Source organism: Pelecanus crispus, chromosome 4 (genome assembly GCF_030463565.1).
Source record: "Pelecanus crispus isolate bPelCri1 chromosome 4, bPelCri1.pri, whole genome shotgun sequence".
NCBI classification, from domain to species: domain Eukaryota; kingdom Metazoa; phylum Chordata; class Aves; order Pelecaniformes; family Pelecanidae; genus Pelecanus; species Pelecanus crispus.
In genome coordinates, this window is record NC_134646.1 from 75,362,907 (window position 1) to 75,434,995 (window position 72,089).

At 38.3% G+C, this 72,089-nt stretch overlaps 2 protein-coding genes across 5 annotated transcripts; one reads left to right on the forward strand and one right to left on the reverse strand.

Annotated features, from left to right (window-relative positions):
• Positions 1–1,003: 1,003 nt before the first annotated feature.
• Positions 1,004–37,801, reverse strand: ACOX3 (acyl-CoA oxidase 3, pristanoyl). Of its 4 annotated transcripts, XM_075708821.1 has the most exons (18): positions 37,454–37,801; positions 34,722–34,900; positions 32,913–33,146; positions 31,784–31,855; positions 30,215–30,304; positions 28,422–28,565; positions 27,494–27,582; positions 16,450–16,546; positions 15,848–16,030; positions 14,347–14,469; positions 12,618–12,738; positions 12,006–12,125; positions 11,222–11,335; positions 9,410–9,525; positions 6,623–6,797; positions 6,087–6,154; positions 5,310–5,396; positions 1,004–1,694 (listed from the first exon to the last, which is right to left on the reverse strand). In XM_075708821.1, exons 2-18 carry the CDS (start codon positions 34,887–34,889, stop codon positions 1,575–1,577), a joined length of 2,121 nt encoding a protein of 706 aa, XP_075564936.1. In that variant the 5' UTR covers positions 34,890–34,900; positions 37,454–37,801; the 3' UTR covers positions 1,004–1,574. The 4 variants fall into 4 exon arrangements, with proteins under 4 accessions (XP_075564936.1, XP_075564938.1, XP_075564937.1 ...); XM_075708823.1 differs by lacking the exon at positions 15,848–16,030; XM_075708822.1 differs by lacking the exon at positions 37,454–37,801 and having other exon boundaries at positions 32,913–33,141; positions 34,722–34,784.
• A 540-nt stretch (positions 37,802–38,341) lies between these two features.
• TRMT44 (tRNA methyltransferase 44 homolog) lies at positions 38,342–57,537 on the forward strand. Its single transcript, XM_075709265.1, has 11 exons — positions 38,342–38,756; positions 41,312–41,429; positions 42,292–42,511; positions 43,799–43,867; positions 46,660–46,767; positions 48,262–48,333; positions 51,590–51,696; positions 52,318–52,501; positions 53,204–53,594; positions 54,552–54,668; positions 57,169–57,537. Exons 1-11 carry the CDS (start codon positions 38,342–38,344, stop codon positions 57,399–57,401), a joined length of 2,034 nt encoding a protein of 677 aa, XP_075565380.1. The 3' UTR covers positions 57,402–57,537.
• Positions 57,538–72,089: the final 14,552 nt, after the last annotated feature.

The window sequence follows — 72,089 nt, forward strand, 5'->3', positions numbered from 1 at the left end:
TCGGCTGAGAACAGGGGAGCAGAGGGGGAGATGCTCTCCAAACGTTCTCTCACTATGATCATAGTTAATGAAGCTTCTGTCTGGCCCGTCCTAAAGTGTACTTGCATTATTACGCACTTGGAGTCCCCAGATTCTCTGACAAACTGCTCTTAAAAATACAAACAAATACTTAAAAAAAAAAATCTGTTTAGTAAATAAATGTACCTTGAGGTACCCTGAGAAATCTTTTTAACGCTGGCCTTTCAATACATGCTCCAGCCATGAAATGTTTCCTGAGCTGTGTCAGATTTAGAAGGAATCAAAGAAGCCTCTACAGAACTACTTGGTCACATTGTGGCAGCCTGTAAAGACTTACAAATTTCCACATATTGACACTGCAACAATAGATGAAATTACAAAACACCACAAGGACAAGGGTCTGATTCTGGTCAAGTAGAATTCAACACTCAAGTATTGAAATTGCATTTATTTAATAGCCCAAACCATAATTCATCCCTGATTAGCCATAAATAATACTCAATTTTTTAACTTATAAAATAATCTCTTTGGCTTGATAGGGTCGCTTACAACAGTAGGGGCAACAGGAATTAGGTTTTTACAGTACTTCAGTTCATAGATACAATAAAGGAAAAAATGGATTTGTTTTTCACAGCATACCTAAACCACAAAATAGTCTGAATTTTCAAAGCTTTGTTAGTGTCTCTTCCATTTGTGAATAAAAATATTTGATACTTAATATAGATGAAAGAGAAATATCCTAATATGTTCAATAATGCCTACCACTGTTGTATGTTCTTATAAGACCGTATTTATAATAGTTCGAGTGTGTCAACATATCCCAGGCTTGATACTGGTTTTGCAGTACTGAAAATGTTATAACCAACCAAGAACGTATGTAAGACTTACAAGTTTGCATTACCATGTATTTTTTTAAAAAAGACATATAAATGAGTCATCTTCAATTGATTTTATCTACAGATTTATACACAATTCAAAGACAGATTATCTAAAATCCCAATCCTCTCCTGCACTGAAAGAGCGATCAAGTAGTTTAACCCAGAGGCATATGAAGTAAATCAGAATAGCTTCACAGACTTCAAAGGGTCTGTCAGAAATTATTCCCATCTCTTAATACAGGTTTATCACTGTTGGTGTTCTTGATGTCTTTTTTCTTCAAATTCTCTTTTATTTTGCCTTTCTTCAGCTTGTTCATAATCCCTGGTGGGAATGTTTTTTAATTATTTAACTTCTGTAATATGACAGTAAAGAGACTGATTGGAACATTTCTTTTATTGAAACTTTGCAAAGCAGTGATCATAGCGAATCTTCATTTTTCTTTATTTAATTGACTAAATATGAATAGCGTGCAGATGTGTTGCTCTTGCTCCTGTCATTATTATGTTAACAGTCCCTGAGACCAAGTTGGACTTGATTTCAAAGTTATTTTAAAACTTGGCACTTCTCTATGAAAATCTCTTTCATTTTCAGTGTTTGACATACGGTCTCATTTCCTCCTGATGTTTGAAATATGGTATCCATCTCAGGCCCATCCAGCCTCTTACAAGTTGTTTGGTTTACAATCTTGACCTCAGCCTGCCTGTAATAGGTTTATTAATACAAAATTCTGCCCACCATGAAGGTCTGTTCAGAGCTTTGCTGCCTTGAAGGATCTCTGCCCACATATTTTTATATAACTGCAAAATAATAAGAAAAAAGGATTAATTCATACAGAAAATAAAACAAAGAAAACTTCTGCAAAATACATTAGCCAACTTACTGGTTGAAATGAGATTGTGAATGAATTTCTAGATAACAAATGTGATTATGTACAGGCAAGAATAAACACAAAGATAAAGCACAAAATTTCAAAGTACTGTAAACATCAGATATTTGTAAATCATTTAGACCATCCTTGGCATCAGAGCAGGAAATCAGTAACCTTTATAATTTCTTGTTTTCAACTTGACATGAGTTGTGTTATCAAAGGTAGAAATTTGGAAACAAGGTTATAGTAAGCTAATCTTTGTTCTGTCCAAACCTGAAGACTGTGTCTGAAAGCACTCATGCATGTCTGTTTTTACCTTTATTTCAATGCATTTCTGGAAAGTAACATAACTTCCCTCTGTTCAATCTGAGCAAAAGAAATTCCTCTCTCGTAAGCAGAATGTTAATTCATCATCTGCATCAGTTTGCAATTTTATGTGGAACAGTTTAAAAAAGTACATGTGAAGTAAATACTGCAAAAGTATAGTTTTAGCAATATTCGGCAGTTCATAATTAACTGAAGCTTAAAACTTTAAAGAATGTTATAGAAAGATGAGGAAAGGAAGGCCATATTTTCAGCAGTAAGTTGGAGTACAGCATAATACAATATTAACGTAGTATAAAAGCAGTCAGTGACATATGAAAAGCCTTTTTCTACATCAAAAGATGGCTTTGTCCTATGTATTTGTGATGATTTAAATAAATACTGAAATATAATATATTTAACATTAAATATATTTTTACCTTGACTACGTGGGCTAGCGTTAACTACTTATTCCATTACAAGTTTGATTTAATAGTCTAACAACTTTTAATTAATCTTGAAATAAATGTGGTGATAACTTTGCATACTTCAGCTGAGATTGTCAAAGCTTCTATGAGGAAATGATGTCCACCCCATCAAAGTTTCTTTTAAAGAGAATCCAAATTCTATTCAGTACTTAAAGCTGCTCATAACAAATTTGGAAACTTTTCTTCTGCTCCAATTATGATCCATGGCTCGTGGTGCAAGGCACTCCAATGCAGTGCAACATAGGTTATCCTGAATTAAATTCATTTTCCTGTTATGCTTGGATAATCTACTCTTTGCCATACTGTAATTTCTACTAAAATGTTTGCATTGGTTTTTAGAAGTTGCAAAGATAGCAATGAATAGAGAATTAAATACAGACAGCCAGGAGACAAGGAGCTTTATTAAGTATTTTCTTTGAGTGAGGGATTGGCAGCCTTTTTCAAATTTCAGTTGAAAATGTTTACACAAGTTGAAAACCACAGACTTTCAGGCAGTTCAGAAAACCTTCCTGAATTCTGCGGAACATGGGTTGGATATCACTGCTTAAAATTATTTTCTGAATATGACTCAATGAATTTACAAAAACCTTACCAAATATTTAGTGCAAGAAGAAGTCAGTAGCGTTTAGAGTCCTATCTGCATGTCTCACACATTATATTCCTAATATGAATATCTAATATTAATAGCTAATATTAATAAGCCTCTGTGGCTTTTGTATTAGTGTGAGCTAAGAGCTAGCCAAAGAGGAGCTAGCCAAATCCGTTACATGACAGCTTTATCAGCTGCTGATAAGAAATCTCCAGCTGACTGCTGGAAGCGGGGTAGTATTCTAGGCACAGAGCACTGTGTACTTGCACCATATTTTATATTCCTGCCTACAGCATCTGCTCACAGCTTCTGTTAGAGACAGAATAATGGGTGAAAATGGGCTTTTGGCCAATGCAGATATGCTTAATATTCTTATAGATGATGTTCCTTCTCTTAGAGTTACCTTTGGAGCTTCCCTCCCATGACCTCCTTCATTAATTTAGTCCTCAAAAATCTACAGAAACAGAAACAAAGTTTCCAGTGATGCTTATAGTCCTCTTGTTGAGATGGCTGGATATGTAGAGCTAGCTTTTTCCTCCTTTATTTGTAGAGACTGTTTTACCAAAGTAATCATTCTGTTAGGTCAGAATCTCGTTAGAAACATCTGGACTGCCTTCTGTATTGCTTGATCACCATGGGAACAATGGACAACTTTAGACATGAAGACATAGACAGAGAATATTGAAAAGCATTGAGTACACTTGACTCAGCAATCCTGTCAAACTTCTGGCAGTCTCCCCAGGCTCTAGTGATTCTCTACAGGGTCTATCCACATTAAACCAAACTACCGTACTGTGACACCAGTCTCTGCATATTTATCCCACAGCTTGGCCCTGCTGAGTAGGGTTGGCCAGTAAGCAAGAATTTTGGTTTGCTGAGACTTTGGAATGAAATACAGCTCTTTAAATATGTCAAGGAAAAAAAAAAAGCAATGAGGGGCCATAGTATAGCCAAATCCACGGTGACCCACATCCTGAATCCTGCTTGTAGGTCTGGTTATGACACCTCAGAAAGGATATGGCAGAACCAGCAAACATACAGAGAAGCAAAACAAGGCCTGTCAGAGGAACAAAAAAGCCCCCTCAGATAGTAAATGTACACGGACTGGGACTAGGAAGTATTTTTTCACAATACTAATAATTAAATTATGGAAATTACAGTGTCATGGAAGCCAAAAGACAGCTGAGATGGGAAAAATGGATGGAGGATAGATACATCTGTGGCTATTAAACAGAATGATACAATCTATGGCATGAGATATCTCTTAAGCCACCAACTGCCAACAGTTGAGACACCAGAGAAAGACCACCTCAATATTTCATCTGTTTCATACAGTGTCCTCCTTGGCCGCTGTCAGTTCCAGAGTATTCTGTGAACTGGATCCAGTATGGCCATTCTTATGCTCTTGATTCAATTCTTGCTTTGTGTAGTTTAGACTCTAAAAAAAAAATCTCTCACGCTTAACAAGGATGGATTATATATTCATTAAAGCAAGGAGAGGTGCTAACAAAACAGCATCCTTCAAGTCTGTATTAAGATCACTGAGATCCCTTGGGTAATGCTGTACCTTGCACTGGATAGTACAAGATACTCTGTCATATCCTAGAATTCCCACTGGATAAAAAGAATTCTTAAAGAATTCTGCAATTTGTGATATAATTTTTAATTGAACAAGTTTTAAATTTTCCTTTCTCTTATTAAAATAAAAATTTTATGAAGAATTAAAAGAAAGAAATAATTTCTACACCATTTATATGCACATCACACAGACTGGATGTAATGTGAGTACCAATAAAGGCAGCAAAAGTCCTAGGCAGAGAAGAAATACACCTCACTACCTCTCCAAGGCATTAAGCTACATACTGAAGACATGTTACTCCTTAAGGTGTCTTGGTATAATTTTTTTGTTGTTGTTCAGCAGCACAGATGCATACAAAAGTGAACTAGAGCAATATTGTATGAGATTCCCATTGAAGCCTATCTATCTCCAGCAAATGCAAAATGTCATTTTCTGCTGACATCAATTTAACTCTGGTACTTTCCACTGAGAAAGTGTCTTCCTTTTCTTTTGTAGGTGTGAAGTGTCTTGAATATGCTATGGCTATTTACAGGCAATACCCTTCTTAATGATTAAACTTACAAATTTTAAAGGGGGTTTCCTTACCTCTCCACTAGCTTTACCAATCGGAGAGTTGAGAATGAAGTCAGGAGGAGCAAAGACATCAACCAGGGCAACTGCATCATCTTTCAACTGTTTAAAAACAAAAGACACATTTGGCAACTTCTGTAGTTGTCTATGGCTACCTGTGAACTACAGAGCAGCATAAAGATTATTTTCATAAAGTAGCAGCTATTGGTAACTTAAGAGAAATCCACAATAAGGAGTCTAGATTTATTTTGCCTTTCTTCCTCCCAGGGTAATTGCCAAAAGAGACTGTATTTTAAATGTTTTCCTCCTTTGCTTATGGGTTTCAAAACACATTTTAACCAAGATGGTGCTGTTTACACACAAAAAAACATGTATTTTTGAACTTTAAAAACATAATGTCCAGATTCTTCTTTGAAATTTTGCTTACCTGCAAAGAATATAATCCAGTTTGAAAAGCTTTTTTGTTGAGAAAAAAAATTAATGAGCTAACACAATCATGAAATAAACAGAACTGGACTGCAGTATTTCACTGGCTTTCCAATGAAGATTGCAAGGCCATAAATGATACACTGTTATTCTGTAAGATATATTGGTTTTCATTTTTTGGTAAATAAACTAGGACTAGATTCAGGGTCAATGAGTTACTAAACTCTACAGAAAGTTATTCAGAAACTATTAATGTAATACCCTGCTACTTTACCCCTTGAAGTACAGAATAACTGATATATCTGGTTTTTAGTATTTGTATACTATGTTATTATTTAATCACAACAAACAATATTGAAGGCTTACCCTGTAGCAGAGCTCCAGAATAGCATCCTGAATAAATCTACCAGCTTCTTCACCTGAAGCATAGCCACCTGCAAATACATTCACAAGGAAGCATACACCAATTAAGATTACACTTTTACAAAGGAGCTTATCCGTTCAGTATTCAAGAGACTAAACAGGTGCTCCTGTGTAATTGGATTGACTGTCTTTTGTTAATGAGTTGACTGCAAAACTGTTAATCTAAGACATTTGGAGCCTTTTGCATTAACAAACTACACTACAGCATCTTGCTGCCTATCCCCCATCCTCTCGCCCAAGCACTGGACCACAGCAAAACTTGTGAGCCCTCCATCATCTCTGAGCTAAGAGAGAGTCTTTTGGGTTAATTTGTTGCTCCAGATGCCTGCTCCCGAAAATTTTGCCCAGAATGATGGTTTTACATTACACAGGCAATAAGAAAATGCTCTAATCTAAATCCTGATTAAGATTCCCTCTCCCTGCCAAGTTAGGACTTTTATAAAGTGACATGCCAAGTATATTCTGGGAGCTGATCTCACCTTGGTAGAGCACAGCCAGATGTTTACTCAAAGACCAGAGTCCATACAGAGCACTGAGATTCTTAAGCACTGGCTGCAGAGTAGATGGTATGTTGGGATCATGAGTGTAGTCATGATATCTTTGTAAGACTGTTTGTTCAATAAAAGCAATGGCTAATGATCGACAGTAGTACACCTTAGGAAAGAGAAAAGAAGGACACTGAGTAACAAAGTACAAGGAACCAGTCCTCAGATGGTGCAAAATGGCATTGCTCTGGTGAAGTTAGCAGAGATTTGTTGATTTAGATCTGCTGATCTAGCTTCAGATTACAGAAACTCTAAGAAGAAACTCTAGGAGAAAACTCAACAATGTCTTTGCAAAGGTTAGTCATGAAATGCCTCTTAGAAATAGAATTCTAATTTTCCACTGTGTTCCAGTTTGGGTACCCTCTTATACCAGTGCAAAGGGAGCGCAGATTGTATGCCTGTTACCAGTGTAATTTCGCAGTTGCACCCAGACTGTATGGGATCAAGTAGCTACGTCAGAGAGAAGACCATGCAAAATCAGGTTTGCTGACTTTAGGATCATTATTAAACCCGTAAAACTCTAAGAAGATAAAGGTAGGTTTACATTTATTTAATATTAAGCAGAGTTTTGTAAAGCGGATAAAATCTTCAAAGTCGTTCAGTAACCTATTGAAAACTTATTACAGTCCCTTCAAATAATAAATGAAAAATCTGATCATGTTAGCATGAGTGGATTCTGTTTATGGATTGCAATAGATTGCAATATGTTTTGAAAGAACTATCCAACTAATCCTTGCCAACTGTCTGATCAGAAAGTCAAGTCACCAGTTACTGTTAATACAGAGTATAAAACCTTAAGTGACTGTACTCTCATAGGAACACTTGTCTCCTTTTATATACTTCACCTTTGCTGTATCGTGGCATATGTCCTACCATGAAATAGACTGCTGACTGAAAACATTCTGGTTGGTGAACAGAAGGGGAATATGAAACCATTGCTGTTGTGGCTGATTTGTTGCAATGCTGTAAACCAGTGTTTGTTTTTAGCCCAATTGTTCAGTTTTTTTTTTTTAATTTAGAATTAGTTGATTAGTTTTTCTTTTTTCTTTTAAATACTTGCATCTTCCTTGCATTTAAATCCACTGCGGCATTTAAAAAAGGCGTATTCTAAAGATTACTGTCTCTCTCTTGATAGCTGTTTAGTGGCATACTTACATCCAAGCTCAGATACAACTGCAAAACACACATCTATTCTCTGCAGGTTTGGGGAGGACTTCCCCCTTACTAGACGGACTTTTTTAGATATGAATGCTAATTCCCTAGTCACAATGAAGTAAGTCTTAACATCGCAAATGTAGCATTAAGAATTAATTCCCTATTCTTCTCCCCTGTAATTCTATTTCCTTCTTTACCTTTGCTTGCACTTCTGTATTGTTTCTATCAAGCAATCCCCAAACCAAAATAACCTAGGGATAGGCTAGGAATCTCTTCCAGATCTCCCACAGCAAGAACAAATATTACGTATTAGTCAGCCACTGGGCTGACAGAAAGTGCTTCTTCATGCCCAGAAAGTTTTAAATCAAATAGGTACATGCCTTTAAAGCACAGCTTGTAAATCATTTTCAGATGTTTTTGAGGCATGCCATTTAAAAAATCCCTCTGTCCTGAAGATGAATTGTAGGAAGAAAACCTAATGACCTAAGGTATATCAATGCCCATCTCAAAAGTAATTGTGTGCCTAAGTATCTTTAAATTTTAGCACATCTGAACATAAGAGAAGAGAACCTTCATACTTCTGAGCAAACCATTTTCTCTAACACACTGGCCCTGGCACCATCCTCCCAAGAGCTGGGCAACTGATAGGCAATCAGACTTGAATTTCTGGCAATTCCCATTCTGAATTTGACCCTGAAGAGTTTCTTTAATAAGCTGCTTCTAGGGTAAAACCAGGAAAGATTTCCTCCACTCTACCAGTGCTTTCACACAGACCATCCCCTGTTGAAGCTAGGCTGGATCTTTCTAGGTGTAGAGTTGAATATTCCTTCCTGATGATTTTAATGAGCTTTGCAGGTAAGGTGAATGACACTGACCATCTTCAGGGAACAGATCTCTCTCTTCAGTGACAAATGACAAGTGTTCTTTCCTTGGATGCAAGCCAGTTTTTCTCATCGAGGTAATGGAAGAATTTGGGGAGGTTGGGGATATACACTGAAATTTGGAGTTAAGCCATTCCTAGCTGTTAAAACTCTCTGGTGAGAGAGCGGATCTGCTATATGTAGATTGTCAGTGTTTCCTTTTCAGGTTCCAATGCTGTCAGTCTGGTATCTTTCATGAGTATTTTGCACTATAGAAATTAGAGATGGAAAAGACCTATTAGGTCATCTAGTTTACCTACCTGCCAGAGCAAGATTCTTTCCTACAGTATGTATTTGACCACAAGAGCAGATGGAGATGTAATAATCAGATGCTGCAGTAGATTTAATAGTAGCAGATTTAGTCTTCAGAAGCTGTGCTATCAAAATTACAGACATCACCTAGCACATGCCTGCAACTTTTCTGAAGGGAAATATATCCTGGAGACTTCTGCCGATGGTAACTGTCCTCCTGCTATCATGTTCAATACGATGCACACGGACAGGTATTACACTTTATAAGTTATTTGACTTGCTGCTTTATGCTTGAGGAAATTGTACTTCATGACCCAAGAAGATAAAACTAACAGGATCTGACAAACTTGGATGAAAATAAGTAAATAAAATAAGAAAGCTGAGTAAGTATTACCTGACAGTTGTTTTTTGCCTCAAAATCACTTCGCCCAGACTGTTTCTCCTTGCTCAGCTTTAGGTCGCTTTCTCGGAGCAGGTAGCAAACCAGCCATTTATATGCTGCTAAAGGAACTGTGAAAAAGAGAAAACCAAAATTCTTAATATTCACATTTATAATGCAAGAAGTCACATGCAGATTCTACTGCAGTCTCAGTTTTTGTTACTCAAGATGAAAAGTGAAAGTGTTAATTAATCAATCTATTAACATGACACTTTGCCTATTACCATAGATGCAATAAATAACATCTGGGTAAGATAGGCAGATTGTAACTGTACAGTGAAGACATACCATGCCTGAGCACACACTCGTTCAAGCTGACCCCAAGCTAAAAGACAAGTTATATCCACAGCTCAGTTTAGACTTCTGACTTTATCAAATTCTTTTAGCATGTTATTTTCTTCCCATATTAAGATTTAGGTCTGCAGGATATTCAGTCTCTTCTGAGAATACAGGAACAGAAGACAGTCCACGTTTCGTGAAAGCACATGACTTCTAACATTGCAAAGGTGGCTGAATGTAATTGCATTTGAATGACTTGCTTTGTACATAAGTGCATTATATTTTTAGAGCAGCCTGGAAGTATTAAGGAAAAAAGTACTTCAGCATAAAGTCCTTGTATGAATCCTACTTGCTTGTGTTTTAGCTTAAGATTTGATGTAGAATATTATTTAGGCAATTGTGAGTGTTCACATGCCACCTAAATATAGGCACCTAGATTAACAGTCCAGTTTCTAACAGAATGGAACAATAAACAGATTCAGATATTTTTAAAACTATAGTCTGGTTCAGTAGGTATAACAAGGGAGGAGAGAACATGTGCTTAGGTATCAGTTTGTGCTCTGCTGGATTTCACAAGTTGGAGACATACGACAAAGAAGCAAGCAAGCAGTTGTTTTGAACTAGTCTATTTTCTTATAAGCCTTTGTATTTTGAAGTTATTCAGATTTTACCCCATAGTTATTATGATACTATCTCACTTGGTACTATGCATCACTATCTGAAGTTCAGCTTTTTTGCAATTATTTGAGCACTGAAGTGGTTATTGAATTCTAGGAATCAACTCAATTGCCCCTTATATATTAAGATTCGACTTTCTTCCCTCAGTATGTTCTCAGTTTCACAGATTCACTTCTACTCAATGCCCTGTCACTACCTCATTATCTGCTCATTTCTTTGTTAATTTTTGCCTCCAAGGGCCAATCTGGGCTCACAGTGATACAAAAGTGGGAATGGCATCTAATGTCATACTTGATTTGATTACAGCCGAGTAAGCCAGGAAAACTGCAGGGAACTTTCTTTCACCATTACCCATTTTTCTCTGTGCAACCAAAAGCAACTGTCAAAAGCAGACACACTTAAAGCCTTTTCAATGTACTTCTAAATCACTTGCATGGTTTTCTAAAATAAAATATTTTAGTAATACAAGGTAGTGACAATCAATGACCCTTACAACAGTTTTACTTGAAAACAACAATACAGTGGCAAAAAAACTAGATCACAAATGCTATTTTAGAGGAACAAAAATGGAAGAAAAATACATGATGCTATCCTCCATTCCAGAATTGAGGCTGGGGACAATAGGACATATTTTGAAATGCAAACTGTGTCCTTAGTAAATTGAAATGCATATGATACAAAGAAAATCAGCACATATTAATATGGCAAATATCTAATAAGTAGCAGAGTATGAATTTCAAATCTCTGGATCCTTTCCTCTGGAAAGGCATTTAAGATTCTAGAATCTGTTTAACAACAGCAGAAGGCTACCTGAGGAGTCCATGCAATCTTCAACACTAATGGCTGTGAATTTCCAGCCAAGAATATGATGGTAGTCTTGCAAAACATTTGCTGTTCCAAAAGGGGATTCAAAAGGAGCTTTATCTGAAATACCAAAGAAAATAAAAATTATTTACAAGAAAAAAGATCAGACTCTTTGGAACTAAAAGCCTACTACAAAGCCATGCATACACTTGATAGGCCAGATGCAATTAGGCCATAATATTTATTTTATTATGACGTAGTCCAGCCAAATGAGGACTGGTGGACAAGTGCTGAAAAACCTGACATCACTGCCTATAAGTCCCAGAAGATTCAGCTCCTACTGCTGAGTTTTCCAGTTCTGTAAGATGCTGGCGAAACTCACTGCTAGAAAATTGAAACAGAATCAACTACAAAATGTACTGATGGATATTGCTACCAAGTTAGGCAATATGAACTGTTTTAAGTACAATGAGCAGAGGGTACCCAGACTAACAACAACTTTAGGACTACTTACACTGAACTAAACTGAACTTCTTAGGGACTAAGATACTACTTAACCTGAGTAGGGATGGCAAAACATCTAGTTAGCTTCTTCAAGACTTAGAAAAATATTTCTTGCAGCAAATATCTGTTTATTGTGAATGTGTCATATGATGGAGTCTGTAGCACATTATTTATGCTCTATAAAATGATTAAATGACTGTCAATTGCTTTCAGTACAAAATTACCTCCTAATTCCATTAGCTACACACTGTTGGGTCCAGCATAGGATTCCACAATGAAAACTCACCTCTTACGCAATTCATCCAGCTCATTAAGTAGTTGCTGGTTTGCTGAAGCAGAACATTGTTGTCTCCCTCATATGTGCAGTTTGGATCATTGTCATTTCGGATTTCACCCAGACGATTCACTTAGTAAGAACAAGTGCACAATTTAATATATTGCAATGTATTAATGGAAGCTAAGGGGGATTAAGTAATTATTCTGTGACAAAATGCAAGGCAGTTGTCTGTTCCTGTATGTACAACTATTGTTACCAACAGATGAGCTTGAAAGTTCACTGTTTAGCTTGTGAAAATGAATATAGTGGAAAGATTTTAGAAAAGTGTTGCATTCATCTTACAAGGGGAATTTTCATCCATAAAGTCTGCATCTTTATTTCTGGAACTGACACTGAATCACCTGTACAGACTGTCCAAATGCTGATGCAGATGCTGCATGGGCTTAAGGGGTTTTTTTGTGGTACCAGGTATGAAATGAACTTTAAAAATAGGGATATGAGGAAAAAAACTTTTCTAAACAAATTGCTAAAATTCAGACACCATGACACAACAACAGTCAAAGAACACATCAACATAACCATTCTCTTTCTGATCAGTGTATGCAGTAGTCTGTAACTTACTGGCAAGGTAACCATGTCCTCCACAAGCTTCTCGGCATTCCTGGGCTGCCTGCTGAGCAGTCCAAGAAGACAGTGGTTTGCTGGCAGCAGATAAGGCATGAATCTCACGTCCCATACCAGCCTTTGTGAAAAACACATTACAAGTGAGTAATAACTTTTACACAAAGTAAGTTTGTGACCAGTTAAAGCCATAGCTACATGTACTGCTTTATAATGAAGAAAAGTGTAACTGGCAATCCATACATAAAATTTTCTGAGATCTGTGTAAGGGCAGAGCATATTTTTTGCTGCCACAAAAAAACCCTGCCACAACTGAAAAGCCTTCATCACTAACTTTCTTACATGGGACAGCAATAATTTGTGCCAGGTAATGGACACACATCTTAGCTCAGATGTGCCAGCTGACATGGCATTGCATGGGACAGTTCACTGCGTGCCAACCTCTTCCTCCCAAAGATGGAGAGGCAGGTGGTTGAAGGTGGCATGTCATCTGTCAGCTCTGTGATATAAGCAATCCCTCTCTCCCTGGTCAGCAAGGGGATATTTATAATATTTACTGCCTTACATGGTTTTCACTGATCTTTCAAGCATCAGTTTTGCAAAGAGTGGGAAAACTTAAATGCACCCCCGCAATTTCCAGAGAATCACAGTAGCCTGCATTTACACTAACTCTGTTGGCCCTCCTTTGAAGATGTGTTTGGAATTCCAGTTTCTGGAGATAGTGGGTTGATACTACCAAAGCTTGTTTCAGAGTAACTCCCTGGTTGGTTTTTTTTGTTTGTTTATTTGTTTTTTAAGATCTCCTACAGAACAACAGGAATTCATAAGGATTACATTCCTAACATTGTCAACAATCAGATTTTTTCCTATCACAATTTTTTTTCTGATAGCCACTGTTTTGCCTAAGATTAGTGACTGCACTGGAGACCTCCAGAGATAAAATATAAGATTAAAAAAATCAAACAGATTCTTCTGTGGTTTGTGCAAAGAGGAGAAATTAGAATGCCCATTAGCACACAAATCTTTCACGAGCTTTATTTTAGCTGATAAAACCCTGAGTCTTTAAGTGAGATCTCAGCAATACACAGCCAGTGTGTAGGCCCTAACAATTCATACTGTCAACATTTTTAAAAAGAAATAAAATTTATATGCTATAAAACCCCATTTATTTTGGCTGAGAATCAGTCCTTGCACAGAGACAGATAGATCAAACTATTTCCTCCGTAAAGGTGTGACTTCCAATGGTCTGATTGTGGATGAGAAATTCAACATTAAGACTCAAAAGTCTTAACTTTTTTCTCAAAAAATATTTATCCTAATGTATGAATATGAATTGCAAACTCAAGACAGACTCACAGAGTCTGTGCAGGAATTAAGAATAGTATCATTCCAGAAAGCCTTTGATATATGCCCCCTGCAGTATCATTTACAACAGTTATAAGCTGAATTTGCATTATCATCATGTATTTATGATAAACTATTCTGCAAGGGAACATAACCTTAAATCCCACAGAAATCAATAAAAACTTAACCACTCCGTCAAAACCAATTTGGATGCTTTTCTGAATGCAACTTTAATCATTACTTTATATGTCCCATATTTCTGAGACATTGCTCTAGCATTCTTGATTGTAAGATGGCCTAAGACTTCTAAGTAGGTCCTTCACTTAGAAATTTCCAGTTTATTATAGTAAGAACTCAGCAAAGAAGAAATGCGTAAATATCTCACTTGTCTCCGACTCCTTTGCTCTGTCAATAAGCCTGCATAAAATTCTACGCAGTTCGTAAACAGGGATTTGGAGAAATAATCCAAGGCATATGCGGCAGCCAGATAAGGAAGAAGACGCCATTGCTAGAATAAAAATTAAATAGATTTGATTGCAAATTGACATATATTTTTATAGTTATATGTATGTCCTGATCTTATAATATTGAACCAATCCATTCATTTTTACTTTGTTCAAATTGGAAAACTGCTTTATGGAGAACTTAACGATAACCATCTATAAACATAATTAAGTGTAACTACTCTAGACATAAGTTAGTTACGTTATGCATTCATGCATTCTATGAATTTTATGAATTTGTGATAAACATTCTGTGCAAAAGTTCACTGAAGCTTTGGGGACCAAGGACATTTTTGCCCTGTGTTGATACAATGTCTGCCATGCTGGGGCCATCACGATTCATCTGTTTCTTCTGTACCAACATGACAGAGATTGTAACTGTTTCACTTCCTTGTTCATTGCTGAATGTACCTTAGTGCTGGTTGCAGACTGGGCAAAAAAAACCCAAACAGGGCTGGGAAGCAATAAAAAGAGCATCTTTGCTGCACCATGCAACTTGGAGCCCATGAGGGAAAAAAGAAGCTGCTTGAGGAAGCTTTTGTGATAGAGCAAGTGGGGAATGAGAGGTTCAGCAAGCAGAGCCCACAGAACAAGCCAAAACTGAGAAAAAATGAGAGACCCAAAGAATAGTAGGATGCAGACCCTGGCTTATTCAGAAGAGGTGGAAAGAAGGCAGCTTTTGCCAGTTTGTAGAAACCCATGAAATCTTTCAAAGTTGCAAGACTAAGTGCAAACTTGGAAAAAAGCACCCACTTTGCAAGCACAAACTAGGCAGGTTTGTTTTCAGCACTTCTTCTATATTAACCTTTCTCATTCAGCAGATCTGAGTTTTCTCTATTTCTGAGTCACCCTACACACATGTTCTGCTTTTTCAGAGCAAAAGGTGGTTTTCATCTGCATAATCTGCAGAAAAACATTGGTTGTATTCCTCTCAAAATTAATGCTAGCTTGAGACTTCACCACAATGAATGTCATTGATTTCTATACTTTTAAAGCACAAAGGCTAAAAAGAGAAAATTAGCAGCAAAAGTGACATTTTAAAATAAATACTAGTTTCTACGTCTGCAGTACTTTCACATGTGCATAGAAGACAATCTTTCTCTGAAAAGGTTACTATTTTAGAAGACAAATGTTTTTAGATACTTCAGAGAAACATGAATATTTTGGGGTTTGGTATTCCAAGAACTTATGTCAAAAGCATGATCATGCCAGGAGAAGGTCTTGAGTTGGAACGAACCCCCACAGCTGCATTAGAATGACACTTCAGATGACACAGTCAACGTTAATTTCACTAACTTCAGTGTTGCTATTTTGATCTGCAGTAGCTCTGAATCTGAGTTTCATTATATAAGTGTCTGCAGATGTGAATTCCAAAGTACTTACCTGTGTTTGGTATTCAAGAACAGGTATTTCTTCATCATCAGTTGGTCCAAACTGATGGCGAGCTGCTGAGAAGCGAATGGCTATTGATAAGGCAAGCTTTAAATTGGTTGTGGAAATTGCCGTGATCAGAATTCTGCCAGCAGACAAGGATCCCACAGCTGCCCTAAAACGCTCTTTAACACCCTGAATGAATAAAAGGCACAGACTGAATGATGAGGCTAACATTTCTTTTACATCTCCCATAAAGATGCAACTCTGGTAGCATGATCAGAAGCCCAGAGGATTGGCCAATTTTGGTTCTTGACACATTCAGATAAAGCGCTCAGGCAAGACTCCAAGTAGTTTCTCTAAACTACTTTGGGATGAGCGGGGTAGCGCAAAGAGCAAGAAGTCAGTAAAATCAGTAAGGTGAGTTGAGACATCTCTGAAAGGCAATTAAAAACCAGCATTCTGACTCTCTCATGTGAAATCATCAACACCCTTATATAAGTCCAGGTATCTAGTACTTTCCAACATGAGAGGCCCATGCTCTCTCTCTTAACCTACTTATACCTTTGCATATTTAATGAACTGTATTAATGAAACAAAACCTTCATTCATACCTTGATTGAACTTGAGTACTTCCCTTCAGCTGTGACATCTCCAGCTATATTCAGTATGTTTTCTTTCGGTATCCTGACACTGTGGAACATGGCAAATCTGTTTAAACAAATACACAAGCAATGTAAAATCTACCTTGACATAGTCTGAGGTGTCTACGTTACAGAAAAAAGGTCACAACAAAGAGAGGATTGCACAATGATCTCAGGCATATCAGTGAACTGAAAACAATGTCCATCAAGCCAGGTAGGTAATTTTAGGAGAGTATGCCTGGGAGAACAAAGGCTTTCAGACTCAGGGCAGCAGAGGAAATTCAAGACGGGAAATTATTTGTCATAACTCTTCAGTTTGTTTTTTTTTTTAAAAAAAAGTACATGATGCTTACAAAACCAAACCAAACACCTCATTGACTCCAGGAGATGATTTCAGCGGCTTCGTAAGTAAAGAAGTAAACAACTAATGGAAGGACAAGCAATATATTCTGTTTGAGGGAAGGGACAAGTAAAGTTACTTGTTACAGACCTTAGGCAGAGACAGTTTGACAGACACTTTCACCAACAGCCCAGAAACCTGAACTGAATTCTCAGTCTGCATGAGTTTAGGTAAGTTACTTAGCTTAATATCTCAGCTATCAAAAAGCTTGGGAAGATGAACAACTTCCTTCTTAGAACCAGACTCAGCCGTTCTGACTCTTAGTAATTCCCTGCCACAAACAATTCTGCTGAACCATGTGCTTTACTGAAGTGTTGTTCAGTCCAGTCTGGAGACTGCTTTGGAATAGAGACACTATATATTTTTATGAGTCTAAAATATAGATCTGTGAGTATCATTCATGTTACAAATTCATGTTATACAAATGAGGACATAGCTGAAATAGTGCCCTGAGAAGGAACTGAATGGAGAATTTTCTTTTGTTTAAACTCAAACTAGGATTTCTGTTCCCTGGAATGTGGCATCTTAAAAAGGAAGAGGACGATGACCTTTTCTAAATTGTGGCACCCTAGCAGCAATAAAGGAAGTTGTTAGAATAGGCAGAATGTCCTGAGCATTCATATTACTCAGGAAGAAAGTGTATGAACAGTTTCACCCAAATGGGCAATACAGCTTGGCACAATAGCAGTAATATCAGCTCCACTCACGAATATCGCAGTATCTAACAGCACTTGAAAAGCTGTATTTGTAATCAAAGCAAATTCCTTTTTCCTGCCAATACAGGCTGATCTATTTAATAAGGCTCACGAGAGCCACGTCTTTCACGTTAATAAATTACATAAGGGCTGCATTGCTGCCTGTGCTTTAAAATTACGAGTTGTTTCCAAGGAAACATATCTGCATACTGAATTTATTCAGCCTTAGAGATACACAGTATTTTCAGACTTAGCCACAGAGAAAAGCATGCTATCCTAACCCAGAACCAGCTGCTTACTGGCCTTAATGATGCTAAAAAGTGCTTTATTAAGTGCCAGTTTCAGTGAGACAATGCTACTTTGTAACAGAAGCAAATTCAGAATTTCCAAAAATCTGATTGCCATCTTTGTTAATATTTTTTTCATATCACTGAAAATAAAAAAATCTCATTCAAAAAAGTTCTTCTGGTTACATTCACATTCTCTGCTCCCTATATCCCCAATAAAATCCATCACAACTAAAACTGTATAGTGGCTCCAATATTTTTAAGCAATAGCATGCATGTTAGACAAAACTTGAGCTTTTTAATTATTACCCATTACTTCAATTCCAGGAGAGTGTGTGTCACAAGGTTTAGGTCCCTAGTTTAGCACTCCCTTTTCCTAGTTACTGTACATCCGTAGAACTACAAAAAGGTGCTTCCTTCTCCTCCTCGGAGCTTACAATCCAAGCGTAAGGCAAGAAGCTACAAATGTGTTCAAACAAACGGTGAGGAAGACGCTAACTACTGAAGAATACTTTCTTGATATGATACCTGCCAGTCACAGCACATTGGCAGCTAAGCACCGGCATTTTTTATAAGCCATTAGAGCAAATGAGAATTTTAAGGAGGAATTAGAGTGATGAAAGTAAGGGAGCTTCATGGATGTTTATAAAGGATCCCTCCCAGTTAGGAAAAGATGCATGGAAGAAAGCAATGAAATATTATTTTTAAAAGCTATTGAATGGGTGATAAAAACTGGAATCATAAACCAGACTAAAGGAAGAGTTGACCTATCAGAGAGATGATACAATCTTTGGGGCACAGATTAGGAAGAAATTTCAAAGGGCTCCAGCTCTTGGGCCTTCTCTTTGCAAATACATATTTGGAGCATGTTTAGTCGTGTGTGTGATGAACAGTAAGAGTCGCGATAGCAATGACAATGAACAAGATGGCAAATCGTCCTTTGGTGTTTTACGCTGTAGTGATTAGTTCAGTTCATTCAGCAAAGCTGTGCAGTTGTAGAAAATTATTTCTATTGATATGTGCTTGAAACTCTAGAGTTCTGAAAAAGCAAAATCAAACCTACTAATATATAAATCTATATACTAATAACCTACTTTTAGGAAATTCAAGCCTACTAAAACTGAACATGTGGCAGATGTGTGCCAAACAAAGCAACTCCCAAAATGACCTAAACAGTTTTACCCACTTTCACCTGTTATGATACAATCCCAAATAGTTAAATCTAGAGGAAGTCTTTTCTTGGAAAGAGCAAAAAATCTTGTAGAAAGTTTTATGATAATATGTCTGACATAAATATAATGTAGCTAATTCTCTACCACATAATTATTATTTTAATTAAAACCCACATGTATACCCTTCTTATAATAACCTTTTTCACAGCTAGTGAACCAGAATACTAGATTTCCAATCATTATATAACAATCTATTTTCTTAAAATCAAAATTAGTTCAAATCACAATTTTTGAAAGTTTAGGTTTTTCCCTTTATATTGTCCATTACAGATACATTATTTCCTTCTTTTTCTGTTAGCTGCTATCAAACTAAACACACATAAGATGGCAAAAACTTTAAGAAGCAAAAGAGAGAAAGAGAACTAGCAATTAAAAATCACACAGAAAATTCCCATGCGTAAAGAAATAAGATAGATTTCCTATATGCACCAGTGTTGAAAATAAAAGCAGAACCTTACAGGACCTGGGAGTTAGGCAACCTTGTGAGATCATTGCCAACTGCTGTTATGCTCCTTCTCCAAGAACTTTGCTATTTGAAATTGTTAAACATACTGGCCAATTTGAACTTGATAGCAGAAAATATTAAAAATAAAGAGTAAGATCTAATGAAGTCAGTGATCACATTTCTAATGGTTATTAGCCTAGAAAGCATAGTGAATAGACATGGATCACATCTGTCAACACATTCAGGGGAAAACAATTGAAGAAATATCTTACAATAATGGAACTATATACAGAGTCATGGGGATATCATGTACCAGCAGGTTTGGAAAATGGCTAAATTTCACATGGTGATGACAAGACCATAGGTTTGAAAGCTACCCTACTTAGGGCCTCTTCTGCATAGCAATGAGTGTGACTGAGATTAAGACCTCTCAGCAAGACAGACAGATAGTTGTCATTTTAAATATATATCATAGGGCTCTATAACAATGTGCAATTTTGCATCATGTAGCGCACAAGTAAAAAAACCTGTATCACACAGATTTCTACCTAGATTAGCTGAGCAGAGGGAAGCGCTATTCCAGTAGTGGCATTCTTGTTTGGGTTCTTTGGCCAGTAGTTTAGGGAACATTTCAAGCAAAGTTAATCTTATTGACTTTAAATCATGCAATAGCAATTCATCTGGTGTGCAGTAATGCTGATAAAAAAGGAGCAGCTGGAAAAGCTACGAGCTCCTTTTGCCAGTACTGAATTAATAAGCTGTTACCTATAGTACAAATAGCTCAAACATGCTTTGTTGAATTTCAGACTCACTAAAATGTCTTTCCTGCCAGCTTTTGTTATTGACTACGTTAGAGACGGTGCAGTGACAGTTCCTTCAATCCTTCCAGCCAGAAACAGCAAGCAGGTGAATGGTATTGGAAGGCTGTGAGTCAAGTGATCTCATGGCTGTTTATGGAATACAGTAAACCTTGGGAGGAATAACACTTCAGAGGTTTGGTGAAAAACTTGCAGAAGGAAAGAAAACAGCCACATATTCCAGACTGAAACTCACAGAAAGGTTAGAGTTGAGAAGAGTTACAGAGAAGCTGGGGAAAACTGCAAGGCAATATTTTAGCTCTACTTCCTACAATCAAGGCTCTAATCTAAGAATGCAGCTGTGTAACAGTAACGCTCAATAGCAATGATAAAACAACATAGCATTTTATAGGCCTCCTAATCCTCTTTTAATGGACTTCATGGACACACAAAGACCCACTCACCCTAAAGTTCTTATAGTCTAAGTGCCAGTGTTGTAAGGAGTTCTGGATGTGCAGACTCCTGCAACTGTTGAGACCTGACAGAGCTCTGCTAAGGAAGAAAAAAGGTTGTTTGAAGTTCACTGCAGATGCGAAGCTCTATTTCTGTGGGTGATAAAACAAATGCGTGACCAGATCTGAATCTACCTTTCCCCATTAGCACCATGAAGTGCCTGTCAGTGTGATCTGGCTATGGCTACACGGTTTTGAGGTACATGTGAGTGACAAAAATGAGGGTATAAGGCAGCACTCTTCAGCAATGTGACTACGTCTTAGCAATGTGCACAGCGCTATATGTACCCATATAGTGTCTAACCTTGACTGTAGAAACTAAGTGGAGAGGGCAAAACCAGGAAATATCAATGATTCCACTGCAAAGATCACTGTTTTGACTTAAATTATTATTTGACTTAAATATACAAGATGTGTCCTGTGAAATATTTGGTTTAACTGTGAAAGTGGTACTGCTCACAAGGATCGAAGTATTGATGGCACTGTATTCAGAGAATGCAAGTACAGGTACAGGCATCTTTAACATTTATTTTTACTTTATAGCTGTTTCATTACTATTGCAATTGTTTGTGACTCTGGTCAGAGGCTGCAAGACAATAAAAATGTTGAACAAGCATAAGCTTGTTTATTTGAGAAGCAGGACTGATTTCTACACTTGGTTGCTTATTCACATCCCCTATACTATCCCTTTCCTCGTACTGGAACTGCCTCTTCTGTGGCCTTACAGTGAACCAGACCTGACAAATGATCTGGTTGAAGACAGCCAAATTTGGGGTTTTTTTGTCAGATTAGTTTTCATGCAGTTCCAGTTCCCTAGCTGAGTCCCCTGCACAGCTACATAAATGTTTGTCCAGCACAAAGAAAAAGGCAGTGTGGGAGTAGAAGCAAACAACCAAAGAAGCTGAGTATGGAAATTATCTTCACCGAGCTACTGCTTCAGATTGTAAGATGAAGCTCCAAAGACTATTTAGGCTTCAACCATGTATTACAGCTCCTATCTTCCTAGTGAAATAACTGCAACCATTGCAAAATCTAAATAAGAGTTAAGAGGATAAATACCAGGAGACAAAAACCCTTTGAAGGACTAGATTTTCATTTGTTCTACCTTTAAACTAGCAGTAGCAGAATCTTAATGTATTATTGGCATTGATACTGAAATAGTAACAAAGAAAAAAAAATATGAATTAAGTATTTAAAAGTCACCTGTAAAGGCTTGGAGATTGTGTGATGTATGCCATCTTTGCCAATATACAAGGAATGGTAGTGAGGGCTTTCAGAACCTGCACTCTCTTTCCAGGAGCGATTCTTTTACACCATGTATTGCTTTTCTGCCCAATAAATCCCCTTTTCCCATTTCCTCTTGGGTGTTTTGTTTTGTTTTCAGTATCCAGAAAACTCTATCTGGCCTCAGTGATTGCTAGAGAACATGCTGAATGTCTCAGCATGTTGTACATGTGGAGAGATTGATTACATTTTAATTGTATATGAAAGGTTGTTAAACAGCTAATAAACCCCCCTGTTTTCCAAAGTCCATCATTATAATTAGATACAGCCAACAATTCTTCTTCCCCCAGAAAGATCCTTTTTTCCCCTACAAACAATTCAGTTAAAATAAATAGCTTTCTGTCTGGCAGTGGTTTGCTGTACCTTTGATAGCTTCATTTCACTAGTTCTTCCCTTGTAGGTTTTGTCTGCTCAACAAACTGCCTACTCGTTATCAGTGGATACAGCTGAACGAGCTCAGAGCATGTTTTACAAAGGCACATTAAGCACCACTTCAGAACACAATTATAACTGATTTTCAAACTCCTCCCCATGCAGATTCAGTTGGGCATCATTTCTATTTCTGGAGGGGGAAAAGCAGCAATTTGCTGCTAGTTACAACTGGACACAAAATTGGTTCACCACCGATTCAGTGGCAATCATTTACTGACGTGCGCTGCAGTAATGGGTAATTTTGGTAATGTTACATTAGCCAGGGTAGACAAAAAAAAAACAAAGAGAAGAAACAGAAAAGCACATCAGCACTTAGCCAAGCTCTTGCTTTATGTCCCTCTTCTTATGCCTACCATCTATTTTATTGAAAAGCCCCTGGATCCCAAATACCCAGAGTTTTTTTCAGTGTTTTTTTTGTCAGCTCCTTCCATTTTGGGACCTCAGTGAACAGCACATTTCAAAGACTGCCAGTGCACTAGCAACAGGTGGAAATTTGTATATTATAAAAATAAAGACTGAAGCGCTTGCATCCCCTGGTGGCAGTCGGATTTATTTTTAGGTAACAAACCACAAAACCGGTCTAAACTCTGCATAAGAAAAATTGAGTTCTATTTTTAACCATTTATGTATTGATTACACAAATTATTGTAAATGACAGAGCAAAAGAAAACTATTTTAAAATATTTTAAAGTGATTTTGTCTTTTTTGTCAGGGTAGCTAAGTTACAAAGCCTTGCAAAACCCATGTGATTTTTGGACATTCCAATTATGAAGCGATGAGAATTACTTGGAAAGACAGACTTAAAAGGAGCCGGCTAGTCAATTGGATTTACAGTGTAAAAATTCCCACATTACTTCTGAAATTCTTTCTCTTACTGAAAACATTACACTTTGTGTTAGCAGGAAACCAGCCTTCAGCCAAATGACCCAAGAGATTAATTGTTTTCCAAAGCCAGAAGGGACAACTACAATCACCTACTCTGTTCTGTTACATAGCATAAATCAATGGCATTTTCCAAGGAAGCTCTGGAATTTCTTCCCCATGTCCTATATAAGTGTTCAGGAGCTTAACTCTCATATTGAAAATTAGTAGCATAAACTTCTTGAGAGCCAGAACAAAATCTGACACCTTTGCCAGAGATCTCAGACTCTGATCTTCACTCTGACCATTTACCTGAGTGTAACTACATGGAAATACATCTGATTTACTAAGTGTCTATGGTAGTGGAACCAGACTTCACACATACATTAAAAAACTGGCAAAGTATGCAGTAGAGACTAACACTTGTAGTTGCAGCATAATGGAATGTTTTCTCATCACCACATACAAGAGGCTTCTACAGTGCACAAGAACTGCAGGCTGTGCTTTCTCTGGGATAAGCTAGGATACAAGACTACTAAACTGCTTAGGAGAACACCTTGACAAGGCAGTGTCTGGTGGCCCAGGATGAAATGTATCCCTGTGAATCCTGGCATTTTGCAGATCATGCAACTAACAGTCCATCTTCTGGAGTGGCACAGCTTGTCCTCTCTGCAAACAAATGCAGAGCTATGAAGCTACTACCTCTCCAGTCCCCATCCAGGCCTTCATGTACCTCTGAGAAGCAATGTGTACAAGTCCTGACATTTTTGACAGCTCAGTGTGAGCAGGAATGTTGCAAAGCAAAAATTAGTTCTCTAGTTCTTGTGAACAATGTTGGCATCTAGCCTCAGACCTCTCCAGAGAAAATAGCTGAGGTAGATCAGGAACACAGGCTCTTACAGTTTTCAGCTGAATTAAGGCTATCTATTGGTAACCCTGGGCTCCCTCTTCCCATCTTAATCTGCGGGGGTTGTTTTAGCCTTAAGCTTTCTAGTGCAAGGATTGTTTTAATCCATACTTAAGAGATCTAGATCCATGATTTAGGCTCCTCAGGCACTGCTGTTAGCAGAAGATAATATTTTTTTTTTAAAGCAGCATATGCGAAGTAAACAGAAAGATTAGAATGCCCTGTGATTGCTTTAAATGACACGTGATGTCACAACTAAGATAAGGGATTCCATCTGACATTAAGGTAGGAAGTTACTGGTATCTCTTATTTACAGTGTATTATGTAGATTATCATTTCAGATTATTCAGTTATTACCGATATTTTAAGAAATGCTCTATTTTTTCCCAGTAGATCAAAGGATAAATGGATTTTGAAATTATGTGCATTTTGAAGTTACGTGATAAGCACACTCCTCTCGTTCTTTGTGTTGCACATAAAACTATGCTGCAAATTAAGAATGAACAGCAGAATTTGAACATTTCTACAGAAATACAAACCTGAATTAAATTTACTCAGGCATGGAGAGGTTCATATTGAGTGAACTCAACAGGCAAGTGCAGGTCAACCAGGGGATCAGGCCCAGCCAGCACAGGTTTATGAAAGGCAGGTCCTGTTTGACCAACCTGATCTCCTTTTATGACCTGGTGACCTGCCTGGTAGATGATGGAAAGGCTGTGGATGTCATTTACGTGGACTTTAGCAAAGCCTTTGACACAGTCTCCCACAATATTCTCCTTGGGAAGCTGGCAGCTCATGGCTTGGACGGGCGTAGTCTTCACTGCGTAAAAAAATGGTTGGGTGGCCAAGCCCAGAGAGTTGCGGTAAATGGAGTCCAGTTGGCGGCTGGTCACGAGCGGTGTTCCCCAGGGCTCTGCTTTGGGGCCAGCCTTGTTTAATATCTTCATCGATGATCTGGATGAAGGGATTGAGTACACCCTCAGTAAGTTTGCAGATGACACCAAGTTGGGTGGGAGTGTCAATCTGCTGGAGGGTAGGATGGCCCTGCAGAGGGACCTGGACAGGCTGGACCGATAGGCCGAGGCCAACTGTATGAGGTTTAACAAGGCCAAGTTGCCAGGTCCTGCACTTGGGTCACAACAACCCCATGCAACGCTACAGGCTTGGGGAAGAGTGGCTGGAAAGCTGCCTGGCCGAAAAGGACCTAGGGGTGTTGGTAGATAGCCAGCTGAACATGAGCCAGCAGTGTGCCCAGGTGGCCAAGAAGGCCAACAGCATCCTGGCTTGTATCAGGAATAGTGTGGCCAGCAGGAGCAGGGAGGTGATTGTCCCCTTGCACTCGGCGCTGGTGAGGCCGCACCTGGAATACTGTGTCCAGTTTTGGGCCCCTCAATACAAGAAGGACACTGAGGTGCTGGAGTGTGTTCAGAGAAGGGCAACAAAGCTGGTGAAGGGTCTGGAGCACAGGCCTTATGAGGAGCGGCTGAGGGAACTGGGGTTGTTTAGCCTGGAGAAGAGGAGGCTGAGGGGAAACCTTATCGCTCTCTACAACTCCCTGAAAGGACGTTGTAGTGAGGTGGGTGTTGGTCTCTTCTCCCAAGTAGTTAGCGATAGGACAAGAGGAAATGGGCTCAAGCTGTGCCAGGGGAGGTTTAGGTTGGAAATTAGGAAAAAATTCTCCACGGAAAGGGCAGTCAAGCATTGGAACAGGCTGCCCAGAGAGGTGGTGGAGTCACCATCCCTGGAAGTGTTCAAAAAACGGGTAGACGTGGCACTTTGGGACATGGTTTAGTCTAGTCTACCCTTGATTGGTTTAGTGTGATTTGGTATTGTAGGTTAATGGTTGGACTGGATGATCTTAAAGGTCTTTTCCAACGTAAACGATTCTATGATTCTATGTTGCTATGCCATCTGGTGGCTACTCGTTTGTAATGCAGATGCAGGCAAAAATACCCACCAAAACCTAACCCCCTTCCTTTTCCAGGTCTTTTCTCATATTTTTCCTCTATAAAACTTCATTTCCTGTACTTTTTTTTTCTTTATTTCTTCTGTGTCTTCAGGAAACAGAGCATTAATGAGAATGATCTACATAAATATAAAAGTCAGTGGTATTTTTGCCACTACAGGCTATTTGGGACATCTGGAGGAGGCTGGTACAGAGAACAAACTACAGAAGACTTACAACCTTCTGGAAAGCCAGCCAAAGCCATTACATGTGAAAGCAGGAAACCTTAGGATGTCTATACCTTGTTTACTGGAATGGCATGTTGTGAAGGACAATACATATATCTGTAATTAACTGAATCAACAGAAAGAGGTAAATTTGAGGCATAAAGAAGTGAACAGCCCTCCCCACCCCTTACTATTTTAGGTCTCTGTCTTTACACAGAGCTATGTAAGTAATACAGGGGTTTAAATCATAATGGCTGTTTTAATGCAGAAATCTACCTCAATTTCCTCACTGTCTCTCCTCCCCATCAGATACCTTTGGTTAGTAAAGACACAGTAAGGCCACTGTAAGTAACTGTAAGTAAGTAAATAAATTGTACTTACACTGTAAGTAAGGCCATGACTCAGAAATGGAGCCCAGGTACTTTTTTATTAACTGCACACAGAGAGTCAGAAAAAAATAACTAACCTTCTCCTTCTTTTCTGCAGTGAACGGGATTACTCCAGAAATCCCATGATTCAAACAAGATACCTAGTTTCTCTACTGGGTCTCATTAATCTTAAATCTTTACTAACAATAAACCTCATTTGTCGACCTCCATTAGCCTTCCTGTGGGCTGGAAATTGACAGACAAAATAATTAAGGGCTTACATCCAGATAGGTGGAGAGGCTGATCAAGTTCTTTGCTCACAACTTAATGGATTTTTTGGGTTTTTTTTCATTATTATTGTTGCAGAGTCTATGACTGCAAGAATGCTTGGGGATATTCACAGAGTATCAGGGGCACTTCATATTCTAAAAAGTGAGAGAAGTGAAAGACTATGGTTATTCACATAGAAAATACTGAAATTCAAGATTTTTCAGTCTGGGGTTTTTTTAGAAATACCAACAACTTAAACCCACTAGCGAATACCTCAGAAGAAACAGGAGAATATTTGCACCACAGTGTGATATAATCTAGAATGTTTCCTCTTTCAAGTGGATTGACTTACCCATTATCCAACCCATTCTGCCCAAGTTTCTTTCCTATGTCACCTACCATCACACCTGGCATTGGTAGGAGAGTTTTTGTATCTCGAATCTGCATAGAAGTGGAATGAAACATTATTTCATTTGTGGAACAATGAAAGTTACTAGCTGAACTTTTCAAACAGTGAAAATATTCCCAACTTGTTCTCTGTTATTAATGCTAAAGAAAGCTGTCTGTTTTTCTAAGCACATAAACCTGGATATAACTTGTACTCATGTATCCTCTCATTCAGGACGCAGATCCCTTAATGAAATTACTTTGGCAATATGACACTAATTACTTCACTGTGTTAAATATGCCTTAACACTGATGACTGCTCTCATCAGACTAGCACTGAAACCTTCTTCAGGCATACACAGACATAGCACGAATCAATGGAACTTTTATGTAGCCATCATCTTTGAGATATTCCCCGATTTTGTAATAAATTCTGTTCAGTCTGCAACTAGTTCATTTTACTATGTACAACTTCTCTACTGCACTGCCGTATTTTCTGATGCCTTTAATCTTACAAAATTATCTCTGTGGTAGAAGCTTGCAGATTTCATGCGTATCAGCCTGCAGCATTGGCAGACATCAATCATCTTAAGCCTCATCCAAGATTTTCAGGACTTCATACAGCATAGGTTAGTTCTAACTATTTAGGTAGCATGAAAATCTGGAGGCTTTTCAGCTCTTTTGTATTTGTCAGAATTTTTTGCAGAAAACTGGCAGTATAAAACTGGCTGTACAACCATCACAAAATCAGTACACTTGTTACAATTGCAATAAATGTTGAAGGCATTAATTAAAGAATCTGCTGGTCAGATATAAATAGCATAACAGAAAGTTTTTCATTTGAACCCACTCCCCCCCAAAAGAAAAAAAGATTAGCAATATTTCTACCCTACCTGTACAAGAAAGGAATGTAATCCTTGGCACTGTCCATCAGGAGTATAGAGCTGAGCGTACACAACTGCATGAGTGGCATGTTTCCCCATATTACCAACCCAGAACTTTGCAGCTTCAAAGTCAGGAGTATTAATGATAAATTCCTGTGGCCAGGAAAGAAAGGAGCAAATTATATAAATCATAAAAATCAACACATGGCTATTTTATTTTTAATTCAAGACCATGGTAACGTTTTGAAAACATCCATTAACTTCCAGGGTTTCGTTCTGTACTCCACTCCAACAGCTGAAATCTCTCTTATTGTGTTCAACTTTGGGGAGAATACATGTAGCTAGGAAAAATTCAGAGCTGAAAAGTTCATTACTTCACTGTAAATCTTGAAATTCAGCCTTTTAATTGCTCACTGAAGCAGTTAAGAAAAGTAAAGCCAAGTGATGGAGTCATAAGCATTTCCTAGATCTTAGGTTAAGCTGAGCTATGAGTCCAAGTGTGGGACTGTGACGGCTGAAACCTATGCAGGGACCACCTCCTCCTTACGCAGTTTTGTATGGAAAGGAAGCCTGGTTGACAGTGTGAAAGGCAGCAGACTTCCCAGTTTGGACAACTGGAGGACCATGAGTAGTGGGAATTATGAAGAATACATGTATCCTGAAATTTAGACATAGCTTCAGCATTCAGATTTTTAGATTCCAAATAGTATGCTTTCTGGATGTAAAAGAAATCTGAAGTCAGAGCTTCATGATCTTAGCAAAGATTTAGTCATTTCAGTCACTTCTTCTGCAGTGCAGTCATCACCAGCCTAAAACTCAATTTATTTAAATGGAACTTTTCATGCTGCCAATCTCACAAATTTTGGAGGTTTTGGTTTTTTTTTTTTTTTTTTTTTCCTGGAAAGGGATCTGATTGTCCATGTTGCATAAATGCTCACTGAATTGCTTGTATAAGAAAAAGTGCAGACCGGAATGTTGTCCTACTGAAGAATATAAAATCTTATGTTTCAAATCTATGATTCTCATTTCTGATTCTTTTGAAGCCACTTCATGATGTAACACTGTTTGTTGACAGTAACAGCACCCAGTTCTGTATATTACAGTGCAATAAGATGCCAGAGTCTTTGGGGGAGATGATGAGCTTACCTGCTTGGGACATTAAATAACACATTTTAAATTCACCTTGGCGCAAACCGAGCATGTAGATGACAAAGAGAGAGAGAAAGTTCTATCAGGCTCCTCTCTTAACTTCTATTTTCTTCTCCCTTAATGTAAAACTATGATGAGTTCTATTCATTTACTGAAAAAACATTAGGACAATTAATTTATTTCTGCAGTAGTGTTGATTTCAGAAAAATTATTAATAGTAAGCACTATCCTAATAGAAAAAAAGAGTTTATTGTTTTCTTCTTTGGGTCTCTTTGATAGTCTTGTTATCTTTTTTGTATTTCTTCTTCTCATCCTCAGGAAATAATCCTAATCTTTGTATATAAAAAGCTGTCATATTTAAAGACAAAAGACTATTTAATCTGCATGTCCAACTAGTCCTTAAGAGAGACAATAAAGGAGAAGGATGCTATCCTTATTTTATATCACAACCAGAAGTGAAAGCAAGAAAACAGAAATTGATGGGTTTACTGTAAATATTTATAATAATGTAAAGATTTGACTTTTTTTTTTACATTTGGAGTTGAACTTGATTCTCTCTTGTTAACCAAAGAAATCCTTGAATCAGTCTGTCCTGTCAGTAAATAACAGAGCTTAACAGTGTCAAACATTATCCCTGTGCATTAAGGACTAACCTGAGTGCTATGATCAAATGTGGCAGTAGTCCGTATGCCTTTGACATTAGTTCCATGGCTGAGTTCAGTGAGAGCAAAACATCCAAAAATCTAAATAACGAGATGTAAGGCACAGTTCAACACCACTTTATTACAGCAATTAAAACTGTAAGATTTTCAAATGATTGCTAATTCAGCTGTTGGAAAGGAACTTGCAATTGCAAGAAACCCATCAAATGTAACCCTAAGGCTAGGACATCATGCCTGCAGTAGAGTAACAGGTATTTTTTTCCTTTGCTGATGGCTGACTCATTCAGGCAGGTACAGATCATTATATCCACTGACTAAGTTTTCTGCTGTTTGGGTTGCAAGAACTGTTGCATAGTGAAAATCAGCAAGTCTGCTTGCATTACAAGCAGTTCTGGGAACTCCCAAAGTTAGGGGAAAAACAGAATGAGGGTGTTTATTTTTAAAATTGCAAATAGCCTACTTTATTGAAGGGGATAAATTTATATCAGATCAATGTATGGATAGAGATGGTTCTCAGCAGCATTTGAGAACACTGCCTGCTTGAAGCCACACTGAAATGTGCATGCTGCAATCCCTTACCCTAGACTAGTTTGGCCTGTATTACATACTCTTCAGTAACAAACCTTTGAAAAGCAAGGGAGAATTAAAATAAAACAAAACAAAACAAAAAACTGAAGCCTCAGGCAAAATTATTCTGACAAATACATATCCTAAGGCTATTGCTTAGACTGAGAGTCATTAAAAGAATTCATCCTGATCTTCAGCATGGGGTATCCATCAGAACTATGTAGCAGTATATTGTTGCCTATGAGCAGACAGATAAACACACAATTTCAGAAAATTAAATAAGCAAGGAAAGTGAATGGTTGGGATAAAAAAAAAGGTAAGAAGTGATAAAGAATAACAAAAGAAGCACAAAGCTCAGTTTGGATGCACTCAGCATACATATCTTGCAAAATCAAAGAGGGTCAGGCCAGACAGTGAATACTGCCCACATGGCCAAATGGCATAGATAGGAGAAACGCTTTAGGATTGGCTCCTTCTGTATCAGATAGGCTGCACTTATCCTCCGGTGTACTTGGTCCTGAGTCTCCATTGGACTCCATGTGGTGTTTCTGTGGCACTAAGACATTATTATTTTCCATTCTATAGCATCAGAATGGAATTTTTATAGCATCATGGCAAGCATATGTGTTGCACAGTGTATGATGTAGATGTGGGAGGTGGGAGTGTTTGAGCGTGCAAAACTTGCTAGGATACTTTTAAATGACTGTGGATGGAGACTAAACTGCTCTAGTGTCATCTATATTGCCTTTTGGGAGAAGTCCCCAAACTTTGTCCGCATGTTAACTTGGACGGTCTAAAACAGATCCAGGAAGTGGCATAATAGCTAGCAGTGAGGACAGCCAGGGCTCAGTGCTTGAATCTGCTCCTTGGTCTTTTCTTTTGCTATTTAGAAGTACCTAGGTATGTAGAGATCAGAAATAACACAAAGGTGCAGACAGTGCCATGGTTCTGACGATGCCCATTTCTCACAAGTTATCAAAAAAAAGTATTTACCTCCATGCTATAAACTTGTTTCACAAAGTCTGAAAACCTCATAGAAGCGCTCAAAATTGCACCTGCAAATATCTGTAAAAACAGAGAATTATGAATTAAATCAGTGACCCCATGATGGAAAGCACAAATTGCACCTGCTTAATGATTTGTAATAGTGATGTCCATTAAACAGACCAGGGAAAGTAGGCTGCACAGTAAACTATTACTTAGACTATAGCTGGAGAAGGTAAGTCAAGATTTGATCTTGCCAAGGCCCCTTTACAGAGGACTGAACTTTTCACAGCTCTAACCTGTTCAAGCCTTCATTGCAAACTCTCAAAAATGTGTAATGAGCTCACTTTCCACTTGTCCTTACTGATGTCCCCTTGAGTAAAGTAAAACTTTAAGATTATTCCAGTTTGTTTTATTGCAAATGGGTTGGGAACTGAAGGTAGCTTCTTCAAGATCAGACAAGAACACTATTTTTAAAGCTACCTTCAGTTTTTCTAGATGGATATTCACATAACAAAACTGTAATTCCCAGTCCCTCCCCTGCCATTTGAACAGTAATAATTAATTAATTCAACTAATATTATTTGACCAGCTATGTCAAGTACTCTTTCGGAGAGACTCATCTAGGAAGCAACTGATGAACAGAATCCCAGCCACTGATGTCAATGAGAAACTTTACACCGGTTCCCATTCCTTCTGGATTCTGCCCTGAATCAAGACACTGGGGGTTAGGCAGGAAGTTTCTGATACCTGTATTTGTAGCAAAGACATAGCCACCAAATAGGGCCCAACTACCAAGTTCTTTGGCTACTGCTGCCCTAGAGATGAGGCAGAGGAGTGGACAAAAGAAGGTGGAATGATAGGCATCAAAATATCTTTCTGTAGCTCTGTCTATACTGCTCCACCTTTACTTTCCAGGTGGGATTCTGCTGGAGACAGGGCTTAATGACAAAGATCTACTAACTTCATCCCACAGCTCTCTGATTCTTCTGAACAGTTAAATTGAATTCCATTTTTGAAAACAAAGGACGAGGAAAAGATATAGCTTTAATAAAATAGGCAGAAAGCAATGGAATTATGGGATTACAAAACACTTAAATTCAAATATACACCACTATACCCTTTGAACTGTACTTACACCACAATGTAAGAAATATTGGAGACATGGAGACCAATCGTACATTCCTATACAGATCAGCATATTCAATATCTTTAATGGGTTCTCGATGATCTCTTGCTGAGTAAGAAAATCATACTCAAAGAGCCGTTTACAGCGCAGGAATGTCAGCTCCTGATATTTCTCACGGCACAAATCTTCTCCAGGATGACGTGCAAAGACAGGATCACTTTCCAGAGCAGAGAAGATTCTGTTCTTGAGGGGGAAAAAACTGACATGAGAATGTTAATCTAAAAGCATTAACAAAAGCATTATCTCCTAGGATAATACAAGGCCTCGAACAACAATTGTTTGACAGAAGATGTAAATTTATAAAGCCAAAACTTCAGAGAATTAAAAAAATATACTTAAATGGTCTGTCATTATATATACAGTTCATGCAGCTAAATTTTATGAAAACTCCTTCATCATGAAGTACTAAGTGTGGGACTGGTTCACTCTGAATGTAAGAGAAGAGTATGGTAAAACTTACTTGCTTTTCATAGCAGCTTCATTATTTCACTATATGAAGCTGCTGGCAGGATCTAAAGGGCAATGGCCCTCAACCTGAGGATAAAGCTAAAACTCCAGGGGTTACATTCAGTTAGAAACATGCCATAATGGTAAAGCCATTAAGCTACCACAACTGCTCTGTTGCCAGATGAAAGCAGAAATGTACTCCATGTAATGGAACCATCATACACAGCCATTCAATATGGGGATGTGCATCTTTTAATGTTTTAATCTAGATCTTTTTCTTTTTTGGTCAGATGATATACTATGGCATTTTTTTACCTCAGATCTCTGTCTTCAAGATATCCACATTGTCTTAATGGTCTTTAATGTAATTTAGAAAAAAAAATGTAGTGCCTTAGGCGAAATCTTTTAAAAAGGCTTTTGAAGTCCTTTCCTCCTCTCTGAAGAGAATGACACAGTAAGAAGGAAGAAAACCAAAAGATTTCCTGTGCTTTTCTTTGAAAGGTAGGGTCATTCCCTCTCTCTGTATGAACAACACTATTTGCCCATACAGCTTTGAAACTCCCTCAGACACTGAGCACTTGTGTTCTTTCCATGCTCTTAAGCATATCAGTCAGATGCAGAAGGTGGCATTTTTGATTTCTCTGATCCACCTTCTAAGATTTTAATAATTATGGTGAACGTTCAAGATTAGCTTAAATCCACATAAATCTATACCACCTTCAAAAAAGCCAGCCCTTTCTCCTCCTACATCTCCAAGTCAGGCATTCCCACACCACCTCTTGCACTGCAATTAATCTCTTTTTTTGGCAGGGTTAGCTTTCAGTGAGGTAGGTGTGCTAATCTGTCCAACTGCAATGCCACATAAGCATTAATGCAAGCACAGAAGATCATAAGAAATTATGTCAGGTCAAAGGAAGACAGAAATACTATGTTTGACAGTGGCATGAACTTAGCTTAGCTTAAGTGCATGGTAAAACCATGGGATATATGATTTAATGCAAACAGTACAGTAAAGAGATATGGTAGAATATACTTCTTTCTGAGTTTGAAATGAACACTGAAGTTCTGTGATGTAGCTCAGATGCTGGTGTCCCCTGTATTGATGTTCAGTAATGAAATGAGCCTTATGACACAGCAAAGTAGATTGCTTAGTTCAATTCTGTTCTGAAAATTGGGTGTGCAAAACGAATTTCTTCATGCTCCATATCTACAGAGTATTATTAAAATAGTCTCCCTTTAAAAATTACATACTTGCTTCTACTAATAAGGTATCTCCAAAATTAAAACACGCTTACAATTCTTGCAGTTTACCTTAAGCTGGATGGTATCTTTGCCATCTAGAAACACTGCCATCTCCTTCCAGTTGAAAGAAGCTTTCTTACGATATTTGCAAAGTGGTCCCTTAGGGAAATCTGATAGCAAAGTATCCCATGAACTTTGGTTGCCAGTGGCTTCTTTTGGATTCAGTGTGGATGGCATTGTCAGCTAAACTGGACCAAACAAGAGAAGATACATCACAAACTGAAGCACTGCAGATGTCTAATTTTTAATAATAAAAAGAAATCAAAAGGGGTTTTAATTAAATCCACAAACTTGTTCAAATGTATAAGTACGGCAATGCAGAGCCAACTAAAAGCTTGCCCTTCCATTTTTCTAATTCAATTCACTTGGTACAAGCTAAGAAAAAAAACCAAGCTTTTGATCAAATGTAAATTAATTAAACAGTCATTGTTATTAAAATACGAGCCAAACCTTTTAAAATAAGCAAAATATGAAACAGGGACACCACTGGTTAATATTGCATAATAAGAAAGGGGGGATGAGATAAAAGATCCAGGCAAGAAAATAACATGTCCTAAATAACATAAAGTGAGTAATTGTTACCTCACGTCTAACTTAAATGCAAAATAATAAAATATTAAAGCACCCAACCATGCATACAAAGCCCTGTTCAAATGCAGGAGATGCCTGCATTATCTCCACATTACTAGTTAACATTTAAACAACTTTTAACTAAATGGCATGTTGGTTATATGTTACGGTTTGTTTTTATATAACTGAAGTGACGAGCCATTGTTTGTGCATAAACATGAGACAGAAGACATCAGGGAAATGGCAGGAACTCTGCCCTTATCTTTCACTGGTTGAATATATGAAAGAGTAAGTGGGTAATAAAACCCTTAGTTCATGTACCCCAATTGCAAGAAACAAATTTCTGTAAAATTCAGCATATATACATCTGTTTGCCTGAGTTAATCTTGTCCAGAACTGGGCTAGCTCCCACAGATCCACTTGGCTATGTGAGCACTACGTTACCTGGGTATTCCTGCCCAGGCTGTTAGGAGTATGATGCAGAAATAAACAGCTGGCTTTACACAGGGGAAACATAAACACCTCCAGCCCTGTATGCTATTCCATTGCTTTCATATGGTGAATATTTAGAATTATGAAACTACAACAATATCAACATGCTGTCCATCACTAACACTGGCTTGAATAGAACAGGTGAAGGGGACAAGTAGGAGGCCCTGTCTGCAATGGGTCTGTAAAAGGTACAGATTAAACCTGCATAAATGAAGTAAAATCACAGTAGTGACTTCTACAAAACACATAATACTATAGGGCATTTCTTCTACGTGGAAGATGCAATTTTGGAAAACTGTAAGCATGCAGGTATGCATTTCTCTTTAAGTGTTGTGTTGCCACACTCAAGAATGAATTTAAAATAATACAAAGTATGAACTTTGCAACCACACTTAAGCTTCACTTTCCCTTCTTTCTTCCCTAAAGTTTAAATTTTCATTTCTGTTATGTGGTGGCTTATAACATTTTTAGTCTGTCTTCCCACTAAACATTTTTTTCTGAATACACCATTTTCTGTGCTGAGTTGACCGCAGACTCTTGGTATGTGATCAAAAGCAGTAACGTCCCATGAAGTCTGCTGGCATTTTGTTCTGTATATCTATGGGTCATGCAAGTGCATTGCAAAAATTCACAGAACCATCAGGATTTCATTATCAGTAGGTACAACTGCACTGGTTTTGGAGAGAAGGGGAATCTTGCATTGTATTAGAACCTGGCCCCAAAAGGCTTATGCCTCTGCTGCTTCCAGAAGCAGATGTCGGAGTGCCCTCTGCTGCTACCTGCTCAGATCCCCCCCAGCAATTGCTGTCACTCCGTGCAGATGGCAGAGGCCTGTGTTATGCTCATAGGATGCAAAAATGATCGGGCAGGGGAACAGAAGCTGGCCGCATTATAACAAGGGGACTGGCTGGAAGAAGCAGTTCTCAAAGGTACTGGGAGGACATCCAGGCCCAGGGCTGGCCAAGGGCTCAGTACGTTCTGTGAACGTAATAAAGCATAGAAACTACTAGTTTGGCATTCTACTTCTTCTGTCACTTTTTTCTCCCTCAGCATCTTGATATATCTCCTTGCTACATTTCTTTTCTTTCAACCTAATCCTCTTATGGAGGTAATTTTCTAGTTCTGGACAGTACAGACATACTAGAAGAGAACTGCAGGGTAGTATTTCTGCATGTGACTTCCAAATCAGCTCTAGGAAGATCCAGTTCCAGTATAGAGCAACAGGTTTGGACAGAAAAAGGGGTGGGTGAGGGGGAAGGTATTGAGAGAGAGCATTTCAACCTGAAGCCAAATAAACAGACATTGCTCTTCTAACTGCCAAACAGGTAAATCGAAGTTCAAGGCTTCTGGCTCAGAATAAATTACATCAGTATTGCAGTTATTGCACCTAACTTTATTTACGCTGCAAAGCAATGAGATTGCTCAAATGGGAAAACCTAAGCGTTCATAAAAAAAGATCCTGTACTTCAAAAAAATTACAATTTCTCTGTCTTCACACAATGTTTTAATATAATTTGGTTCCAAGCAAACAGTTTCAAAACTAACTAGGAAACCAGAACAGGCAGTTACAATAGGAAAGTACCGAAGGACCGCCCTACAGAATAACCTCAGTGTTAATTTCAGCCTTGTGCTCGCATTTGGAAATCCGCGTGTGGATGCGGCAGTAAAACAGAACTCACGTTATTTTCAACTTGCTGATAACTGATGCAGTTTCACTGAGAAATGCTGAGTTGAAAACCGGTTTACGTGGAAGGCGGTCCGGCCAGCAATTGAGATTCACGGCTGGACAAGAAGAAGGGCGCGCAGATCGTGAGGGGATGTTTCAGCTTGCAGTGTATTATCGTCAATTATCTTGCGCAACTCAGCTCAGACACTCGGCAGCCGTCAAGAATGACGATATTGTAGCCTTATTCTGTCAGAAATACCATTACTCGCAAGTACAGAACCGCTAGAAAATAAAATAAAAACCCGGTGATGGCAGTTGCCCAGAGAAAGACGAGGCCGCAGAGGCCAAAGGCAGGGGAGTGAAACCGCTTCAGAGTCCTTCGCGGTTTCACGGCACAGCCGCTGTTTGAACTGCCTGAATTCCGGGCGGGGCCTCGTTTCTGCTCGGAGGAAGGAAAAAGAAAACAAACAAACAAAAAGACTACGCCATGTACTGCTTTTTACTACAAAAAAAAAAAATGCCCCGAGATTTGTTTCCTTGCGGGGCCGGGCAGCTGGGGGCCTGCCGGGCAGCTGGGGGCCTGCCGGGCTGTCCGTCAGCAGCACCCCCACTTCTGAGTCCGCTTTCAGAGCGGCGTCGCCAGACCCGCCTCAACCAAAAGCTACACCCGGGGCAGCGGCGCCCCCGCCTACACCCGCGTCCGGCAGCAGGCGGCACCGCGGCCCTTTCTCACCGCGCCCTGAGGCGGGCAGCCCGCCGCCGCCGCTGCCTCGCGTAGCGCAGAGCCCCGGCGGCGCTGAGGGACGCGGTACCTACCTGCCCCCGCCGCCGTCCCCGCCTCAGGAACTGACGGGAGCAGCCTGCGACGCGCCCCGCCTCCTCCCTCTGCGCGGCGGCGGCCATGGGGGTGGTGGGGACGGCGGCTGTGCGGGACGGCGGCGCCGCGCTGCCCCACGGCTTCTGGGCGGCGGCGCGCGTCTGGCTGGAGAAGCCGCAGGTGGCCAACCGGCGGCTGTGCGGCGCCGCCATCGAGGCGGAGGGGACGGTGCCGCTCGGGGAGGGCGGGGAAGCGTCTCCCCCCGCCGCTGCCGCCTCCCCGCACGGCGGCGGGCGGCGGGAGGGGCGAGCGGCGTCTGCCGGGGCGGCGGAGCTGGGCCGGCTCTGGAGGGAGGTGCGCGGCCAGCTGCCGCCGCCCCTCACGCCCTGGGGCGGGCCAGGCCGCCGCTCCGAGCTCCGCGCCGTGCTGAGGACGCTGCTGCCCCGGGGCCGGCCCGTCGGCCCGCCCGCCCCGCCGACGAGGGAGCTGGCGGTCCAAGGTGAGCGGGAGCCCGGCCCCGAGGCGGTGGGAGAGGGCGGGATGGCGGGGCCCGGGAGCGCCCGGCGGGCCGGAGCGCAGCGCTTGGGGAGCTGCCGCTGCTGCAGGCCTGCCCCGTAAGTCAGACAAACACCGCTTTATATTCTGCTTGCGGGACTGCAGATGGATTTTTGTCCTTATCGTGTGCTTAGGTTTTATCTTATTTTTGTCTTTTGTTGTTGTTGAGGTGTCAGCAGTTGAAACAGCAATTACAGAGGTCGAACACCTGTGGGACATGTTTAAACCACCCCGCTTCAACCTTAGGAAAGCGTAGCAGGGGAAGAGCTAAAGTGTTACCTGTACGGTACTGCTGAGATGGGGAAAGCGCTTAGGGAAGGCAGGCACCCCACTCCTGAGGAAGAGGTGTAGGAAATGGCTCATCTTTTTGTCTTCCTTAAAAAGAAGAGGCAAGAAGGACTGGCATCGTGCAAGCTCCTGTCGTGAGTAAGCTGCCCACGAAAAATGCCTCTCGTAGTGCAGACCTAATTATGGGCTTGTAAGGAGTGATGGTAGCCTTTGAAAACGCGGAGTTAATGAAAAAAAAGTAGACAGCTGTGGCACCCGCCTGGCCAAGTTTAACTGTTTGTGTCGACTTTCTTACTGTTTAGTATTGCTTAAAAATGAAGCTCGACTTGGGGTTTTTTTTTTTTTTCTTTTACATTGTGTGATGGTAATACGCTGCAGTAAATCTACTAATATAAAAAAAAACTTGTATAGGGTAGAGGTTGACGCCTTTTTAAGATAAGTTTGGGAAAAAGTGTTGATGTGGCTTAAATGCTAATAGTAACATTTTGAAAAGAATCAGAATTCCAGAAACAATTAAATTTACAATTCAAAAAGACCTATAGTAATTTATGGGGGACAGCTGACTTAGGATGTTCTTATAGCCTATGATTCTTAATCTGATGCCTTAAAAAAAATATTGATGTCTTCAAAAAAAACCTATATATATTGCAGTTTTGATTTATTTTTTTCTTCTGATGTTACGAGAAGATGTTCCTGAGCTACATATAGAGAACCTATCTCTAAGAAAAAGCCTAGGAGAATAATTTTTTCAATTAATATGTTTAAAATAAAAAAAATGGGGGGGATCGGCTAAGGATGGGCCAAGATAGCAAGACTAGATGTTTGCTCTACTGCCAATTATTCTTTTCTGTATCACTCAGAAAATTTTGGAGTCCATTGAAATTTAACTATTTAGCCAATATAGCATTCTTAGTTTGAAGATTTGCAGTTGTCAGAATGTTTGTTTTGATGGTCATTGAAAAACCATTTTCAAAAATGAGAACTTGTTTAGAGAAGTTATTCTGAAGAAATTGCCCTGGATAAACAATGGCTAAAAAGATTTTTGCAACTGGTTTATAAAGTAATAATGCATACATATATGCTATAAGGAATATAGTAAATGCTTTTAGGGCACTTATAGGAAGGATACAGGGAATAAATTAACATACTAAGATTTAAAGAAAATCAGTAGCATGTTAGTGCTAGGCTTTATCGTGCCATTCATTTTTTGCTGCAGTCGCCTTTCTTTTTATTTGTAAGGTATTTCAAATGGACGTACTCTCCCTCTTTTTTTACTTGTGTAGGAGTTAATTATGGTATATGCATGATTGATATTAGAGAATGAAATGTGACAAAAGTTGCAAAATATCTTCTTAAGATATGGTAGAGGCACTCAAGTGTGGTGCTAGCTGTTTGTCGGCACATCTCAACTCTTCCGAAATCTCTGGTGTTTGGAGTCTGTCACTGGATGTAAATGTTTTATTCCACAGGTGATACATACCATTAAGATCAGTAGCATGGCTGCTGAGCGTAATACAGTAACTTAATACATGCGCCTTCACCTAAAAATAGGTCTTCTCAGGTAGTCTCCCTTCAGAGTTATGAGATACTAATTTAGGGATAGATAATGCTTTTTTTCCCACAGTGCTTAGTCCAGGAACTCTGCTTGGGAAAGCTGCATGACGCTAAAAAGGGAAGCATAGCTATACTTAATTATGATTACACAATAGATCCTGTGTTTGAACATGGCAAAATTGATTGATGCTAATAATATTATTGATTATTTTTTAATATTGCACTGATTGTTTATCTAATACTGGAGTGATATATAAGTCTCTGTTAATTTGGAATGTGCTTCCCAGGACTCCGGATTTACTGTGGGGTAGGGGAAAGCAGGAGTTTTGTGCTAGTAAGATATCATTGTCTAGCTTTTACTTTATTAAAATAGTTAGGTTTAAAGAAAATGAATAGTCTTACAGGTCAGCCGTAGATATCTTGGAAACATCATGCAGCACAATACTGAACTGTTTGAATTCTCAAAATTTAGCAGTTTCAGATGTCAGGCACACCGAGAAACAGATCTATTCTTAGCATTGTGGTTCTTCCTGTGTTGTCCTAGACCTTGCCTCACTAGTTTGCACTTAACGTAGTAAGGAGACAAAAGTTTATTTTGGTGTTAACAGGATGGTTTGCACCATGGAATAATATATCACTATTTACATATCTTTTCAGATGTTTACAATGGAACTGTGACCTTTCTGCCTTTGGAGGAAAACAGTGAAGGAGACTACCAGGTTAAAAAGTGCAATATTTATCAAATTCAACTCACACACATAAAAGATGAGGAATGGTAAGTGCTAGGAGTGTGAGAGGAAGCAAACCCTGAGTTATTGCAAGGATCACACCATGTTTTGGTATTGGTATCTAGGTGATTTGGTTTGCATAATTTCCTGCTTGATTGGTAAATGACAGTAGTGGTGTGATCTTAGTGCATAGTGTTCAGTTAAAAATGAAACATCTACAACACCCAAACCAACACAAAACAAATCTGTTTCAACTTTTTGAGTGTATACATTGACTGTACATGTGTGTGGTCCAGAAAAAGTATGTGTATTCTGATCATGAGCAAGCTGTGCCTGTGAGAGAGGTCAGGTTCCGTGGGTGTTAGTAAGGTTGAGGGTCAAACTGGAATTGCTGTTTGGAACCTACTGAGCTTCAGTCATTGAAATGTAGACTGTTGCAGCTCTGTTCTGAGCATCTGAGGGCATAGCTCTAATGAAATCTAAATACATTAGAGATGATGAAATAATGAAATGTGCTGGCTGGTATTTTTTTGTTTTTCATGAATTTAATGAATTCACTTTTACTGGTTAGTAATTGGATATATTGCTAGATCAGGTTGTTTATCATATGGGAGTCCTCCGTCACTGTGCTAAATGTAGCATGGGCTCTCATATACAGTGTCTGAATTGGCAGATAATGAGCTGTCTAACAAAATTCAGGGGAGACCATTCCATTACTTGGTAACTTCACTGTTTTATTTTCCTTTTGGTATTGTGTATTACATATCTTCTTATTTCCCAGTCTACTTTTACACTTCTGTTTGATCTGCTGATTTTTTTTCCACTTAATTATTCTTTTCTCTTTGTTTGAGGTAGCTGAGATAATGAAATACACTGTATTTACACAAAGCTTTTATTTTATTTTAAAAGGTCTGTGTCTATTGTAGCTCCATTTCCAGAAGATTGGTTTTCAGATGGAATTGCATACCCCAAACTAGCATGGCTTGGAAATGAACTGTTGTCCAAACTGGCTAAATGGTCTGTGGAGCAAAAGCCCAGTGAGTTTAAAAGTACACTCTCACTCATTTCTGTAGCAAAATACAGCAAAGTTTATCAAGACCTTAAAGAAAAATACAAAGAGATGGTAAAGGTAAGTTTGGCAATAAATGCAGTAATAATATGCTTTCGTGTAATTGTTTTTGTTGTTGTCTGTCTAGTGAAACTGCTTCTTTCACTGAATTCTTTAATAAAAGAAGCAATTTAATTGAAATGTATGTTTTATGGTTTGGTGTTTTGGTTTTTTTTCTGTGTATGTGGGAAACAAACAATTTAGTATTTGGAAGAACTGAACTGGAAAAGCAAGACTTGGAGCCAAATTTTCACTAAGTATCTGGAGGACTTAAATACTTTCCAGAATGTTTCCGTTCAAATAAGAAGTAAACAGTAGGTCAGTGGATGTAAAATACCAAGTCATCCATACTAGAAGGCATAAAGAAAGTACCATCTTCTCCAAACCTGAAAGAGTCTGGAAACAGCACTGGTTTGTAAGCAGGTTAAACTTCCTATTACTCTTTTTAAATTTAGATGCAATATTAATATGTCTGAGTTAGAGGAGCAATGTTGTAGTATTTTATCCTGGGAATCCTGAAAAATGACAGTGATCATGTTAAGTGCTGTATGGAGTAACACCTATATCCTTATACACCAGACTCGGGCTACAAGCAAAAAAATTGGTAAATACTTTTGTAAAACATGTGAAAATGTTGAAAGGTTTTACTGTTGGTATTTCTGCACTAATAGAAAATTATATATGAGAGGAAAATTGGACTTGTGGGTAAGGTAACGGTTCGGTCTTAGGTCTGCAGTAGACTTAGTGTAGTGTTGAGCATTTTAGTCTTTCTTTTAATTCCTCATTTACAAAATAGGAATAATACTTCTACTTTCTGTCTTCCTACTTCAAATTTTGATTCTTCATGTTCTGTTGTGCCAGGATAATTCTATGCCTGTTTATGTTGTGAAAATAAATTTACAAATGCTCGTGTTATCAGTGTTGCACGTAACAGGAATAACATGAGTATTTTTCTTCTGAGAGTTAAGCAAAAGGATGCATGCTCTATTACAGAACAGATGTGCAATTTACTTGTGAGCTGCATATACAGAGCCATAAAGTTCTTGGAAACTTGATTGATTAGGTGGCAGCAGACATCCTTTATGCCATTATTCTTTTGTGTGACTCACAAAATCGGGCAGTCTCTATTTACATTCGTTGTCTATATTTTTAATGAGGTTAAAATGCAAAATTCATGAAGTGCAGAAACCTAATAAAGTGGATGAGTATCCAGATCACCCTAACTGACTGCTTTTTAAAGTAATTTCAGATGGTGCAGGAAATACTTTTTTTTCTCTTTTTTTTTTTTTTTTTTATTTTTTAATGAAGGTGTGGCCTGAAGTGACAGATCCTGAGAAATTTGTTTATGAAGACGTTGCCATTGCCGCTTACTTGCTGGTAGGGAATTGCTTTGCCTAATAATGTTCTGTAAGGTTCCATTTCCTAATAACAGAACCTCTCTAAAGAAAATTCCTTAAAATAGAATGACCTGAAGTTATTACAGGCATACAAGGCAAAAGGAAAGGAGTAGGAGAAAATGTGTGGGTTTTTTGCCTTTTGGGTTTTTTTTGTTTGTTTTTGCTCTCATTTAAGTGGAGAGACAAAGTTCTTATTACAATGCTTTCAAGTGTAACTTAAACTGGAACTGGAATTCATGTCCATAACTCTATTCAAGTTGTGTTTGTATTCTGATCTTCTTTGGTAGTACTCTCAACAGCATTTCAGGGATTTATGTATAATTGATTATAGCATTTTATTACAGAATTGGAAAAAAAGTTAATGTGACAAAGCAAAGGGAAAATCAGTTGATTTGGTTTTTATACTGCCCTATGCCACAAAAATCAGCACAATAACAATGAAAATTAAGTTTAGAGGGATATTAAAACTTGGTTGTGAAGAGGTAATAAAGGTTTGCAGTTCTCTGTCATAGGAAGTTTATGACCTACACAGACAAGATGTATTTTTTTTTAAGTGATAAAGCAAGAAGCACTGATGTAGCAGAAAAATAGTGATTAGATGGACCAATTTTGAATCAGAAGCTATTGTTTTATACGTATTTCTATGACTTGTTAATTTTATGCTGAAGGTTTTTCACGGCTTTGCCTTTCCCTGATAAAAGTTCAGCTCAAATCCCATCTTCAAATGCAATAAGGTCTAACTGTAGATGCTAGGAATGTAGATGAATGCTTGGTGCAGTTTTCTAAGGCACCTACCTATTTAAGAATCTATGAAAATTCTGCCACCTGCAGTCACTACAGGTTTTTAAACAGCATCAAAATTTGTCACTATGTGGGCACAACAATATTTTTGTGACTGCTATCCAGAGTGCAGTAAGAGCATGTCTACCTTGAAGTGTAATGTAGATACCTCTTGTGTCTTCTCTCAATCAATATTTGTAAATAAGCTCATTTACAGAACTTGTTGGGGACTAATTTATTTTGAGAATTGACTGTTTAAACTTAGAACCTCAGTTTCTTTTCCCATGAAGGTTTTTAAAATTGTCTGAGGAAGCCTGACTGATCTAGGCTACTCTCAGAATCTTGATTGTCATGTTGGTATGGCAGAACCTTTTTACATCAGAGAAATGATCATGATGAGGCAGTCGGATAGTTGGATTGTTGTAGGTCCCTTCCAACTGAACTGTTCTATGATACTGGCTCATGGAAAGAGCTATATAATAAACTTACATTTCACGATTTTTACGACCATGATAATATTATATCTTGAAAATTATTTCCTGTATGTTAGGAATCAGAACAGTTGTAGCCACAGGAAAATTCTGTAATGACATTCTTGAAAATGTTTTGCAAATTTTTTATGCACATGAGTGTTAGTTTACAGTGATGATGTGTTTTAGCTGATATAGCAGTAACTTTTTGAAAGTTACTTAAGTCATCTAATAACTGGCTTATATAAATGAAAGCTTGAAGTAGGATATTAATAACCTAACCTCCTTCTAAAAGCTTCAGATGTCTATATGATGGTATATAATAACTCATTATTTAGAAGTACTTTAAACAGGTGGTTAAGAGAAGGTAGGTCTAGTGTTAAATTTTTATGGATGTACAACATCTAGATTGATATGATGGGAGGACGGGCATCTGACCTCATTTTACTCTGCAGTCATATTAAGGTCACCTGCTGTCTAGGCACATGCCCAGAGAAGTAGCTATTCAATTTGCATCATGAGAAGCTCAGCAGGGGATGGAGGGTAGGTGTGACCTGCGTAAGAGTTGACTAGGGATTTCTGGGATACAGGCTGGAGTACAATGATTGATACACTTAAAAATGTAAACACAGCCTGATAATCTCATGGATTATCTGCAGCTTCTTTCCCTCTAGCAAAACTGACAAATTAACAAGCAGCAATGTTACAAATACTAATTTTTGTGGCTAAATACTCTTGGTGATTTTTGTTAGTCATAGTAAAAATAAGTGTGGAAAGTTGATGAATGTGTGCTCTGTAGCTTCTCATTGAAGGAAAAAGAGTTTGACGGTGATAGAAAGAGACTAATCCATGCCCTGCAGACAAACACCCAATTATTAGCTAATTGTGAATTACATAACTATGTGAAAGTAACTACTTATGTACAGAGCAGGGACTAGAATTGGGCTAAAAGCTTTGGGGTCCCTTTAGCTGATGTAGAATTTGGGGCAGCTGACTATTGCTAGGTAAGTTACACTTTGGTCAGTAGAAGGTGATGTTACATGTACCAACGTATAGCCAACTGATTACAAAGATTATTTTGGTTTTATTTTCAGCTCTGCTACCAACTCTTTTTAATACAGTGGATATAAATGCTTCTGTAGTGTTACTTGCAGAGACACTGTTGAACTTTACTTGCTACTTCCCTTGCTTCCTCTGTTCATCTCTTGCACCCTTTGTTTTAGCAGCTTATTTTGCATTTATGCTCACTCCAGCCCAGGGTTGTATAGCCTTAATTAATTTCAACTTCCAATGACTCAGAAGGGAGTGGAGCATGTGGTTAGCGCTTAGAAAACGATTGATATTTTGCAACATAATGCGTGCCCCTCTCCATAAACAGTTTTAGTGTTTTCTGGGTTTTTTTTTTTTCCTCTAAAGTTATTTTCTCTCCCAGCTTTCTCCTTTCACTTCCAATAACCTTTGCTGCTTTCTTACAGGGACACTTGAGAGCAGAAGTCTAAAATGTTTTCTTTTCTTGTCTTAGATTCTTTGGGAAGAAGAGAGAAAGGAAAAAGGGTTGACCGGGAAACAGTCATTTGTAGATCTTGGATGTGGAAATGGTCTACTGGTTCATATTCTGAACAATGAAGGGGTAAACAGAGTGCTTTTTAAAATAATAATTAAAAAAATAGAGATAGTCAATATTCTTGTTATGCTTTCCTTTCATCTGGCATGCAAATAGCCAAAATTCAGTTAATTCATGTTGCTAAAATAGGATTTTGTCACTAGTTACCAGGAAGAAATCCCAGCAGAGCTTTAGAAACCTTCCACTTACTTATCTGTTTTTATTAGTGCAATTCATTTCAATTCAAGGCTATTTTTCTGAGGTAAGAAACTTAAGAGGGAAAACAAAAAGTAATGGTGTAATTTAGTTATGCTGTAGACAAAGCAAAAAGGAGTAGGGAATCTTAACGTAGAGATTCTCTCTCACAAGGGCCTTTAAATGATACGTTTTTCATGAACTTAATTTTATCAAAGTTGAATGCTACTTGTCATGTCTTGAAAATGTTTTTCTGTATCTTTAAAAACAATCCTGGCATTTGTTAATTGTGAAAATGCCTAACTGTGCTTTTGGGGGTGAATGTGTGGCAACGGCAAAATTCAGTTTCTTCAGGTATAGTTCCTGAAACAACAAGAAGAAAAGATCAGTGAGATTGAACAAAACCCAGTGAAGTTGGGTCTGTCTGTTTCAGAAAATTGTATTTTCCACTTTTGGGAGAACATGGTAAAATTTGTAGAGGAAATCGGTATCTCCTGTTAGATCAGTAGATGTCGTTGGGCGGGGGGGGTGAAGTCCCAAGTTCTCCTAACAAAAGCCCTCTATCCTTGTGTGGCCAGAAAAGTTTGATCTAATACAAGATGCTGTTTTTCCTGTGGACGTTTCTTTTCATACATCATTGGGTCATCGCTGCTGCAGCACTGACAAACATTGTTGACTGTCAAAAAATCATGTGTGTGAGAGTTTTATGAGACTTGTTTAGTAATTGCTTTTTTAGTAATTTTGATTAGTTCTGCACAGGGTTCGTGAAGTTCAGATACTATTACTTACGCATTCTTTATTTCTTGCTTTAGTTTCCAGTCCTATTTCCTCTTCCCGTCAGTTCACACAGGGAGAAGTGTGTTTGGACTCCAACAGCCTAATTGATTTCAGTAGTTGAAAGGTGGTTCTCCCAGGAAGGACTTAGAATAGCACTCTTCTCTGAGCCCTGTGGGTGCTACAGTAATACTCGCCTTATGAAAGGTTTTGATATTTTAAAAATGAACAAATGAACAAAAAGCAATATTCTGCTTTTACTTTTGTAGAGATCCAGATTTCCAAGAGCAGTTTCAATAGGTGTGCCCAGGTAAAATTTCAAACCAGATATATTCTTAATGTTTCCTAGTCTTCCCCTTCATATTTAGAAGGGAAAGAAGGTTTTAAAAGTATTCAGCTTCTGCCTGAAACGCTGAAGCTGTGTTCCATTATGTGTCTAAATTTTAGTATGAATGAAATAATCAGTGGTAATACATATATTTAGTGAGCCTGTTTGACAACTTTTGCTGAAAGTAGTACTTAAAAATGATACTTTTTGTTCAAATATTTCAGCATTCAGGTAGAGGAATTGATGTGAGGAGAAGAAAAATATGGGACATGTATGGACCAGAAACTCGTTTAGAGGTATTATGCAAATGTATGTCACTTTTACTGATTTGTAACTTTATTCATTTGTTCATTGCTTCAGGTTGTGTTGATGCAAATGTAGTCAAACATACCTGCTTACAGACAGTTGTCTAAAGTGATCTGTGGGTTTGATATGATGCCACCCATATGTCTTGTGGGGCTATAAAGTAAGTTGTAAAGGGGATTATTAGAGCAATGCTGTATCATACCATTGCATATTTGCAACTTACGTATTTTTAGGCTGAGACTAGTATGATTTCCTACTGCATGTACAGACATGCGTGCCATGAAACAATCTCTGATTTTTCTGGAAGATCAATATTTAGCAGCTTTGTTTGCACCACTGTACCTCATAAAAGATACTAGTATCCAAAGTTGTGAGTAGTTTCTTCTTGAAAGTGATTCTGACCTTCTAGTGCTGTGTGCTGTTTTGGGGACAAAATTGTTGAACCTCAAAGGAGCCAATCCTCTGCTATACTGACCTTGTGGTAAGTAATTGCAATAATAACCTTCAAAAAATGAACAGGAAAATGAATCTGAAACAGGGATTATATTTCAAGTTCCACATTAGCATTTTTATGAGAACAGGAACAATTCGAGCACAGGAACATTCACTTTAACTCCAGCTGTTCTCGGTCTGATACTTGTTAAAGTGTGGTACTGATGAACAGTTGCCCTTTGGAGGTGAGGTATTCCTGGTTTCTTATTCTCTAGACTCCTAAAATTTCTCACTCTGTTCTCTCAAAAATTGCCAGCTTCCAATATATTAAAAGAATTTTCCACCTGTAGTTATTCTCTAGTAGTTTGTTTAAAAGTTAATTCAACGTATCTTTGAGTGCTAACAACTTAACATTAAATCGACAAAAGAGTAGCAGTTTTCACAAATGGGAGGCAGAGCTTTCATAGTCTTGTGCAGCCTTCTTTTTGCCACCCTGCCATTTTGGGTACAGATTGCCAAATCTGCCAGATTCCTTTGCTGCAGTCTGCAACCAGATCTTACTGAAAAACTTAAAGAAATGATCCAAAACATCAAGCTGTGGTGCTCCTTCATCCCTGTTGTACTATATTAAGTCACTCCTGATCATACCAAAAAGCATCTTTGCTTTTTCTTCATGTTATTTGTTCCTTTTTTATGACCCTGTTTCTGTATTGTGGAAATCTTTGAATTTTGTACGTTCATTTCATATTAAGGTCTGGCTGTTTACAGTTTCTCAGATTTGTTGACTCACAGGGAAACTTCTGAGCTTCAGCTGTCCCTTTTTGCAGCATGAAGGAACACAATAGAAGAGGATCAGTTTTATTTGTCTTTAAAAGAAAAAAATTCACAGAGAACACTTGAAAAAGCCAGACAGAAACAATAAAAATATCCAAAATATTTATATAAGGAAAGTACTAATTTATGTGGGAAGGAGTTGCATAACTAACAGGAAGGGTGAAATGGTTTTGCGAGGCTCCTGTAGCCACAGGAGCCACGGAAGGAGAAAGCACCTGCTCACGGCCTTTTGTTACCCTCAAAGCTAATTTTGTTTTGATCTTTACTTAAAGCACGAGTTGCAGGATGAGTATTGCCATCTGTGACATCCAGTGCCAATACTAACAATATAAATGAATGTAACAGGTGGCAGTCTGCATTGCCAAACTGCTGTCAGACATGGTGAATACAAACTTGATTATGGGTGACTGTCAAGATGTGGAGTATGGCACTGGTAATTCATTCTATGCCTAAATTGAATGATCAAAACTGAAATGTAACGTAGGAGTAACTTGTTTAATCAGCCGTAAGAAAACACTTATCAAACACTTGATTTAACATCTACTAACCTGCCAAAAAGAAGTTTGTTACATATATTATCTAGAAATGTGTATACATAACTAAAAATGGTTGGAGATGCAGTGTTTAAAGTGAACCATACTGACACTTAAAACACCTAACAGTCCTTTCAGAAGAGGGGAACTGGGGTGTAATAGAGGTAGTCTGAGATTTCTGAAATTCCCCATTAAGTGTTTTTTTTTAATTCCTATACAGATACTGTTTTGCATATACATGTGAATTTTGACCTCATAGAACATACATTTTTTCATACATAAAATGAGAGTATGGGCATCATTTGCAGGGCTGTTCCTAAAGGTCTGTGGAGATTCAAATTTAAAACTTTTTTTCAAATCTGCCCAATAATTATTTTGAGATTCATACATGTTTTTAGAGAAGAGTATGTATATATACTTCTGTAATATCAACATCTTTACTTTCTTTGCTGAACTTAGTTCTAGGTAAGAAAATGTGTGTGTGAGAAAGACAAACATTAAAGGCACCCTAGAATTCTTAAAATTTAACCGTTATGAAGAATTCATCTAGTTTTCTGGTTGGTTTGGGTTTTTGTGTTGGGTCTTGTGGGTTTGTTTTGGTTTGTTTTTTTTAAAAGAATATCAGAATAGGGTATTCTTGAGACTAATAACTGTTCTGTGAGTCAATATTGTGGTGGGAAGACTTCTGTGGTGATGTCTCCTCAATCCATATGTATAGAATTTTCATGAGGCAAAATGCTATTCTGAAGGCCAACAAAGAAACCTTTTCCTCTAACCTCTAATTTCATATTTTTGCTCCTGATTTTGCATGTATCATAAGGTAGTCTTGACACAACTTGGAAGGCGATGGAATGGTGACATAGACAAGAGGGAAAGTGTTAGGCTGGATTAGGTTTATTATACATGAATGGCAGGGTGCGAAGAGTGGTGTTCTGCATATTAGGATTTGATTTGGGAAGAGTCTGTGAAAGAAAAGAAGACAGTACTCAAGCTGTGTTCTGATTGATTGCTGTGAGAGTCCTAGGACTGCAAGCCATAGCAAATTAAGTGACTTTCTGAAAAAACGAGTCCAGACATACAGGTGGCAGAAGGAGAATGGCAAGAAATCATAATCCAATGTATGATATTTGTTTACAGATATTTAGGATGCCAGATATCTTAATCAGAATTGCTATTCCACTCTTTGTCTGACCACTGTTTCGTGGGTAGCTGTTGCTAAATTAGTTCTTTGTCAGTATAAAAAATTACTGCCTGGCAGAAGTGCAGATTGAATAAAAACATTGTTGGTGTCTGTGGTTCTCATTCACCTTGTATTGGAGCTTGTATTATATTCAGCTTGTATGGTCTTATATTATTGCTTAGTACTTTAAAAGTATCTTATTATTTTATTTGTTAATAAAGAAACCTGTAATAAAATTCACTTAATGTATTATCTGGGTTTGTTTAGGAATCTACAATCATGCCAGGTGACAGTCATCTCTTTCCAGATACTGACTGGCTCATAGGAAACCATTCAGATGAATTAACACCATGGATACCTGTAATTGCAGCTAGGTATTTGTGGAGGGAGGGGAGTGGAAGGGGAGTGGGAGGGAAGGAATTAAAAACCAAAACATAATTACCTACGTGTGCTTAGTGAAAACTGTCACTTTTGCAGCCACACCTGCTGTCCTTGCAGGACTTGCTGCTGTTGATGCCAATTGGTTAGTTTTATAAAATGTTCTTCTTCCTGTGGAGAAGCAGAAATGTAGTATTTACTTTCTCAGAGAATTCAGTACAGCATTTTGCTTTTGAAGTTCAAAACCCAGAACTGATTTCTATACTTTAGATGTGAATCTGCTGTTTGTTTGTTTGGGGTTTTTTTTAAAAAAATTGCTGTTGGTTTTGACTTTCCTTGAACTGTTGTGCTCTTCACAACTAGCTGCAGTAGTTTAATACCTAGAGATTTAGTTCTGCAAACCAAGTTGGCACAGTAATTTGCTATAGCAAATACTTTGTGAAACTTTTTTTATTATGCTAATAGATCTTCTGAAAAAGGAACATACAAATATTATTTCATTAAGCTCTGTCACTTAATAAAAATTTCATTATTGCTTGTATCTGATGGGTTATTTGTTAAATTTGTGTGTTCTCTGAAATAACTTTCCATTCAGCAGTTTGTTACTCTTTTTGTAGGTCGTCTTACTCGTGTTGCTACTTTGTGCTGCCATGTTGCTTCTTTGATTTCCATGGAAAATACAGCCGAAGACAAAGTAAGAAAACTCAGTACAGAGAATATCTTGATTTTGTTGCCCAAGTGGGATTTGTATGCGGCTTTCATGTGGAAGAAGATTGCCTTAGAATTCCATCAACAAAAAGGGTAATTTTGGACTGTGTAGGGCTTTTGTCTTTTTTTTTTTTTTTTTTTTTTTTTAAGCTGCTACCTGTCCGAAGCATGTGGATATTTGGTCATTATTATTGTTTGTTCATTATTGTTGTTTTAAGCTCAGACTATAGTCAGTTGCATTACTTGAGACAATATGCTCTGAAGAGAGACTAAAAATACTCATTGTTTTCTTGGGTAATCTGCTCTTCATGTCATAGGTACAATCCTAAAGACAAGAAAGAATGGAAGGTTTTATGGTTATTTCTTATGCCACCCTGTAGGATGGAAAACTTAGAAAACTCATTTTTTGCCTTAATTTTTCCAGCTGCCTATGTTGCTTATTTGTACTTAATTTTGCTGTTTCTCATGTCCCATTAAATTCAAAGTGAAATGTTCTCAGAGTAGGAAGAGGTGTCCAGCTTTAATTTTGTAAATAATCTGAGGGTCAGGAAAAATCTTTTTGTTCTGTGCTTGTATGGCATGATGGATTATGGTTTGATTACTGGATTTCTTCTGTGGCACCAATATTTGAAAACTAAAATTAAAAAACCCTCAGATGTTAATGAGCGTTGAGTTTGAAAGGATATCTCCTTTAGGTAGATTTAGAAGCCTGCATAAGACGTGTGCAGGTTGGGGGGCTGTGTGTAAGTATGGGACTCCGTATGAGTAGTGATTTACCTGTTTCTACTAAAATAGGTGTGCCTTATTGGAAAAAATAGGACCTATCCACCTACAGAATGTGCTCTGATTGACAAGCAGATAACACAGTATATTAATAATCGTCAGACCTGTGCTGTGGTCACGTGTGACAGAAGAGTTGGATTTAAGCCCAAGGATCAGTCTGATGTTGTGTGCAAAGAAGCAGGCTCAGAACTTCCTGAAAATGAGACTGATACTGCTGGTACAATTTGGATGCCTGGATTTCAACCCAGAGAAAAAGTAGAACAAATCAGAAATTGTGCTTCCCTTCCTCAGGATTTTGTAGATGATGTGGTTCTCAATGTGGCAAACTTGCTGTTAAATGCAACCCCACAAAAATCATGTTCTAATATGTGTGGTGGAAATATGGATACTTGGAATCAAGGAGGTGAGATTGTCTTACCTGTATATTATCTTTTGCTTTTGCTGGGAGAGGATGTCTTTTCCAATGAATTTACATGTTTGTAAGTTTGGTAAGTGAAATAGATTTTAGGAAATACCAACAACAGTACAGTTGCAATCAAAGGCTATTTTTTCCCCTGCTAATGTTGTATTGCACACTGGGATGCAAATAAGGCATATAAGAATATTTTGAAACTGGTGTGGGTTTTTTTCCCACTACACTTAAATACTAGGACAAAATCAATTTTTATTTAAAAAAAAAACAACAAAAAAAACAACAAAAAAAACCCCAAAACAAACCCAGAACTCCTTCCCATTTACCAAAACAGAACACTCTGCATTTATTTGGGGAGAATATTAAGTCTCTTTTTGGATAGTAACGCAATAATTAGCTATAATTCCGTAAGAATTGTGTTAAGAAGTGCTTTGAAGTGCCATTTGGTTACAACACAATTAGGAATTCTTAGTTTAGTATTAGGAAGAAAGAGAATAGAAGTTGCTGTTAATTTTATAAGCATTCAGTTAATTCTCACTACTACCATCTTTCTATTTTCCTCTGTCCACTTTTATTTAGTCTCTGTAGTTTGTCATATGTTACTGTTACAGGAGATCCCTTGAGCCATTCTCTCTTCTCTCTGACTACATGCATGTAAACAGTGCTTATTGCAATAAGGGTTATATGCTACTGTAAAAAAAGCAGGGAAGATAAAAAATGTCTTACTGTGGAAATGCTGACTTGAGTCCTATAGAATGAAAGCTACTATTTTACAGACAATATACATATAAAATACATATTACACGTGATACTGGGAGTACAAAGTTGCTGCAGTACTAGTAGATAATTCATAGATTCTGCTCATAATCATTAATCTATATAAAAGTTAAATTTTCTTAGTATTTTTTATATATACATTTTTAACAGCTACACCATTATTTGTTGCAGAAAGCCTTTCCTTGAAAGAAGTAGCAGAACACTTAAATAAAGAGACTTTAAAAAGGCTAAAGAGTGAATACGGAGGCCTGCAGACACTACTCAAGAACAATCATCAAGTATTTGAAGGTAAAGAAGATGTTTTGGTGTTTTGGTTTTGTTTTTCTTTAATCATCTATTTTATCTCCTCTATATGCAGTTAAACTCAACTGAAAAATTACTGTGGCGGTGGTTTCTTTAACTGCTTTCTATACCTTTGTGGAAAACTGAATATTCTTTATATGCCCATTGCTCCAAGGTACTGTTAGTAAAACTCTTTTGAATGAGATTGGTAAGGTATCTATCAGCAAAGAGTTGTTCTAGACTGACTGTATCTGAAAAGACAACCCTTTAGTTAAAGTGGCTAATTTAATGCTATTGTTTGACTTTGAGAATTTTTATTTTTCTATAAAGTATTGGTGATTTTGGGGGCATCAAATGCAGAGCAAGTTCACTAAAGCATTTAACTGAGACTTAGTCTGCCCTTACTAAGCCCTACAGTGTAAAACCACAAAACAAAACTAGTCTCCATAAGAACCTGTAACTGTGAGGCTTGATGAGTTTATATAGCCTGTGGTAGTAGCATGGCAGAAAGAACTCAGTAGCAAGTTTCTGTGGTTGGCTGGGTTTGTTGATAGCTGTTTTTTGGTTTGGTGTTTTTTTTTTTTTTTTCCCCCTGTTGTAATGTGGTGGTGGTGTGTTGTGTTTTGGTGGTTGTCGGGGGTTTTTTTGGTCAGTGTGGAGTTTTGCAAAAGTAAGGTCTAGCTTTGCAGTAATACAAGATCTTCAAGATACACCCAAGGTTTTATTAGTATTTAAGGCTACTTCAGATTTGGAAGTGTGTTAACTTCTTCTGTCCAAACAATTTACATCAGCTGTAAAACATTGATCAAGTAATCCATGGCAAATCATTCTGAGTATGTGACCTAGTTGCTGCCAGTGGTTAACTTAGCCAAGCTTAGCATCCACTAAGGATTTCTGTACACTTGGCAGCTATAAAATGTGAAGCCATACTGAAATCCTTTTGAATTACCATCCACTGAAAAGAGTTGGTCTCTTTCAATGCATTCATTATGTCTGAATTTGATTCACTGTCATTAGGGCTAGGTGGAATAGATTTACAACCTATTACATGGAATTAATGTTTTAATTTGGCATGGATGCTGTCTGCACATTACCTCTGAAGAAATACTAGGATTAAAGCCAAATCTTTCGCAGTAATTTGCATCACATAGAAAGTCTCTGGAGCTTCAGTAGAGACCATTTGATTCTTCAGTAGCATGTCACTGTAATGAGGGACTTTTACCAGCGGGTGGTCTGGAAGAGCATTGCTCATGCCAAAGAGGACAGAGAAGAACATGGTTACAGCTCTCTTGTCATCTTTACTCAAGTGTTTTTCTTTTAAAGATATGGAAAATGGATGGGTGCATGCACACACACAAGAAGGGGCTTAGAGTAACTGATGTGTGGCAGTTTCTTTTGATCAGGCGCCTTGTCTGATACAGGACTGATTTTCCAGAAAAAAAAATATGCTTGATCATAAATAGCACTGTATCTGCTCATTTTTCATCACCTTTTGAGAGAGATTTTAAAGCTCTGCTGAACCCACCTCTGGATTGGCTTTGTATGAGTTCAGATCTATTTGTGTATCACAAGGAAGCCTGGAGAGATGAATTCATCCAAGGCTGAATGTGTGATATTAAGCTTTCACTGGAGTCGTTACCTTTTGAATAGTGATTATCAGAATGCAGAATGGTATCAGTTAACTATGCCAAGCTACAAGTGTGTGATACAGAAGGCATGATTGAAGCAGAATATGAAATAGAGCATGGCAACTTAGAAGTGACAGATTCTTCCCTCCTCATTTTCACTGTTGGTTTTCATCTACATTTTTTCTTTCTCTCTTAGCAACTTCCTTTTATTCTGTTTTGTTTACACATTTAGGGAGTTGACAGAGTTTCACAAATGTGTGTGTGCAGTTTATGGTCCTAACACAGCAAACTAATTAAAAAAAATAATAAAAATTGCCGAATCTGTATTAACCAATGATAGTTCGATTCATATGAAGGATTAGACTTGTCATCTCTTTGGTGCAGTCTATTTTTGGGTCAGTGAACCATTGTCTTTGCAAGAGCATTGCTGTGTAGTGAAAGTAGAAGACTCTTACTAGATTTTTGCTGGTAATCACATTTTAAATGTAGAGTAATAATGTTTTGAACACGGGAAGATTACAGTTGAAACTTATTTGTCAGGACCTGCAATCTCAATTCAGAGGATTTTAGTCCAAATGATCCTAAACGCTATACTTAAACAAACCTCTACAAAGATGATACAAAGGTGCCTCAAACTGTTCAGCATCACAGTACATCTCACAGGGAAATCAATCAATTCTTCTTTAGACCGTGTCTATATTATCTCAGCTTGTTGTGCACTTCTCTCTATTTCTGTACAAATGTCACATTTGGTTTTGCCTGAGTGATCCATTTGTGTATATATATTTTATTCACAGAATGTCACTATGCATTTTTTCCAGTACAATTCCCATGGCTGTTTATTAACAGCTGCATTTTTGTTTGTTTTTAAATCTTAGTTCTAAATGGGAGAGTTCATATTCGTGACTGGAGAAAAGAGAAACCATCAAAGAAAACTAAGCCTGAAGTGAAACGCCGCCTTTCAGCTGAAGCATTTAAAACGCGTCTCTGTTGGTTTTTCATTCATCATCCTGATGGTTGTTCTTTGCCTTCTGAGTCTTGCCCATATGCTCATGGGACTGAGGAGCTAAGGCAGTCTCGGGTTATTAAAAAGAAAAAGCATATACAGTAATAAAATGCTGCCACTTATGTTTAAGCTTGTGTATATAACTGAATCTATGATTGACTTCGGGACTGCCTAGTGCATGAAGACCTGTACAATATGGAGGGCTTGTCCCCATTCCTGTGCATCTCATTTTCCAGTTGGTTTACAAGTTCTGTACTTTTAATTCTTTAATTTTTTGATTAACATGGAAAAGGTATAGTAAAGTATGCTTTTGGATTTTTGTCGTGGCTTGTCTAACATGCATTTGTATAAGTGGAAAAGTTTGAAAACTTAATTTCCCAGGACACTCTTCATGATCCTCGATCAGATCAAACGTACATGATGCAGCATTTTCAAACTCTGAAAATAAGCTCTTTTGTTCCAAACTTTCCAGGAGGATTTATTGTTTCTTATGACTCACAGTGGCTCTTGGGAGTCAGAAATCAGAGAGGTTTCACTCTTTCCTGACCTGACAGCTTTCTTTCCATGTTGCTATTGAGTAATACTACATATTACCCTTCCTTTCTTGGTCAGACCCTAGTCATCCTTTCTTTCCTTTTTGTACTGATTCAAAATGAGCATTGGTTTGAAGAATAACTTTCTGGGAAATTATTGTGGAAGTCTTCATGTGTAGGTTTTTAGGGCTCTGTGGGCCGTACTGTCCTTTCCCTCTTTTTCTAAAGTAAGGAGTAACAGTAGAAAATTTATTTAATATCGGAATGGTACGGTTTCTGCTAATCAGATAACAAAGGAATGTCTTAACACCTTGAGCAGGTTATGATTTTCTTTGGTAGACTATTATTTTCTTTGAAAGGTTTAAGTTAAATGCGCATCCAAAGAAGGGCAGTGAAGCTGGTGAAGGTTCTAGAGCCCAAGTCTTATGAGGAGCAGCTGAGGGAACTGGGAGACCTTGTTGCTTTCTACAACTACCTGAGAGGAGGTTGTAGTGAGGTGAGTGTTGGTCTCTTCTCCCAAGTAACAAGTGATAGGATGAGAGGAAATGGCCTCAAGTTGTGCCAGGGGAGATTTAGATTGGATATTAGGAAAAATTTCTTCACTGAAAGGGTTATCAAGATTGGAACAGGCTGCCCAGGGAAGTGGCTGAGTCCCCATCCCTGGAGGTGTTTAAAAGACGTGTAGATGTGGCGCTTAGGGACATGGTTTAGTGGTGGACTTGGCACTGGTAGGTTAACGGTTGGACCTGATGATCTTAAAGGTCTTTTCCAAGCTAAATGATTCTATGAACTTAGCAGAAATCCTAATTATTACTCAGTGACAGTCATTGAACTAGTGTCATGACTGTCAACTGCTAAGTACTTGTAAAGTTCAGTATCTGCTGTACAAGCTCCGAGACAAGGAATGGTGTTGGTTCTGGCGTAGCTTGTGTACTGATAGTGTGGAAACTCTGCTCTGATCTACTGAGACAAGACTTTGATTCCAAATCCTACTGAAGAAAGGGCAAGATTTTTTTTTAAAAAAAAAAAATACTAAAAAAGAAATGTGGAGGTGACAGTGATGACATCGAAACTGATTGCAGGGAAAAGAGGTCTTAGGGGTAAGAGTGAAAAAACCATGCGAGACTCTAAGACCTTGGGGAATCTGAAGAACAAAGGAAGGAAATAATTGAAGACAAGGCAGAGGAAAAATTAAAGATGACACTGGAAACACTTTTCAAAACAGTTCCAAAGCCACTTCTTGTGCCCTAACTTTAAGCTAACAGGTTGCAGTCCATTGCATGCAGAAGCAGCAGGGTGGGAGCAAAGAACTGATGGAAATGTTGTATGTTTCCCCTTCTTCCTTTGCATTTCTCTTCTGCTCCTGGAAGAAGCAGCTCTTGCTAGATAACAATGACCCTGATAGTTGCAGCAGCACATTACTCATGGCTCACATACCACATTGTCCAATATGCCATTTTGTACAGCTACCCGGCCTACCTCTAACAGGAGCTGTGGTGGGCTTTGAGCCTTCCCCCAGGGCTCCAGCCTGCAGTGTTGTATACCATGTCTGGAGTTTAGCACAAATCAGTGCTGTGTTACATTCATTACAGAACTTAGATGTTTTAAAAAGAAGAGATGTTCTCAGAGGTGAATCACATTCTAAGGGGCAAGTTGGATGTAGTTCAGTTAAGGTTATTGGACTAAGGGAAAGAATAGTATAAGCCAGGTAAACTGCAACTCCTATGAAGCCAGGCAGCATAGTAAGGGAATGCAGTTGATAGTATAGTTACTGTTGCATGCATCTCGGAACAATTTAGCTTATTGAGGGGACAAGAATTGCGATAAGCCATGGAATTGTATAAACTTGTATGTAATCAAGTGATGATGTTGCCTTAGTTAACCTTTGGCTACATGCAGAGTAAGAAGAATTCCCGAAGATGCTTATTTACTGTGGTAAACATGCTGATATGTTTAAGGAGGAGGAGGCCCATGTAAAATTAAGTTCATGCTATATCCAGATGGAGATTGTTTCCAGATGGCGCAAAGAGCAAAAACAGACTTCCACTTCTTTTCCAGTCATTGGTGTCTTCCCTAATGATTCACCTTGGGGTAGGATGTGTTTGACTTGAAGTAGGTGGTTTCCTGAGTTACAGTTTGCCTGTGGAGCCCCTCAGATGGCTTTGGAGGAAGTTGGGGTTAAGAAGCTGGAAGAAGGGTGGTTGTATTTTGGTTTGGATTTTTGCCCCCACCTCCCCCCTGCCTTCTTTCCAATAAATGGGGAATGAAATACCTGCTTGACTCATGGAAGTCACCAATATACACATGATAAGACTAGCAAATTAGCCTTAAAACTACCTTTTTTATTATTTGTGCAATGCTGTGAGAACTAGCATGGCATACTGTATTACTGTAGTACACTGCCTCCTTTGTATAGACTTTGTTTCTGAACTCACCAGCATGCAGATCTGTCACAGATGCATGATGGCTGTTCCCCTTCCTGTTTGGCATCACTGCAGGTGGCAAGCCAGCCAACAAATCTCCTGTAATAACAGAAACTTCCCTGTTGTTTGGAGAAGTGGTAGGAGAACATTTTTGCATCCAAATGCCAGCCTTATATAATTCTGCATTTAAATGTGAAGGTAACTGCTGAAAGCATAAAATAGCTCCTCTACTTTATCTAAATTCTGTATCTTGTTGCTTTCTCTGTGATCCACAGTCTTAAAATGGCATTAATACAATATTCAGCTTCGACAATGGATGAAGTACTACTATACAGAGTAAGATTCAGTTTTGCTCTTGATAAAAAAGCTCTTGCTTCACAAGGAATTCAAGCATGAGGTCTCAATCATTTGGGTGACACTGTCATTTTAGTCCTTAGTTTATTAGCATCACTACCCATTAATTAATTTGGCTTTATTTGAAGCCTATTTTATAGAAGGAAGATACTTGCTGTTGTAGATATCTCACAAGAGTGAGAATATAAAGAGAAGTTAGATGTCAGCTTGCAATCAGAAATGCTGGGATCTACAGATTTTGTATTTCTGACTAGAGATGAGCTACAGTTTCATTGTCTACAGAAATATTCTAAATTAAATAAAAACAAAAAAAATATCTGTGTTTATATTCCCCCTTAAACCTCAGTAAAGGACTGAATTTTAGCTTTTCATCAGATCCCTAAAACTGAAAAAAAAAATCACAAGGCAATATTTTTACTTACGGAATATCTGTATATAGCTTCAGAACAGCCTCTTTTCTGGCACATTGTAAACCAGGAAAATTTTCTGTGTACTTATCATTTGGATTGTCTGTTTATGATATTGCTGTCACTACTTCTTGTTCTAAATTATTAGCCCAGATTTAGAGCAATTCCTAGAGGAAGTCTTACAGCTTGTCTGCAGCAAAATAGGTCTCTAAGCATGCTTTGTAATAAAATTAGGCTGCTTCTTATGGGTTTTGGGGCTTGTTTGTTGAGATTGAAAGTTTTAAATGATAATTAACTCTTTGTCTTCGGTGATCTTAGCATGTTTTTATGAGCTGGATTTTAGCTTTAGCTATATAAAGTAGGCAAGAGTGAGCAATCAATAGCTTTGCTTAGGGCATCATAGTGGCAAATATTTCAGAATCAACAGAGATGAAATATAAAATCTGTAACAGTTCTACCAGATGACAGCTAAAGCAAATATTGAGACAGGTGTCCACTAAAGCATCTAAACATGTCTAATCAACTGAAGTCAGATGTTATGTTTTGTTATTGTAGGTAACTTCTGTTTATATAATTAGAAGAGTATTTTCATACAAAAATTGCAATTAATTGGGAATTCATCCAGAGCATAATGCCGACATGTTACTACAAGGAATACCTTTCTCAGTCACCTCTTTCTGCTGTTGGCGTTGTGGTAGACCTGTGAGTGGCATCTTAAGATTTTCCTCCAGGGTGTTGGTGCATTTCCTCTTGTGGAAGCCCGTTGCAGCAGCACTGTATATATGTGGCAATGGTTTCGTGACTGGGCTTTGTGTGTTGTGAGTAGTTTTTAGTGAACGTTGTTATTTGGACCTGCTGAGTTTATGCGTTTTGTTTGTGTTATAACTTAACGTTCATATTTATCAGGTAGAAATACAAAACTGCTTTAGTGCTCATTTGCCATCTTCTTATAAACGCTGCTTTAAGCGACTTCTAACTGGGTGCTACTACAATACTGCCAGATGAAATCTGCTTAGCAATTGCAACCCAGCTTCTCTCTGCCCTCTACAATTTTATTATAACAGGTTTCAGCAGCTCTAAATGGGCGAGTGTAGCTTCAGATTCCTTTGTGGCAGGAGCATCATGGCAAATTCTTGTTCAGGGATCAGTGGATCCATCTGCATTAGTTTCTCAGAGAGCCACCCTGTGCTTCGCACGAAGCTGTGTATCCAGCCCTTCCCAGGTATGTGGTGCTGTGCATGCTCCAGGGGCATGTGTTGGCTGCTGAAGCTGAGCGCACCTGCCATGGTTTGAAAACACCGTCACTCAAGCTGACAGTCAGTCTTGTTGTCTGACAGCTAGCCAGACACTGTATACAAAATCAAAACAATCTTCTCCCAGAAAGCCTGCCCTGAATTTTGAGTACTTCTTGTGATTGCTTCACTGTAGTAGCAATAAGGAAACTGTCCTCGCTGCTAATTGATATTATGAGTGGGGTGTACACAGAGATGCAACAGCTGTGAAATGAGAGTCTTTTTGCTTTGGATTGTAGGCTTCGTGTTAGTAGTTTTTAATCCAGTGAATAAACACGGAACTGAGAGAGGAAGGGAAAAAGCATTTGCCCTTTTCTCAGGTGAAAAATATTGAGAGAGTGGAGAGTTTTCAAGTTGCCTGTCTTTTGTCAGTACATCATACTTTTTTTGTTTTCTTTGAATGTGTGGCCTTCCCAGGGGTAATGCTTTTACTCTGCAGCACCATGGTATCTTCACTGGCCCTTGGTACATCATGAGGGAATCCATCTGGTACAGGCATTGCTATCCTTATCTCTGTTATGCTATGGAACAGTGTAGACGTAATAATTTTGGTCTTTTTTTTTTTTTTTTTCTTCTGTTTTATTTAATGTTTGTTTTCTCAGATTGTTTCAGAGACTTTAAATCCCATAGTGAACACATCACCTGTTAGCAATGATCTGATAACGCTGTGAACATAAATATTGACCCTTTGCATTGAGTTTAGCCCAGCAGCCATATTCTTTCTTGTATTTGGAATCTAAGCAGATAGAAAATGCTTTCAAGTGAGAGAAGTCTTCTGTTTTTTGAAAAGCTTTAATGATCAGGTATTTTTGCCCTTTCTTTCATTGTTGTTTTACTGGGGTGTCTCATCATAGATGCAGGTCTCCCTTTTAACAGTAAAAAAAATACAGAGAAACTTCATTAATGGCCTGTGGAAGTACCTCAGTGTGAAGGCAGAATCACTTGAGTCAGATATTTTCATATTATGGAATATGTTGGTGCTATGCTGCTTTCCAGCATGGCCAGCAGGTGGGGAAAGTGAAAAAGCTGGAGAGAGGCAACTCCAGCAGCAGCTGCGTATCCCTGGGTTCAGTGAGTCCTGGGGCTGCTTCTCCAGCGCTGGGGAAAGTGAGCCGGCGGCTGCGTTGCATTTCATTAGACATTGTAGGCAGTTGATTCTTGCATCATTCTTCCAGGGTATTCCTGTAGTTTTCCCTTGAAAAGATAACCTGCATTTACTTCTCTCTAGGATCTTCTTTCTGTGTAACTGCTAGGTGAAGTAACTGAAGTATATTGGTGTTAACTGAAGTAAGTGGTGTTATTTTGATAACTGCCCTGATTAGATGAAAGAATGTAGATTATTTCAAGTAATTTCTTGGCAATTTGAAATGCAAATTATTATTTAAGAAGCTGTGTATTTAAGCGATGTTGCACCTTTGTGGGTTTTTTTTTTTCCCTCTGAAACGTTGCTTTCTTTTCTAAAAATGCCTGTGGCGGCCTAGGTCTTGCAGTAGATGGGAAAAGAAGGGCAGTTTTTGCCAACTCTCCTCTTCTGTTAAGTTAGAAGGTCCTGAATTGTCCTGATACCTCCTGATAAATACAGAGAGATGTCACAATCTTTCCTTTTCAAAGGCTTCTTGCAATCTCTGTACCTGTAATGGCCAAAACAACAAACCAGGAAAGTGCTGCACAGTGGTGCAAATTAGTGTCTCCTAGGAGTCCTTATGTGAAGATGTGTCTTTATGGTACAGATAAGTGCCTTTGCAAACTGTCATTTTTTTTCTTGCTCAGTCAACTTTTGGAAGTAAAATGACTGTTGCAATAGGAAAAGGTGTTTAAAGATATTTATAAATTTCATGCCCTCAAAAGAGTAGTGTAAAACTAATTGAGTAGCTAACTACTAAACTCCAAGTGTCTCAGTAAAAATAACAGACCTGCTGCTTTGCCTACAGATGTTCAGCAAGAAAGGGTGGTCAGCAAGATGCTGGCTGAGCACAGCCAAAGTTACCTTGTTAATGTGTCTCAGGCATGTAATTGCTGTTAGCTCAACTTACTGCGTAAGAGAGCTTGTCATCTTTCTTGCTCTTTGCCACCAGATATTTAATGTCAATTTGCATCTGAGACAGAGCTTGCAAAGCTGATTTGCATGGTGTCTCAGTCACTGAAACACTCCCTCTGTTTAAACATTGATGCTTTCCTAAGAAAATATTTATTCTTTGGATGTATTGGAGTCCTTCAGTTTGTACTACCATGGTTTGTTTGTTTCTTTGATGACACTGTGTCATGTTGTATTGCTGCTAAAGCTTTGGAAAAGGTCATAGATTAGGAAGCAGTAATGTGATGATGAGAGTGAAAGAAAACGGGTGACATTGATGTTGGCTACCATAAGAACAGCCAACCAAGCAGTAGCAGTCCTTCTCCCAGGCAATTGGAGAAGGAACTTCCACAGACAGCAATTTAGCAAAACCCCAGAGAAAGAGTGACTTCTGAGTAGAGAGATTCTAACTTTAATAGTAGTAAAAAATAGTTTAAGCCAGTATAAATGACACTTGATGGTCATTCAAGAAAGTTCCCGTGCTGATCTATCACATCACTGCCAACAAGGAGACAGGTCCGTGGAGCTATACTTTGGTGCATCACCGTTGGAATCTGCTCCTTGCAGCCCCACTGCTCCCATGCCTCACTTAGTTACAACCATCTTCTGTATTACAGAAAAAAGTCAAATCACCTGCTTTTTCCTCTGGGTCCAGAAGGGGACCCTTTATTTGCCCTGCAAAGGCAATGAGCTATTTTCTGTTAACTTCTTTGAAATACGGGATCAAGCATTGATGCAGGTTCAGGTTCCTTTGAACACCTTTGCTGCCATTACTTATCTGTCACAGCACTCCACCTCTACACTTCAGTAGATTATGTGCTTAATTTTGTAAAATCCAGACATACTTTGTAATTTTGTCAACAGGCAGTCAGCTTTGGCTAGAAATACTATTCTTAAATATGTGCACTTAATGGGAAATGGCGTTTTATGTGTGTTTCCTCCACAAGTGATGATTGTCAATGTTTAATCAGCCATGGAACAGAATCTGGCAGCTTCACACCATTTTGATGAATAGGGGACTGATGTTCCTGATGAAAGAAACAGGTTATGCCCCAGCTGGTTCTTTGAAACACTTTCCTCTCTGGATCATTGTTAGACCTTCTCTAGAGTTAGGATAAGTTTGCTGTTCTTTGCACAGGAACTTATTTCTGCCAAGCATTGTGACATTTTACAGACAGTAATGACTACATCGGTGGAGAGCAAAACAGGGAATCAGCTGTATGTTCTTGGCAGCGAATTTCGTCCTCCAAGCGGGTGTTGAAGAGAAAGGGAGATAAGATAGATCCCAGTAGGAGAGCACAACCAGGGGTTTTTAAGGAGCATGAAAAGCAGGATTGCACTTGTATTCCTTAGATCTTTCTGAAGGAAATAATTACTGCCTACATTGCACAGTATACGTCCGCAGGAGTAGTTCTGGTTGCTGGCTGGCTGACACTGAAAATAGGTTGCACTTTTTGTTACTGAATACGTCAACCATTTCAGCATTTTCCCCTAACAAGTGGAAGGTGTGCAGGCAGGGAGGAGATCTGTGTGTGCTCAGTTCTTTTTAAGACTTTTTTTTAGCATACGTCAAACAGCTTTGAACAATTCTCCTTTGACTCATTAACTGTCAAAAGCAAATATAGATGGGAGGCATACTCTTTTAGAAGAGTATAGCTGCAATATAGTCTTCCTCCATATGGAAGCATCCTTCACATGAATACAGGCTTACACAGAAGCAAGCACTGACACATTACGTGACATATTTATAAGGCAGGGAAATAGATAAAGAACAATTCAGTTGCCTAAACACAAAGTGCCATTTAAGATACTGTTGTCTCATCTCCTGGATTCTCACCAGGTCTCGAGCTGCTGGCCCAGGGGAATATGGGGCCTCCATTAAGTCCTTTATTATGATATCAGCCTTGTGTGAATATATCACCTATCCTAGGATAGCTCCTTATGTTTAGAGTAATGAATTAAGCCCGTGTAGATGAAAATATCATGAAGTTTGTTCCTAGCTGGTTGAAATACAACCTCTAGAGACACATTAAATCTGAAGGATGCATTAAGAGTCCTTGTGCACAGGTTGCTAGTCTTAGGAATCCTGTAATTTTTTATAAAATGTGGGTGATGGAATAAAGGTTATGCTTATTACATTTTCAGACTATGCCACATGGAAGATACTGTGAGCTTTTTGGAGTGGATGGTGGTAAATGAGTGCTTAAAATGGAGAAGGTAAGAGTTTTTAATGTGAATTTTGACAACTGTATTAATAACAAGAATGAATAATTAAAGGTAGGGATGAGCAAAAATGGGTGAATGACCAGTTAAATGTGCAGTTTTTCATGAGATGGTTAGAATCACTGTGTGTGTGAATACTTCAGGTCAGAAGCAGGATTAGTACACATTCAGTACTAAAACATGTTATGTAGGTAGGTTTTAAATGCACAGTGCAGGTATGTATATCTTGAAAGAGGAAACTAGATCTTACAGTCTTTGATTTTGAGCTTTGGTATAGCGAGTCCAAAGGTAGCCGCATAGCCAGCAGTATGCCAATGTTGTGCTACTTGTTACATTCCTTGAATAAAATTATTCTGATGCAGAATTGAGTTTTAGCTAGAAAGGACAGTCCCTGGCTGGCAGGAGGCAGTTTCTGGGGGAAGAATGAAAGGGAGAGACACAATTATAATTCAAAATTATCTTGATTAATTGCATAAGTGATTTGAAATCAGTGAGATGAAATCCAGTAAGTTCAAGTGCTAAAAACATGGGGAGAGATATGTGTGTGTAGGCAGGGAGGGGGCATTATTAATATGACACAGAGTTACTGACTCGGTGATGATATCATAATGGATCACAAACTGAATAGGGATCAGTGGTGTTTGCTGCAAAAGAGGGATAATTCTAATTCTGGGATTTATGAACAGGAAGACGATGAAGGAATGAGGAGATGAGACTGCAGGTGAAGTACAAGGTCCGGTTCTGTACACTGTGGCTTAAGAAAGATGTACATACGTTAAAAGAAGGCTGCAGGAGATCCATAAAAAATATTAGATATTTAAAGATCAAAGGGCATGATCTTCAGGTGATATAAATCACTTCAGGCTCAATAACTCCCAAAGAACTAAGCTGATTCATACCAGCTGAGGAGTTGATTAAAAGAGTTATTTTTTAAATTTTCTTTCTAATCTAACCTTAACAGTGGCAATTTACATTAACTTCTCAGTGCCATCAAGTTTTCCCCAAGGCTTACAGGAAAGAATTATTTGAGTGTCATAATTTTAACTCTCTCTCTCTTTTCTTTCATTTTTATTTTAAACTGAGCTATAGATTTTTTTTTTCACTTTCTATTTTAGCATTATTTAAAAATGAACACAGTTAAAATGGAAAAAAGGAAGTACTTTTTAAATACAAGGCACAATTAACCTCTGAACCCTACTGTCTCTTGATATCATTGCCTCCAGAAGCTTAATAGGATCAAAAAAGGGTAACAGATAATGAGAAAATCTCCTGACATATTAGAGGAGATTAAAATAAAAAAGACTTCAGGAAAAAAAAAAGGACACAAAGCTACACGCTTCAGGATATAAGATAGCCCTTATGTATCTGAACGGAGGAAGCTGGTTTCTCAGAGAGCATGTTGTTCTATAGTTGCCCTTAATGGGCTTGTCTTACTTTGAAACATCTCTTCTTACCCCTTGTCAGATGGAGGATACTGAAGCAGATGGACACAGGTGTCAACGAGTCTGGCAATAGTACTTTTTCCTAATTTGAATTCTGTGCAAAATTCTGTGCTCCTGCAGCTGACTTCTTGGTGATGTGCAAAGGTGACTTGAATGGGCTAGTTAAAAAAACAGCAAAGACAAGCTTCTTTTTTTGTCTGTGTATTCATGTCTGCATATTCATATCATATTCATCCTCACCACCATGTTGTTTCAACATCCTTTATGTACCTATGTGTTTAATTTTTATCAGAGGCTGGATCAGTGGGATGAAGAAAGGTTTCTCCAAGGGTTTATCTAGGAAAAGGTGGACAGCAATAAAGAAAAGTAACAAAGGAAGAACGTAAAAGCATTGCTTGGGTACTTAGGGACAAAATTATAAATGACAAAAGCCCAGCTGCAGCTAAAACTAGCAGAGAACATTAAAGATGGTAAGAATGGATTCCAAAAATGTGCTAGCTACCAAAGGAAGTTCAGGAAAAAATGTGTCGGTGAACGGAGCCTAGTGATAGACAATGGACAGAAAACTGAAATTCTCAAGACCTTTTTTTTTCTCACTGTTCATAGGCAAGCTTGCTCCCTGACTTCTGCATGTACTTCTGCGGTTTGGGAAGGAGATGGCAACCAAGAGAGGGGAGCAGCAGGTTAGAGACTTCTCAGAAAGGCTGGATTTCTTAAAATCTGTGGGGGTGGTTGGGATTCACCTGAGGGTGCTGGTGCTGTGACTATGAGGCTGCTGTCTGTCATTTATCAAAATTAATGGCAGTCAAGGAAGCAAGACTGGATACCCCCACCTTGCGTTTGTAATGGACGGCTTTCTGAGCAAAGGTTTGCACTCATCTGCTTGCGTGGATCCTGAACTGAACTGATTTAATACCATGATTCATTTTTCGTAGTTCTTTTCTTCCACCAAGCCTACGTGCTGGTCTTTGGATTTGTCAGTGACTCATTCCTAATAGCCCAGCACTGCTGGAGCTATATTCTAGTGATGAGATAAGTGAGCTTTGGTTGATTTCTAACACTGGGTAGGTCGCGGAAATGTTATCTTTTGAAGGGAGAAGCTGGATTTTCAGCCTTACTGGCTCTTTACGGTAATCCTCCTTAGCCTTCCTTAGAATTAACAGATTACTGTAACAGTTGAATAGCTCAAAATGGGACGCTAGGAAGAGATTTTACTCCTGCACTTTTTAACATGCAAGTTAAACATCAGATGTGGGGTGTTTCTGATGTAATTTGGGCCTTATGGAAATAAGAAGTGGTTAAATGAGTTGGACTAGTTGGTTGAATTAATAGAACCTACACACATTTAAAACCTTTTGATCACTCCTTTCATACTTATTTACCTGGAAAGCCTTTTCCAAGCCACTCGAACAGCATCACAAAATCTTTTTGCAGCATCTTGCAACTATGAGGAATATGTTCATGCTGCTTCTGGCTTGTGTGAAAATCATGTCTGACAAAACCTTGATTTTGGGAATTGCATCTTTTCCTGTGAGACTGAGCCACTACAATGATTTATGTTAATAGAGGATCTGGCCTAATATGTCTATTTCTGGCATACACAGAGCAGAGGCTGTGTGTCCTTTATGCCGTGGTCTGACTGTCATCTTTGCTTATGCTCTTTGCAACTAAATGCCCCAAACGAGAGAAAAGAATGGGCTGAGCTGAAGAAAGTGAACCTTCTCTTTCAATTTCCAGTGTTACTTTAAAGGTTTAAAAACTAAATGTCACAGTTTTTCTTTTTGTGGTCCTTAGGTCAATGGGAAAAGTCTTCAGATGGCAATGAGCTTCAAGCTGGATCCCTATTACCTTTGATTGCTTGTTCATTAAGCTGTAATAGATTGATAGAACTAAGGGCTGTAAAAGGTCTGTGACTTTCTTCCAAACATGTACTCTGTCTTGATTTGAAGGTCTTGGTGCTTAATCACTCTTGCAGTTGAAACTTAGTCTTGTTTCCAATTTGAATTTGTTCAACTTGACCTGTCTACCACTGCTTCTTGGTTTGCCTCTGCTTGGTTATAAATCCTGCTCTGACTCAGCATCCTTGTAGGTCTCTTCTTGAGAAGGTAGGCAATATAAGTTTTTAATTCTTTCATGTTTGTGTGTCTTCAGTTTTGTGCCATGATTTTCCAAAATAAACGCAGTGAAGTAAAATCTTACTTTTCCCATATACTGGTTCATATACTGAAGGCACATATTAGCGTTTCTTGTCTTCATAGCACTCGGGGACTAATGATAAAAGAATTCTGTTTATCACTTGCTTGTTCATTTTAACTCTAGATTAATTTTAAGTCACTGCTTTGCCAATACACGCTCCATTCTGTAGGTATGATTTACACTTCTCTTTCTAGATGTATAATGTAAATATGATTTTATTAAAATATTTTGTGGGCTGGATTGTTTCATATGCTGAATTACTTCAGATCTTTCTATATAACTGTTCCATCTTTGCTCTTTATCATTCTGCCTGTTTTTGTCATCTGCAGTTGTTTTAAGATTGCATTAGCCTTATTTCAAAATCATTTATTAAAAAGTTATATATCCAAAGTCCAGTGCCAACCCTGAGGAATCCTATTAAAATTACTTGGGTTCCACGGTGTTTTCCCTTTTGTGACTATTTCTGGAGATTCGTGGGCCATTTTTTAATTCACTTAATGTGTGCTTTATTAATAATGTATAGTGTTAAATTTTAGATCAGATTATCATATGCTTATGCGTAAGTCAAATGCCTTATAAAAGTCTAAATATATCCTCACAGTTATCTTTTTTTAAAGAAAATTGTGACCTCATCAAATAATTAAGTAAGATTTGGTCAATAAGATCTGCTTTCTGTAAAATCATCACTGTTTGTAATTATATTCCAGTGCTTATTTTTTAATTGATAAACTGATACAGGAATTAATTGAGAATTTGCCCATGTTAGATTAACTGGCTTATAGTCATGCTGACTGTCCTATTTGCCTTTCTTGAAGGTATGTGCATCAATTAACAATCTTCTGAATTTGTTAAAAATATACAGCAGTGGCAGATATCTGTTCAGGTAGCTGTAGCATGTCATTGATGTGTAAGAAAAATTTTGAACATCGTCAAAATATTTTATCATTGAAAAAGGATAATCTGGAGAAATTATTTTTGTCATGAGACCTTTTTTATTTTAATACTGTTTTCAATGGAAGAAAAAAAAAAAGAACCAAAGTACTGTTAGTTATTAGTTAACCTGTTGCTTAATACCAGCTTAACCAAAGCATCTCCTCCTCTAAATGAAATCCTTTGTCTTGTGTAAATAAAGAGCATTAAATATAGTTTACAGAAAATCACTGGTAAAAGCAAGATGACAAAACATGGAGCGGGAGGATGATATAATTATTATTTTTGTCTGTATTTTCGTGCCCCTTTGAAGTCAAATCAACCTGCATATAATTGAAATTCAGAGCATGCGTCTTGATTCAAGGATAGATTGAGCATCTGGTAAAAGCGGCAACCTCAGTCTTTGTATTGGCAGAAAATAAAACTGAATCTACTTTAACCAGAAAGGGGCAGAAATCAACAGCTTATGACTGAGAACTAAAGAGACAGCAGGGAGAAATGGAAATCTGAGCCCTTCTGAGGCATCGTCAGAGGCGGGTGAGAGGCAGTCTGGAACTGAGGGGGAATGGGCAGCCCCCAGAGATGACTGGATTCGAGCTGCAGCTGTCATGCAGGTGGAGGAGAAATTATCAAAAGCCAAGAGATTTGGTGCCATATCAAGGAAAAAAGAGCACTGAAGGGAAATCCTTAAAATAAACAAAATACTAGAAAACGCAAAGGAACAGCATGGCAGAAGTATGCGTTGGCAAGATGAACCCAGAGCTCTTGCTTGCAGATCTGGGAAGGGAAAATGAAACTATGGATACAGTATGAAACCACAGACTTCATTTGACGTTAACACAAAATTAATCAGGCTAAAACTCTTGATGGAGGCTTCCCAGCAGGAAGAGGATCAACCACGAGCAGGTCACCTGTGTCC

Coding starts and splice junctions, on each gene's coding strand:
- ACOX3 (XM_075708821.1), bottom strand. CDS start 34,889: ATGCCATCCACACTGAATCCAAAAGAAGCCACTGGCAACCAAAGTTCA. Junction 16,547..27,493: donor CAGAATGGGTTGGATAATGG/GTAAGTCAATCC, acceptor TTGTTTAAACAG/ATTTGCCATGTTCCACAGTG. Junction 1,695..5,309: donor TTGGTAAAGCTAGTGGAGAG/GTAAGGAAACCC, acceptor ATTATTTTGCAG/TTATATAAAAATATGTGGGC.
- TRMT44 (XM_075709265.1), top strand. CDS start 38,342: ATGGGGGTGGTGGGGACGGCGGCTGTGCGGGACGGCGGCGCCGCGCTG. Junction 53,595..54,551: donor GGATACTTGGAATCAAGGAG/GTGAGATTGTCT, acceptor TATTTGTTGCAG/AAAGCCTTTCCTTGAAAGAA. Junction 54,669..57,168: donor CAATCATCAAGTATTTGAAG/GTAAAGAAGATG, acceptor TTTAAATCTTAG/TTCTAAATGGGAGAGTTCAT.